At 36.0% G+C, this 72,089-nt stretch overlaps 2 protein-coding genes and 1 long non-coding RNA gene across 3 annotated transcripts; 2 read left to right on the plus strand and 1 right to left on the minus strand.

The window, feature by feature from the left end:
* The first annotated feature begins 15,594 nt into the window (after positions 1-15,594).
* LOC143368894 (uncharacterized) lies at positions 15,595-16,470 on the plus strand. The gene has a single exon (XM_076812100.1). The coding sequence runs from the start codon at positions 15,595-15,597 to the stop codon at positions 16,468-16,470; it is 876 nt and encodes a 291-aa protein (XP_076668215.1).
* A 655-nt stretch (positions 16,471-17,125) lies between these two features.
* Positions 17,126-17,667, minus strand: LOC143369438 (uncharacterized). Its single transcript, XR_013085408.1, has 3 exons — positions 17,626-17,667; positions 17,300-17,560; positions 17,126-17,213 (listed from the first exon to the last, which is right to left on the minus strand). It is a non-coding gene; the product is annotated as an uncharacterized LOC143369438 (long non-coding RNA).
* A 45-nt stretch (positions 17,668-17,712) lies between these two features.
* Positions 17,713-19,151, plus strand: LOC143368895 (uncharacterized). Its single transcript, XM_076812101.1, has 3 exons — positions 17,713-17,979; positions 18,076-18,755; positions 18,821-19,151. The coding sequence occupies exons 1-3, from the start codon at positions 17,713-17,715 to the stop codon at positions 19,149-19,151; spliced, it is 1,278 nt and encodes a 425-aa protein (XP_076668216.1).
* The last annotated feature ends 52,938 nt before the right edge of the window (positions 19,152-72,089 follow it).

The raw sequence follows: 72,089 nt of genomic DNA on the forward strand, positions 1-72,089 counted from the left end.
CGAGATAGAAAGCAGACACCGCGTGTGTCGGTTCGAAAGGGTCCGAAGGGAAAAGAAACAGAAAGTCTTCGAGTTGGTATAAAGAAGAAAATGCATAGCATTTCTGTTTCCCCTTTCCGATACCCCGAGTTCACCTCTGCTACGAGGCGGAACCAATTAAGTCATTAATTATCCAACACTGTAGGGAAACGTTCCCTACCGCCGACTAGCGGGACAATACGGTCATAAACCGCGACCCTGGCGAAATGCTCTGGCCGATCAGCCTGATTAATTTTGGGGAACTAGAATTTAAAAAGTATTATCCAACATCAATACGCCTTGCGGAGAGATACAGGAAGAAAAGCGGTAGTCCGCTGCCTGCGCGTGGTCCCGCCTGCGTCGTCCTCCCTACAAATTCGAAACAGATCCCTTATCTCTCGAGTATAAACACGCGCTCGAATTTCAAAACAAAAGCACGCGTCGACGTATTCCGTACGAGAAACGGTGGGCTTGAAGCAAAGAGGAGATACAGGGTGTCCCAAAAATGTCGGAGTTCCTTGAAAGGGGTGACTCAGGGGGTGATTTGAAACTACTTTTTCCTTAGCGAAAATATTGTCCGAAGCTTCGTTAACGAGATATTAACAAAAACCCCCAACCAATCAGAGCGCGCGCCTTCCGCCCGAGCTCCCGTTGTAGCGTTGGCTACGCGGCAGGCGGATGCGCTTGTACTACGAAGGTATGAACAAGCAAGTCGGCATGCACCGAAGGAAACCGCGATACACAGTTTTATTTTAAAGCGGAATCTTAAATAATAATTGTTTGAAGTGAGAGGACAAGAAATATGCAAATTTCGTTTTCAAATAAGGCATAAACGAAAAGGTAATGTAACAAAAAATGTACGACAAGTGATCATAATTCGTTATTAAGGTAAAAATCCGTAGTTTAATTACGGCCTAACTAACATAACTAAATTTAAAAAATAATATTAGGTGTATGAATAATTTCTTTCAGACTGGATTTACATAATCGGTATAAAGCAACCGAAATTCTATCGCAGTGATATTCGTAAGCTACCAGAAAAATGGCAAAAGGTAATTAACAATAATGGAAATTATTTCGATGATTGAGTTGTTTTCATATTTTATAAATCAAACTGTTATTAAACCCTAAAATCGAACAGAATTTATTTCTACACATAATAAACACTAATAAATTAAATAACACTCACCCCTTCGGGCATTCCTTTCCTTCCTTTTCGGAAACCTGTGTCACTATGTAGGTCACTGTGTCGATCCTGGTCATCGGTGGACGAAAAGATTTATGGTAGGGTTGCGCCCAGTGCTCAGCTGATCGCAGGTATACGATACCACCCGAAGGTAAGGATCGCAACGTCAAGTGCGTCCGGGTTAATGTACCGAATATTCACTTCACTGCACGGCCACTAACACTGATCATTTATTTTACTTTTCATGGAACGTGTTGTTCCTACGTTATAAAATTGGTGGCCCTGAAAGGGGCCGATTACTGTTAGTTGTGCAGTTGCTCGATGTGACCACCCTCAGCGTCTATGCACGCCTTGCGGCATCATTGACTCCGTTGAGATTAATCTTGACGCCAAATGCCGAATCGTACCCTCGCTGGGGGTTTGGATGTGCGGGTATTCCCGTGCAAACGCTCGCACAGTAGCACTTGCGTCCCCGTTGTTTCGGGGACACCCAGAACATCGCGTAACATTCTTGAGCGGAGAACATTTCTGGGACGAGATTGCTAGCTGACTGACAGGATTTTTTCCAAATTACTTCCTCTACCCCCAAGTACTTTCTCTCGTTCCATAATGGGTTAACTCCCACCAGAACAAGAGGCTGTAGGTAAAAAGAAGCCAGCACATTTTCGAAACACACGTGCTTTGCAGAAGTGCAACGAACGACCCATCCTACACTTTCACATAAGTCCGATTACTGCCAATGTACCCGTTGCTTCGAGATAGACAGCAGACACCACGTGTTTCGGTTCGAAAGGGCCCGAAGAGAAGAGAAACAGAAAGTCTTCGAGTTGCTATAAAGAAGAAAAGGCCTACAATGAGGGAGTTTCCGTTTTCCAATACCCTGAGTTCACGTCAGCTACGAGGCGGAACCAGCTAAGCCATAAATTACCCAAAACACATCGTTCTCTACCGCCGACTCGCAGGACAATACAATCATAAACCGCGACCCTGGCGAAATGCTTTGGCCGACCAGCCTGATTAATTTTTGTGAACTAGCAATTAAAAAGTAATATCCAACATCAATACACCTCGCGGAGAGATACAGGAAGAAAGGGGGTAACTCGTTTACTGCGCGTAGTCCCGCCTGCTTCGTGTTTCCTTCAAATTAAAGACAGATCCCTTATCTCTCGAGTATAAGCACGCGCTAGAATTACAAAACAAAAGCACGCGTTGACGTATTCCGTGCGAGAGAAGGTGGGCTTCGGGGAGGAGATATTGCTGTGAAGAGGGCCTCTTCAAGACAGTGGCTGCTTCAGAGGGATGCAGAGCAGATTGGTTAGATTAGGACCAATCGGACGCGTGCTTTTGATTTGAAATTCGAGCGCGTGCTTATACTCGAGAGATAAGGGTCCTGCCTTTAATTGGAAGGAAGGACGAAGCCGGTGGGACTACGCATAGTCAGTGAGTTACCCCCTTTCTTCCTGTGTCTCTCCGCGAGACGTATTTAAAATTAATCAGGCTGGTCGGCCAAAGCATTTCGCCAGGGTCGGGGTTTATGACCGTATTGTCCTGCGAGTCGGCGGTAGAGAACGATTTGTTTTGGGTAATTTATGGCTTAGCTTGTTCCGCCTCGTAGCTGACGTGAACTCAGGGTATTCGAAAACGGAAACAGGAATGGTATGCCTTTTCTTCTTTATAGCAACTTGAAGACTTTCTGTTTCTCTTGTCTTCGGGCCCTTTCGAACCGAAACACATGGTGTCTGCTGACTATCTCGAAGCAACGGGTACATTGGCAGTAAAAGGACGGAGCGCGGACTTTTGTGAAAGTGTAGGATGGGTCGTTCGTTGCACGTCTGCAAAGCACGTGGTTTTCGAAAATGTGCTGGCTTCTTTTTACCTACAGCCTCTTGTTCTGGTGGGAGTTAACCCATAATGGAACGAGAGAAACTACTTGGGGGTATAGGAAGTTGTTTGGAAAAAATCCTGTCAGTCAGCTAGCAATCTCGTCCCAGAAATGTTCTCCGCTCCAGAATGTTACGCGATGTTATGGGTGTACGCCCGGAACAACGGGGAAGCAAGTCCTACTGTGCGAGCGTTTGCATGGAAATACCCGCACATCTAAACCCCCAGCGAGGGTACGATTCGGCGTTTGGCATCAAGGTTATTCTCAACGGAGTCAATGATGCCGCAAGGCGTGCATAGACGCTGAGAGTGGTCACATCGAGCAACTGCACAACTAACAGTAATCGGCCCCTTTCAGGGCCACCAATTTTATAACGTAGGAACAACACGTTCCATGAAAAGTAAAATAAGTGATCAGTGTTAGTGGCCGTGCAGTGAAGTGAATATTCGGTACATTAACCCGGACGCACTTGACGTTGCGATCCTTACTTACGGGTGGTGTCGTATACCTGCGATCAGTTGAGCAGTGGGCGCAACCCTACCATAAATCTTTTCGTCCACCGATGACCAGGATCGACACAGTGACCTACATAGTGACACAGGTTTCCGAAAAGGAAGGAAAGGAAGGAAAGGAATGCCCGTAGGGGTGAGTGTTATTTAATTTATTAGTGATTATTAGGTGTAGAAATAAATTCTGTTCGATTTTAGGGTTCAATAACAGTTTGATTTAAAAAATATGAAAAAACTCAATCATCGAAATAATTTCCATTATTGTTAAGGGGGTAGACACGTCACGTGACCTGGCCGATTCGGCAGGTCGGTATTACAGCATTTATTTCTGCACAGAAATGGTAATACCGATAGATCGGCGGCTGCCTGGTGAACGCGAGAGGGAGCTGTTTGCTATTTCCATATTCTATTCTGAATGTGGAAATAAATTCTCAGCTGTTGCGTTGTACTTGTAAATATTTAAACGGAAGATCTGCTGGTAGAGCAACCGTAGAAAATTCATTGCAACATTTTAATTACTTAAAATGCGCTTATACTATAATGTGTTTCGTTGGCAGTAGGGAGTTATAAGAGAAACTAAAAATAGATGAGGAGATGTCCCCAGAAAATGAAGTTTGTTAGTTTAGACATTTTTTTATTAGCAAAGCACCGAAACAGAACATGAAATGCACTTATTACACGTCCTATGCAGAAAGCAGTTATCAACAAACATTATATACAAAATTGTATTGAATGTTGAATGGGGCTAGTGAAAATGCGCAGACTGGATGCGCGTGATTATTATGTGGTCGGCTCCTCGAAGTGACAGAAAATATAACCAAAATATATGCTATATGACAACAAATGTTTAGTGGCTATTTCAGCTTCAAAGGCATCGCCTTAAAGTTGCAAATAAGAGGCGTTAGAAAATTCTGCGCCACTTCTCGCTCTGTAATTTGCTCTCCGGAGACATTACTTTGTGCCACCTCTTTCGACATCATGTTCTCCTGTTACAAAGCCCAATTTTGTGCATTCTGAAAATTTTTGCCACATTTTGGCCAATATATCAGAAGAACATGAAGCGAAAAGAGGTATTCTGAATTTCAGCTTCGAAGGCATCATCGATTCTCTCTCCGAAGACGTTACTTAGTGCCACCTCTTTCCACATCATGTTCTCCTGTTACAAAGCCCAATTTTGTGCATTCCGAAAATTTTCGCCAGATTTTGTCCAATATATCAGGAGAACATGAAGCGAAAAGAGGTATACGAAATTTCAGCTTCGAAGGCATCCTCGATTCTCTCTCCGAAGACGTTACTTAGTGCCACCTCTTTCGACATCATGTTCTCCTGTTACAAAGCCCAATTTTGTGCATTCTGAACATTTTTGGAATACCTCGCAAAGGAATTGTAACTTTGTATATTTCAATAAAATGCTGAAGCAGAGAGGACTTTAAAAATTGTGAAAAACTCACCAGTTCCAGTATCTCGCTGAAATATTCCAACTTGCACTTATTCTTCCATCTTAACACTATATTCGTATTCTGGGGTTCGGTAGGAACAATCGAACAACATTTTAAGTTACATATTTTATTCTTACATTCTACCATAGTATTGCAAGTTAAAGAAATTCTTATATACGACTAGAATATTTGACAATCGCAGCCATTGGCTCGGTTCTCACCGATTACCAGGTCTCACCGCGAGGAGGTTGCTGCGCTTGGAGACCCGTAGAGAGATAGATGGAATCAAAGTTCCATCGATCTCCCTGTACATGAAGCCTACTAAACCAAAGAGATGGATGGAAACAAAGTTCCATCGATCCCTTCGGTTTAGATATAGAATCTAGGGAACTGCCAAGCAATCACTCGATTAAAAGAAATTCAGGAAAGAAGGAAAGGCGAAGGGTAAGCATGAAACAAGTATTGGACGGCGCAGTTCCTACCACCCTGCTTGTCCAAGTCGAAAGGGAAAAGCGCTCGGCGCCTCCCAGACGATTCCTGTTGCTCCGATGCGACTCGTCAGGAGCAAACACTTGACCTGACTCAAGCCGTCCAACACGGAGATTGGGTAATCGAACCGGGTGACTTACGCAGGCAGTGTACCAAAAGGTGCACTCCCTACGCCCAAAACTTTTCCCTTGGGACAAGAACACCAAGGGATGAAACTGATCCACCCATACCGATTCCATGCTCAGTCACTTGCTTCCGCAAACGGAAGCAGCGGTAACCTCCTCGTCACAGATGAGGAGCCAATAAACGAACAACAAAGTTAATGATTTAGTGACTGCTTGGCAATTTTACATGGGACCTTAAATACTTCATACTATAATAAATTAGCCTAGGCTTCCTTAGATGTCTTCTTTCACTGTCACTTTGCACGATCACTTTTCACTATCACTTTTCACTAGTTTCATTTTAAATATATCGTGTTATTAACTCCATTCCCCGAGTAACGGTGAACCTGGAAAGCTGAAACAATCAACTACTATATGTTAGTAACGGTGTGGTCGGCCTGGAAAGAAATTAAGGAAAAGCTTATTGAGTTGGAGACGATCGAGATAATTTCGACCAACAGCAGAGCACGCACGAGCATGCAAAACCACCGCAGAGATAAGTACTTGAAGGAAAGAGCAGAGAATGTAGACCCATCGATGAGATGCATGACAGAGTGACAGAAGTCACAAAAACCATCGAAGACATAGACGAGATGAAATGAATCAGGGAAAACCATCGAAGACATCGACGAGATGATATGAATCAGGGAAAACCATCGAAGACATCGACGAGATGAAATGAATCAGAGAAAACCATCGAAGACATCGACGAGATGAAATAAATCAGGAAAAACCATCGAAGACATGAAATGAATCAGAGAAAACCATCGAAGACATCGACGAGATGAAATGAATCAGAGAAAACCAGCGAAGAAATTCACGAAAATGAAATAAATCATTTAAACCCATCGAAGAAATGCATCAAATAAAATAAATCATGCAAACCCATCGAAGAAATACACAAAATAGAACGACTCGCGCAAAATTCTCGAAAGTATGCATGGAAATAGGACAGATGATGGAAAACGACCGAAGAAATCAGATTTGACATTCGCAAAACAATAAAATTTTAAATGACTTACCGAACCCCAAAATTTCATCAACACCAAGCGAATAAACGAACCCAGGCCAGAGGGGCGAGAGGCTGGCGGAAGAACCAGGGTTGAAATCCTGACCAGGTCCCCAGCAAGTTCAGCAGTTCCGAATGGTCCAGGTGGCTCGGCAGCTCCGGGGTTCCCGGAGGTCCTTCAAGCCCGGAGGACCGACGACGACTGAGTACATGAAGATCTGTGAGCTCCTTATGTAGACTTCGAGGAATGATGTCCCCCGATCAAAACAAGGTCGACGGTTAGTTACAATTGCGAAATCCAGCGAATTCTTCGGCAAAAATGGATTTTCGGCTAAAATATCCATTCCAGTGGCTATTGCTGTGACAAATAATGTTAACAACATTTACACTAACCGCCCAGTATGAATTATTATTAACTATAATCGATAGAACTCGAGATATCAAGCAATTTGTAACATTTGGCCTTGGATTTGCAAATGATTTTCTGCGCCGATTGAATTCTCTTTTATTCTCGATGTTTAATCGTTCGATACATTAATGTTAATGCTTATACATATCACGTAGTATTATTTATAATGTATAAATACGTTTTAGTTGAACTTAGTGTAAGTGAATAGTTACAGGAATATTTGGAGAAATATGAGTGAGATATTTGTTTCTCCCCCTTAGTTACTAACATCGGCGAAGTATAGGCTAAAACGATAGACCTATCACCTTATGGGAATTCGCGTTCACATCACTAACACGTAGAGGCACGGTACTCTATGAAACACTTTTTGGCAGGCACAGGCACTGACTCTACAATCGCGTTGCACACGATTACAAAATCATTTTCTGTTTTTAAACATCCTTCAGTTTCTGAAAAAGTCTTCTAAGTAACGGGTATATCTGAATGGAATCCTGTTAAATTAAAAGGCCTCCCACATGGTCCAGTAATCGATGAAATTGAGAAATCACGAGATAATATGCACTATGTCATGCACACACTTCACTGAACCGATGAATTTCTCAGGGCTAGACAAACTTTTATTTCACAATGCGGGTTTCAAAAGTAACTCGATTTGCAGTTGCATCCATGCACCACAAGACACTCATGCATCATGCAACTTTCTGCGAGACTTTTAAAATTAGATTTTACTGTAAATTTCAGTGTTGGCGGTAAACTGATATTAGGGGCAAACGGAATCCAATTATTATTACTTCACTGGAATGATTAAACAGTGCATTAGAAACTTGTGGGAATATCAGTAACAGCGTGAATTTTTAATACTTTTTTCGGCGCACGATACGTGAAAGGGTTCGCAAGGGTACGCAAAGTGCTAATAAACAATGTCATCTTGCAATTTATAGCTTGCACGGGCTTTGAAGAAATGCCATTTCTGAACGCCATAGTGTCTTGATCCAGGAAATGGATTTTCGGAGAGAAATCCGCGTGAGTCGTTGACCGACCGAGCCAAAACATACCGTAACAAAAGCCTACAAGCTTCGAAAATGCTTAGTAAATTAATAGTTTTTAAGCCTTTAGTCTGCTGAGAATATAGAAAGAGAAATTAGTGAATAATTAAAAAAAAAAAAGTAATATCCGCACTGGGATTTGAAGTCTTGATTTTTCGCTTGCGCGCCAAGCGCTTCGATGTCGGGAAAACGAATTCTCGCCGGAGAGCGGTGGCCAGACAGCGCGTACGGCACACGGATGGAGGGATGGGTATGCTTGTGTGGTGCGGTACGGACGCTAGGAGGGGGTACGCTTGGTCGTGGAGTGGTGGTAGCGGCCGTGGGACAAAACTCACCGTTCTGGCATTACTGCTCTCTCTAAACAAGTCACACGTATGCAAGTACGCAACACCTTTCAGCATTTCAACACATTTCAGAGTAGTTGCTGAGTTGGACGCTGTTCATGAACAGAGGTCGCTAAATTCAGTCCTCAAATTATGGGTCGGTAACACAGATTGGGTGGCGACACAAAGTCCCATAAGGTGATGGGTCTATTCTATACCTTGTCTGTGGTTTTGCTAGGAATCCACGTTGGCAGTCCTCCCGAGTAGGCGCCATCTCGTATCTACTACCTCAACTAAATTTGTCAAGTGACTTGCTATGTATTATCGCCAATATGGCGGAACTCTGATTTGGGAATGTAGTCACGATTTTTCGTTTTTCGTTCTTATATGAGCAGATTTTGGCCTGGGAGAGGTCTCATTCGAAAGAAGAAGATTCAATGCGGAGCGCTCTGCTCACCCTTTGAGTCACAAAACTCTTTTAGTGACCTAAAAATGCCTGGATTCTGCGGGTATATTTTGTCGACTTTTGTTTTACTTTAGACACTGATATTATTACATATCAACACAATCTCGTTGAACCATGAGCAGAGCGCTCCGCATTGAACCTTCCTCTTTCGAATGAGACCTCGCCCAGCCCCAAATCTGCTCATATAAGGACGAAAAACGAAAAATCCCGAACCCATGTTTCGGGCCAGATTGTGTCGGTATACAGCGCGCTGCATTACCCGTGTCTATCCCCTTAATTACCTTTTGCCATTTTTCTGGTAGCTTACGAATTTCACTGCGATAGAAATTCGGTTGCTTTATACCGATTATGTAAATCCAGTCTGAAAGAAATTATTCATACACCTAATATTATTTTTTAAATTTAGTTATGTAGGCCGTAATTAAACTACGGATTTTTACCTCAATAACGAATTATGATCACTTGTCGTACATTTTTTGTTACATTACCTTTTCGTTTATGCCTTATTTGAAAACAAAATTTGCGTATTTCTTGTCCTCTCACTTCAAACAATTATTATTTAAGATTCTGCTTTAAAAAAAAAACTGTGTAACGCGGTTTCCTTCGATGCATGCCGACTTGCTTGTTCGTACCTTCGTAGTACAAGCGCAGCCGCCTACCGCGTAGCCAACGCTACAACGGGAGCTCGGACGGAAGGCGCGCGCTCTGATTGGTCGGGGGTTTTTGTTAATATCTCGTTAACGAAGCTTCGGACAATATTTTCGCTAAGGAAAAAGTTGTTTCAAATCACCCCCTGAGTCACCCCTTTCAAGGAACTCCGACATTTTTGGGACACCCTGTGTATACATATAATATATATAAAGATTCAATAATATATATATATATATATATTATTGAATCTTTAAACCATCTTATAATTTATTGAAAGTTGTTATACTCGAGACACGGCGCAATGCAGCCTATCGAGTGATGTTATAATAATATAAGGCGCGATGCAGCCGGTAAAGCTTAACTCGGAATAGCGCAAAGCAGCTGAGCGAGTGTACTTTACTTATTTTTTTAATATTCCAACCTATAAAAAACGAAAAATTTGTAATAAACACTAAACTAATATCTGCGCAAACCATTATTTGATGTACAGCTTAATTGAAATTAAATAATATTGAAGCACACTTACATGAAGGCACTTAGATATGAAATGTTTCCCAGAGTAATATCCTTATTATGCGATGAACTGACAGCATGATAAAAGATCGGCGCGTTTAACCGACCATGAATTCATAAAGTCGAATGAGGGTTTCCAGAGAACATTTTGATACTGGGATTTTCTTGAATGTTTCGTGGAGGGGGAACACCTACAGGGAGTTGTGGAAATGGTGTGTGAGACGCCACGATTGAAGACAAACCGACGTCAGCGCCAAGCGACTGACGCCACGGCCAACCAGCGTCGACAACATATTTCCCGGCAACGCTGATTGGCCGTGGTGTCGGTTCGTCTCCCATCATGACGTCTCACGCACGCATTACCACCACTCCCTGTAGGTGTTCCACCTCCACGAAATATCTAAGAAAATCGCCGTAACAAAATGTTCTCCAGGATCCCTAGTCCAGGAATGCACACTAAATGTGCCCTAGGGCACTCGGTGCGCCCTCGAGGTCGACCGTGGTATGCTCACTCCTCACTCCTCGATATAAAGTCTCGTGGTGGAGAACTCTGTGACTGCAGAGGCCGTATGCTCATTTTGTTTTCTCTAAGGAAAATATGGTATTGTCTCGAGCTTCCATTGTTGCCCCAACACGGTCACCGGAAAGGCCAAGTTCACACTTTTATGACACCCCCGACAGCTAAATGATCACTTGGCCGCGACTTACATACACAGCTCTGTCACTGTGTGCGTTAGCGACCCCTACGGTGGGTTAAAATTGACTCAGGCACAGGATACGAAGGGTTAATTGTGATTTGAAAAATGTTTAAATTTTTGTATGCAATAATAATAATAATAATTTTGTTCAAAGTTATAATGATTGCAGTAAGAAGGGTCTAAAAAAATTTATTGCTGGCGAACATGATTCTGGCTGTCGTAGTCATCGGAAACAAAAGGTGCACAATTTTTCTTAATCTATATGCGTGTCTTTATCGTGTGGAGTAGAATGAAGTAAATATTTGAAAAAATCCAATTTTGCAAAACAGAATTTTTAAAAAAATTAATGTTTTCATTTGAAATACAACCATTTTTGTGCTTTTCAATATTATTATTCATTCAACATGAACTGAGAGCATGAAGTTTTTTGTTTCCGATGATTACGACAGCCAAAATCATGCTCGCCAGCAACAAATTTTTTTTCAAACCCCTCTTACTACTACCATTATAACTGTGAACCAATTTACTATTATTGCATACAAAAATTTAAACACATTTTTAAATTTCAATTTATAAAAGTACAGAGATTGGAATTATAATTCTCAATACTTTCCTTTTAAAAATTCTCCAAAATGTGCCTTATTTTCGGGGTGTCAAACTCTGGAGACCCTTGCGGCAGCCTTTGACGCTCCGCTCCTCACTCCGTTGGTGGACTAGCTTGTCCTTGAACGAGCTCGAATGTGCGCTCGCGCCCGAAATTGGGGGTCCTGTGCATATCTACCTCAGTCCAAACTGATGTCCAAGCATTCGCAATTTCGATTGCCCGTCGTTCAGAGCGAGCCCTCCGCGTACCAAGAAAATGTGTCGTCGATCACGTCCCGCCGCCGTCGAGGGAGATCATTACCCTGGCCTTTTGGTTACGCTTTCAGCCTTCCTTATTCGATCCGGATTTTTCTTACATCTTACATACAGCTAAATGTAACGTAAAATCTGTTATCTGTTACATACAGCTAAATGTAACGTAGAATCTGTTATCTGTTACATACAGCTAAATCTAACGTAGAAGTAGAAATAATAATAATAATACTCATTTTTCTTACATACAGATAAATCTAACGTAGAAGTACAAACAAGCGTTACTTTAAGAAATGTTCTTACTGTACATTTAAAAAAAAAACGTGTAAAAAGACTTGGGATAACTTCGCTTTATATTATTATAAATGACAAGAAAACGTAATGTTACTTAACGCGAAACGTAATGAACAGGGCTTGAAAACTGTTACAATATCGAAGGAGAAACATTTATCATTTATATCACTGACTTCTAATAATAAAGCGTTGAAAAAAATAAATCAGCTACATATTTTTGACATTAAACACGCACTATATTATTCAGAATATGAAGTTAATAGTTTCTGCTGTTTCTATAAGGATTTTGTAAAGAATATGCACATATTACAGTAATCTGCAGCAATGATAATTATTAATGATATTGTTACGTATGTGGATTTTTCCCATACGCCGCTCTCAACCACTTTTCGAGCTCGCGTCTGCGAAGGGAAAACGCCCTAAAATCCTTTTGCTTATCACATACAACTAAGGGGGGTCATGATCTCGACCATCTGGATCACGACCATGGGAACGGGAGTGACACGACGACGACCCCGAAGAATTTCCTTATATGGAAATTTCTAATGCATCCCCACTCATTTTTGGGACTATATAAACCCTTTGGTTTCTACCCTCTGCGGTTAAAAGCAGTACAGTTACGTGTAGAGTAACGTCGTGTCACGCTCGTACCGAGCCGGTTGAATTCAGTAAGATCGAGCTAAAGTCTCCGTCGGAATCATAATTGACCTCATAGAATCCGCGAGTTCGGTTTACATTCTATTGGACACTTTGAAATAGCCGCTCGTACGCCCCGCATCGCCAGTGCGTCAACACCGAGCAAATTAGTGGTAATTTACACACATTTATTACACTATTTAACCGCGACACTCACATTTGTACTATAATATTGAATACACGAATGGTGTTCACTTCTAAATCGAGTTGATTCGTTAAAACCCATCTTTTACCCAGCGATCCTTATAATATTAGTAGCGCTCACCCACTGATACAACTTTACCGCTCGAGTTGTATCGAATATAAATTAAGAGTTACGAGGCATTAATAACATTTCCCGCGACTCCCTGATCTAGCATCAGGTTCGTTCGCAACCTTTCATCCAGAACAAGGAATCTTTACCAACCTAGTGGCTCCCCGATTTCGCATCGGGTTCGTCCACGCTTAACCCTCCTACGGCTCCCTGATTTCGCATCAGGTTCGTCCGTATCCTACAGCTCCCTGGTTTCGCACCAGGTTCGTCTGTAAGTCTACCAACCTCCGAACAGCTCCCTGGTTTCGCACCAGGTTCGTCTGTGAATAATCCAACCTCCTAACAGCTCCTCGACTTCGCGTCGAGTTCGTCTGTGAACATCATCCTAGTGACACCCCGATTTCGCATCGGGTTCGTTCACGACGTTTCACCCTCCTGCGGCTCCCTGATTTCAAATCAGGTTCGTCCGCGCTTGACTCCATTCCTAGAGGCTCCCTGATTTCGCATCAGGTTCGTCCTCGCCGTCAATAATCCAAGCGGCTCCCCGATTTCGCATCAGGTTGGTCCGCGCACCTTACTAACAAATTCATAAACCATATTCCTTGGGAAATACCCTTCTCGCCGGCCTCTCGCGTTGCCGCAGCCCCGGCTCGTAACAATATCAATTAGGGAAAAATCGACACAAGAATTGATTCTGGAACCGTTTCGGAATCGATATAGAACCGAAAAAATAACAGTTATGGAACCGACATGAGAAGAGAAATAGGAACCGTAACCGAAATAGATAATAGTTGGAAATTTCGGTTCTTCATAACAGTTATTCCATAAACCAAATAAAGGTTCCCCATAACCGTTTTAATCGAAACCATTATATAACAGTTTCAAACAGTTATTTTCGGAAGCGTTTCAAGTCCTGGCAATGAAGAATATCGATCGACATATACTTGTTTGCGATTGGCCCAAACAGCTTCAGGCCAAGTCGGCGCGGATTCGCAGCCGATGGCGCGCGTATTTTTAAACAGGCTAATGCGACCAAATCACGATATGCATGATCGCGGTGATGAGATCGGTCGGGCCATCTGTTGACGCGCACCCCAGCTAATTGGACAGCTATCTCGTTTTGTTCACGAAATCAGCAACATAACGCCATCTCCCGAGTCCGAATCGAACCCAGGCGTGATGAGTAATTTACGCCCCCCCCCTGCTCATGTGGAGCATAGATCCTGTCTCCGTTCCATCGATCGGCGATCGATGGAAGGGGGAGAGCTCGCGGATTCGAGGAAATCGACGACGATTTCCTCGATCTACTTGTCGACGAGTCGCCTGCGAGGTAATACCTTTTCTAGTTGCTTGCTAAACGCTTTATCGCACGCTTTGTACTCTGCTTCTGGGAATCTGAGCCAGATTCCACGTGCCACGCGCCTTTCTAATTGCTTCGGACTTTGCTACCGCGTAGGAAAGTTTGTGCTTCTTTGCTTGGTAATTAACGGACAGTAATTACTCCGCGTTGCGTTTTATTGAAACAAACTGTAGATATAAATAGTGTCAATTTAACTGTAAATAGTATGTGAACATTAAATAAGTTACTCCCCCAATTAAATTAAGACTCGTGCGAATCCCAAGTCCCATCACGTGCGCGATCCGATATCTTTGCTAACACGCTTCATCACGCGAACGGCTTTGTTTCCGCGGTGCGGTACGCGTCTTACTCAGGACGATCAGCTGTTGAGTGAGGTGCTGACGTCACAGAATTCGGCGAACAGGCCCGATCCATCACCGCGATCACTCTCTCTTCCAAGAACCGTAGCAGTTACAAATACCTTTTCTCTGTATCGCGTGCTCGCGCAGTAACTACTGGAACGCTCCAGAATTCTTTTTTCGAACTACTTAGTTCAATCGCGACTTCGCGCTTAATTTCAGTTAACTTAAATTAACATTAGTGCTAAACTTTATAGTCAATTATATCTATTCGTGTTTATTGTGTAAACGTTTGTAAATATACAGTGTTTGTGACCTTAGCTTAACTTAATGACTATATTTAAAATATACTTACTCACTATCTTATAGACTAATTTAGTACTAAACTAAACGAATCCGCGATCGGCGAGACTTTCGACGTTTCGTACTGAACATTTTGGTCCTTCGAGCCGGAGCCGGTAAAACCGCGAGAGCTCTCGAGTGATTGGTTCTGGAATCTTCTACCGCGACCACGTGGTGACTGTGTTCGCTCTCGACCTTCACGATGGCCGACAAGTTCAACGCACAGATTGAAACCTTTCACCGGTTAACCCGCGTCTATGAAAACCTGAAAAAGAAAGGTGCTGCTAACATCACGAGCGGTATGATACAATCGCGTTTGAACATGCTCGAAAACTACTGGACGCAGTTCGCGACGCAGCACGGCGGCATTGATGGAGTCGCGAACTGCCGAACAGGAAAAACACGAATACTTTACGAAGGACTGCTTCAGTATAGCCGAAGAGTCCTTTATGGATCAACAGGCTCAGCTCTTGGACCTGCGTGAGGAGCTCGTCGGGACACAACCCCACGCTGCGAACGCGACTTTGCCATCGGGACACGTAGAGGGCGGCGAGCTCCGGCAACGTGCTCTGTTGCCACGAATCAATTTACCGACCTTCGACGGTCGATATAGGGATTTCGGCTCCTTTCCACGACTTATTCGTGTCACTCGTTATGAAGGACACGTCGCTAAGTAATGTCGACCGTTTCCATTACCTACGAGGCTGCCTAAAGGGCGAAGCTGCCGACTTAATACGGAATATTAAGCCGACGGAGTCCAATTTCAAACACGCCTGGACAACACTACAGGAGCGCTTTCAAAACAAACGACGATTGGTGCGCTTGCAACTAGTGAGAATCACTGAGCTGCAACCCGTCAAAAGGGAGTCGTCCGCGGAGCTGAAGCAGCTGTACTACGCTACGTGGGACGTCGTTGACGCACTCGCCGACATGGGTCGCCCCGATCCGACGGATTGGATCGTCCATTTGACGGTGGAGCGGTTGGATCTCCAATCACGCCGAGAATGGGAAACCGCACTCGGGTCCACCACGGATCCACCTACCTTGGAGGATCTGAAGAAGTTCATCGACTCACGCATCCACAGCGTTGGGGCTCTGGAAGGGCGGAAGGGCGAACGTCGGGAAGAAGAGGCTCACGGCAAGCGGACCGGCTCCAAATCTGCCCAGGTGCATCAGGTCGCCGCTGGGCGAAACACATCCAAGGCGTGTGTGCTGTGCCAAGGCTCACACTATCTACTCTTCTGCCCTCGCTACCAGGAGAAGTCGCAGTCAGCTAGACGGTCGACGCTTACCTCACTGCAACGCTGCTTGAACTGTTTAGGTAAGCACAAATTATGCGACTGCCCCTCTAATAAACGCTGCCAAACTTGTGCAGAAAAGCACCATACCTCCATCCACGAAACGTTTCACGCGACACGCGAGGCGACAGTGCAACAGATGATACCTCACCACGGCATCCGGCGGACCGTGATCCTGGGAACGGCCCGGGTGCGTGCGTATACGCCAGCTGGACAATACGCCGTCATCTGAGCGCTGATCGATTCCAGCAGCGAGGTCTCACTCATTTCCGATCAACTAGTCAAGCAGCTGGGGCTCAAACGACAACGGGTACGGCTCCCGTTAGCTTTCGTGGGCGGCGCGCGCTCCCGCAACACACGTGGAATGGTGTGGGCCGAAGTAACTGCTGACCAGGATCAGAAGCGTAGCGTACGAGTCCCTGCCTGCGCCTTAGCAAATCTGTCGAGCTATAAGCTTCGCTCACTACCCGACTTGGCCTGCTGGAGCCATCTGCATGGCCTGCAGTGGGCTGATTCCCTTCAAGACAACCAGGATCCCGTGGAGTTGCTACTTGGAGCTGACGTTTACAACGAGATTCTGCTCGACGGCGTTCGCAAGAGACCTCCGGACTCACCCTTGGCTCAGGAGACGGTCTTCGGATGGATCCTCACTGGAGGGGTTAAAGGATCTCACGTCCTGCATCCAGAACAACGGAACCCTACAGTACAGTTTGTGTCAATACTCCCAGACTTGACAAGCACACTGGAGAAGTTCTAGGAGTAGGAGGAAATCCGGGTAAAACCTACCCTGACGCTCGATGAACAGGCATGTGAGGAGCATTTCCTCACCACTCATCGACGCACGTCCGAAGGTCGATTCGTCGTCCGACTACCTTTCAAGAGTCGGCCGGAACTGGGGACATCAAAACCGGCCGCTCTGCGCACTCTGGCCTCGATGCAGCGCCGATTCCAGCGGGACCCTGAGTTCCATAAGGCCTACAAAAACTTCACGCAGGAATATGAGGACCTTGGACACATGCGAGCCACAAATTGCCCGCTGGGCGATTCGGGGTACTACCTACCTCATCATGGCGTCATGAAGGCATCAAGCACGACGACGAAGCTTCGCGTCGTCTTCAACGGTTCCATGCCTGCCAGCTCCGGTAAGTGGCTCAATGACTTTTTTCATATCGGTGCCAATCTGTTACCAGTGCTACCTGACGTCCTCACTCGCTGGAGACGGCACCCCATCGCCTTCGTCGCCGACGTAGAGAAGATGTACCGGCAGATTGTGGTACACCCGGACGACCGGGACTACCAACGCATTCTCTGGAGTCGGAGCCCTGGCAACCAAGCAAGAACGTTTCAATTATGCACCGTGACCTACGGGCTGGCGTGCGCACCGTACCTGGCGCTGCGCTGCCTGCAACAATTAGCCAAGGATGACGCCGCTGCCTTCCCTGCCGACTCCCGAACGCTACTTACGGACGTATACATGGACGACGTCCTCTCGGGTGCCCCCACGGTCGAAGGGGCCCGTATGCTTCTGAGAGAGCTGGCTGAACTCTGCAAGGCGGGCGGCTTTCGCCTTCGGAAATCGGCATCCAACTCGCAAGACTTCTTGCGAACTATCTCTAGCAACGACCTGGGGACCTCACGTCAATGGGATATGGACACTCCGCACCGCGTATTGGGCATCCAGTGGCTTCCAGAGGGTGATCGGTTCCAGATATGCTGTCTTCAGGACTTGTCTTCAGCGAGGGTCACGAAGCGCACCGTGCTCAGCCAAACGTCCCAGATCTTCGACCCATTGGGCTGACTCGCTCCGGTAACAGTCCGAGCCAATATATTCATTCAGTCACTCTGGCTGCTTAAGACGGACTGGGATAAACCGCTCTCATCGAAAGAGGACCGCCTGTGGAACGACTTCATCGGCGCCCTACCTACCCTACGCGACGTGCGGATTCCTCGGTGGCTGGGGCAGACTGCAACTCGTCAATCCATTGCGGTCCACGGCTTCTCGGATGCATCCGAACAAGCTTTCGCGGCAGTGGTCTATCTACGGGTCAGCGGAGATGGGGGTCAGCGGCAGATTAGCCTCATTACCGCAAATACTAAAGTAGCCCCGCTCAAGCGAGTGTCGCTTCCGAGGCTTGAGCTGTGCGGCGCTCACCTGCTCACAAGATTGACCGCACGAACACTGGAGGCACTGGACCGGGCCGTCGACGATGTTCACCTGTGGACGGATTCGCTCGTTACATTAGGATGGATCCAATCTCATTCGAGCAGGTGGCAAACTTACGTAGCCAACCGGGTGGCAGACATCCAACGCACGCTACCGAACGCCCGGTGGCATCATGTACGAAGCCAGGACAATCCGGCGGATTGTGCCTCCCGGGGACCAGCACCGTCGGAGTTGCCTAGTCATCCGCTGTGGTGGATCGGACCAATCTCGCTGACACGGATCACTGGACCGGCGAAACAATTCCATCACCCGACCAGGATCTGGAGGAGCAACGACAAACTCTCCATATTCAGGTTGCAACAGAAAGCGAGGCGAGCATTTATCTGGCTAAATTTTCTAACCTTCGGCGTCTCCTTAGGGTGACGGCCTGGTGCTGTCGATGGCTGCGCAAGCGTCAAGGAACAAGGAAGCCCTACCTGGTTAGCCACGAGCTCCAGGAAGTGCAACACAGACTGGTGCGGCTAGTGCAGGGCCAGTGCTTCGCCCAGGAAGTTAGTTGTGTTCAGGCCAAGCGTCCTCTACCGACTAAAAGCCGTCTACTACGACTCAACCCTTTCTTGGATGACAACGGCATCCTCCGTGTCAGCGGGCGGCTGCAGCACTCGCTGCTCCTCTTCAGCCGTAAGCATCCACTCATCATGCCTGATAAGACTCATTTGGCCACGTTCTGGATCGACGAGACTCACTGACGCTGTCTACACGGCGACATCCAGCTCACGCTGTCCACGCTGCGCCAGCACTGCTGGATTCTGCGAGGACGACCGATGGTGAAGGCGTTCATCCACCGCTGTCCCACCTGCGTCCTACTCCGGGTGACCAGGACCTACAGCACGACATCGACCGAAGCTCTCCCCGTTATCGCCGGGATCTTCCCCATTGTTCTGAAAATTAAGCAGGCAACTCTCAACTACAAAATAAGAAAAGGCATACCATTCCAGATTGGAGGCTACAAATTTCCCGAGGACGCCGAAATACATTCACCTCACCAGGCAATCCAAGCAGCCCTCCTCGTGGAATGGCAAACCAGATGGGCCAACTCAGAAAAAGGAAGGCACACATACTCCATATTCCCTGATGTGAATGAGCGATTGGAGAACAAATGTATATACACGACACACTACAATAGTCAGTTCCTCTCCGGACATGGTGACTTTGCAAAAAAACTTGTCACATTTAAACGGAAAACCAACGCAAACTGCAGCTGCACCCCCACGGAGGATGAAACACCTCAACATATACTATTTCACTGTCCACTGTACGACGAAGAACGCCTACAGCTTCGTAGAAAAGCTTCGGAGCTCAGAATCTAATGGCCACCGACTATCAAATGCCTAACAGAAGAAGACTGTTTGCAGGAATTCTCTAAGACAGCAAGGATCACACTCCTGAAAAAGGAGCTCACATGGGAACAAACACCCCGTACGCAGAACCCACAATCAAAGGATCACCAACCACGGAACAACGCAATTGGAAGACGACAAATTCGCTCCCAAACTCGGAGCCCTCAACCACCGTAGGTACGTATAACCTTGGCAGCCCACGCAGGCAATGCTTAGGCATTGTGGCTACAAGGTTTAACGGTGATAGCACTCGCTGAACCAACCTGCTGGGATCAAGCGAAAGCTGGCGGCTCTTCCTCCTCGTGGTCCCCACTGGACTAAACGAGCCGACTCCCTCACGGGTAGATCCAACTTGTCCAATGATTCCTCACAGATGAAGGCAGGGCTTTTCCAGGCCCCTCCAGTTTTTCCATCTACACTGGAGGTTCCCTTGTCACGGGTTAGCTAGAAAGTAACTTTCGCCCATAACATCTCGCATGGCTCAAATGCCGCTATAGAGGAAACTCTGAGGCTTGCGGCGCGTCACTCTGACCGGAAAGCCGACACTATCTGTCCCACCTGCGTGGACTGGTCGGCCATCTTGGATCGGGAACGGACGCGCCTCGTGACGTTCCGCAGTTTTCGGTTCTTTTAGTCGGTATAAACCAAGTTATTTTTCGCTTCGAGTGTTTCCTCGCGACGCTTAAGTGACCACGAACATTTTGTGATATTAGGAAGTGTGATACCTGTGCTGGAAATCCAGAAATTGTCGACAATCGAGGTAGCGTCGATTGGGGGCGTCGCTCGACTAGCGTCATATACGTGTTCGTGTATAACTTCCCCGTGCGTCTTTGCTTTACCGAACCCCCAATCGTCCGCGTGCAGGCCCGTATTTCGAACAGTTACACAGCCTCAGGGTCTGAATCAGTCACTTCTTAAAATAGTTATTGCAGTTTATTTGTACTTTTTGACAGGCGTAGGTTAGGGCGGCCATATTGGGCGCCATCTTGGTCGCTGCTCCCCTCCCCGCGCGGCGTGATAGTTTCCACCATGGCCAGTAATATGGACGGTGACTCCACGGACTTCGAATCCGCCCCCACCCACCAGAAGAAATCCCAAAGGAAGAGAAAAATCCAATCAGAGCTCGAGTCAGACAGCCCCTCCACCGCGAATTTCAAGGAACCGCGCAGACCCACGAAGCAGAAAGTAACTCGTTCTGATTCTGAGGCTGTCGCCCCCACCGCATTCCCCTCCCGCGACGAGGATACTCCAGCATCCCTCGCCTCTATTCAGGGCCTTAAGTCCATGTCCGAGAAAACCTACAAGAAGGTACTCAATTTCCTAACTTCTCCGGAAAACGCGGCCGACCATGAGACCTTGGGCTTCGTCATAGCGAGCATCGGGAAATTCCAGGCCCTCTTAAACGAGTCCCTCGTCTACAGCAGCCGCCTCGAGGGTCGCATTGTGGCCCTCACGGCTGAAAACATCGATCGGCGCCGCGTCGTGTCTAGCGCCGTTGAGAAATGCTCGAGCCAGCCCCCTCCCCGTCGCCAAATGACATTCGCGGAACGCGTCGGAGTTAAGTCCCGAGCGGCATCGGCCTCTAACCTGAAGCAGGACCCTCCAAACGTCGCCACAATAGTTCCGAGTGACACCGTGGCTTACGAGAGCAGCGACAAAACCAAGCTGGCCGTCTTCGAAATGATCTCCGCGAAAGCGGAAAAGCTGCAAGTCAGGAATGTCCGCAGAATCCAGGGCAACGGCATCTTTGTGGAGGCGGCTAAGAAATGCGACATTTCCGCGCTTGTCTCTAATGAGAAGCTGAAGGCAGCTGGTTTCGTCGTCGGGGCACCGGCCAAGAGGAGCCCTCGAGTCATTGTGTACAACGTTGTAACGTACCGCTACCTACCGCCATAAATTTTTTCATTAATATTTCATATTAATCATTGTTTTGTAATATTAATACTAAGGATTTGCGAGCGCCATGATACCCAACAAGAAACAGGGTACATGCGAACGCGCAATGCACGCGCATTACCGCTCCATTTCAAACGACGAACTCAGTTCCGCGAACGAACCAAACGCGCTTGCGTAGACCGCGCGTTCAACCGGACGCCGAATAACTCAAGTGTAGTGCGCGACCGGCGGAAACCAGATGCTAATTCTAATTGGTGCGCGAGTTCGCGAAGCAAGTGATTGGCGAGATCAAAGTCTCGCCAAACAGTAGCCGCTCAGTTTATCTTAAATCGACGTCCTAATACCTCCTTCAATTCCGAGGTCGCTTTAATTAGCCCCCTCACCTTCAATTCCGAGGTCGCTTTAATTAGCCCCCTCAGCTTCCATACTCCAAAGCGTGGGCCAGCTGATAGGCACCAGAAGAAAATACCATTTTGAAGGAAGGACGCCGACCAAATCAACTTCCATCTGGGGACGCCCTAACCGGCTACCTGGCTACCATCCGAGATCGCTTTAACTAACCCTCGGCTTCCATCCTAGAAAGCGTGGGCAATCTGCTAGGCAACAGGAAGCCAGTACGAAATTGGGAAAAGGAATCCTCTCGAACACCCTATTCAAACGACCTAGCGTCATTCCTTGTATTACATTTATATTACCGACTTAGCGTCGAGACTCTTGTGCAATTAGCGATCTAGCATCGTACTATTTAACTAATTAATTAACCATTATATACCGAAATCGTCTAAAAACGAATCTTTGCGTTCAGCCCTACCAACCAAAGGGCCAAATTCTATTTCTTATCGACCAACCGTAATTTTCGTTACTTTAATACCGACCGAAGCGTCTAAATAATCTATTTCTTATCGACCAAGCGTAATTTTTCGTTACTTTAATACTGACCGATACGTCATTACGCAATTCTCAATTGCTCGATCAATTTATAATCAAATTCCCACGACACCGTGTCGTAACATATGTTCAGATCCGACCAAACGTCAAACCCTTTATTTTGAATAAATTACTTTTGTTATTTTATGGTAAAGAAGGACTCTCGTTTCTTGAAATTCATTTCTTTATCTCACGCCACCCGAACCAATCCCACAATTCCACGAGTAACCGCTCTATTCGTGGAATCTCCTGTGACAAACGGCACGACCCGTTCTAGAACGTTACAAGTAGTAAAAATTTTGGTGACAGCGGTGGGATAATTAGTTGCTTTATAACCGCAAAACGTGTGGCAAGGGAGATAAACCCTCCTAGAGAAGAACAAGACTCCTTCTTTCTTTACTAAGTCAGGCGTATTAAAAGTCAAATCATGGCTACAAACACCCCTCAGGTAGACGCAGTTGTAGAAGAACTGCAGCGGTTACAATTAAATCAGGAAAATGCACGCCAACCGCATACCCGAATTCGCGATGCCGCAGACACAGTTCCAGCCTTTGATGGGCGAAATATTACTATTCACCAATTCTCAAAATGCTGTAGGAACGCGAAAAATATGATCGCGCCGAACGCCGAATACGGTTTAGTACAGTTAATCAAATGTTAGTTGTCCGGACAAGCCTCTCGAGTCATACTTAACGGCGATTATAATACTATAGAAGAAGTAATTAGAGTTCTCAGCTCTCGTTTCGCCCCATTACATTCTTCAATTCAGTTGTATGGAGAAATGTAAAAAATTGCTCAGTTACCGAATGAAGCCACTGTAGACTATAGCAGTCGAGTCTCCGGAATTCTCCTACAATTAAGATATTGCAATGAAATAGAGGTTCCTTTACACGTCGCGCAATACAACAAATCCGCGGACACAAATTCAATTAAAGCCTTTTTAACGGAGTTAAAACCTGAAATCTACGCACGAATGCGAACCGTCGAATTCGCCGACCTTGATACAGCCATTAGCTCCGCTATCAAAGCCGAAGCCGAATGTCAAGAAAACATAATGAGAAATAAGTTCGCAGAAGGACTATCGCACTCCGCGCAGTGCACTAATTGTTTCGGGTACGGGCACTCAGGTAGTGAGTGTAGCAGTAAATTTCCAGTTGGACAAATAGCGCAAATTAGTTGGCAGTCTAAATATTGCGATCATTGTCGTAAGGTAGGACACACGGTTCAGGAATGCCGGAAGAAAAACTCCACACCGCGATATAACACCAGTTCAAGGCCATCGTCGTATAATACCGGGTCCCGAGAAACGCCGCGTAATCCCGCGTTGCGTCAAACACAACAAGTCGAATGTCGATACTGTAAGAATAAAGGACACTCTATTGAGGAATGTATAAAGAAAATGTATAACAACAAACGAAGATCCGCGGAATCACCAAATCCCGTACAGCAAACACTAAATCCTTCCCAAAAATCTGTACGCAGTCAAGCCGTGTTAAAATTTCTACCCATGAAAATGTGGAGAGCCCCCAGTTTAGCGTTAAGCAGTCCAGAATTTAACTCAAACAAAGTATTAATGATGGTCGATACTGGAGCCGATTTAAGTGTAATCAAAGAAGATGCTGTTTTACCAGGAACACAGATTTACACAGACATTTTCTACAATCTAAAAGGAATAACAGAGGGTTCTCTAAACACTATTGGGTATATTAAAACCAAAATACTAGATACTATAGCAGAAATTCACGTAGTCAAAACTCTACCACTGGAGCAGGATGGAATTTCGGGTTCAGATTTTTTCCGAGAAAGTAAAACTACTATAGATTACTCGAGGCGAGGAGTTAGAATTGGAAACGAATTCCTACCATTCAGAAACGTGGAAATAACAATACCGGGGCGAACGAGATATCAAATACCAGTTAAAATTATTAAACAGGGTTTGAAAACAGGATACGTGCCGAAAATAAACGTACACCCCAATATTTTAATGGGTAATGCCATAATTACCAATGACGATGGAATAGGATATCTCTACGCCATAAACACATCTCCCAACGATATAAAAATCGAAATACCTTCGGTAGAAATAGAATCTTACGAGGAAATAAAACTTGAAAGACCAACCGCATCTTCAAATCATGTTAAACAAGTACTCGAACTACTTCGTCTTAACCACTAAATCCGGAAGAGAGAGCCAATATTGAAAACTTAATTAAACAATACGCAGATAGATTCCACCTTCCTGGAAGCCAATTAGAAGCTACAAACGCTGTGTCACACAGAATAATAACCGAAAACGAGGCACCCGTAAACGTAAAACAATATAGATATCCTCAAGTCCACAAGGAGAAAATTAACCGACAAATAAACGATCTCTTGCAAAATAAAATAATACAGAATTCAACCTCACCGTACCACTCCCCGTTATTTATAGTAACAAAAAAGGAGGATTGTCAAGGGAATAAACGCTGGAGAGTCGTAATAGATTTCCGCCAATTGAATGAACGTACGATAGGCGACGTATACCCCTTACCAAATATAGTAGAAATATTGGATCAGCTAGGCAGCGCAAAGTACTTCTCAATATTCTATCTAGCATCAGGATTACATCAGATACCAATGTATCCAGAAGATAAACACAAAACTGCCTTTTCTACATCCTATGGATACTACGAATTCAACCGGATGCCTTTCGGTCTCAAAAATGCCCCCGCGACATTCCACAGGTTAATGGACCAAGTTCTTACTGGATTACAAGGAGTAGAATTATTCGTGTACTTAGACGACATAGTAATCTACGCTAGTTCACTACAAGAACACACTCCAAAATTCATAAGATTAATGAAACGACTAAGGGAAGCTAACCTCTCTCTGCAGCCAGATAAATGCGAATTCCTAAAAAGGGAAGTGTGCTATTTGCGTCATATAATTAATGAAGAAGGGGTCAGGCCAGACTCAAAGAAGCTAGAAGCAGTTAAACAATTCCCACAACCCAAAACGGCTAAAAACATAAGACAGTTTCTCGGATTAGCCGGATACTACCGGCGATTTATAAGGAATTTTTCCAAAATACCAAAACCATTGTCCGACCTAACAAGAAAGGATCGTATATGAAAAAGCGATATTGAAAAAGCGATATTGAAACCGATATTGAAACCGATATTGAAAAACCGATATTGAAAAACCGATATTGAAACCGATATTGCAAAACCGATATTGGAACCGATTTTGAAACCGATAGTGAAACCGATATTGAAAAACCAAAATTGAAAAACCGATATTGAAAAACCAATATTGATAAACCGATATTGAAAAACCGATATTGAAACCGATATTGAATAACCGATATTGAAAAACCAATATTGAAAAACGGATATTGAAACCGATATTGAAACCGATATTGCAAAACCGATATTGGAACCGATTTTGAAACCGATAGTGAAACCGATATTGAAAAACCAAAATTGAAAACCGATATTGAAAAACCGATATTGAAAAACCGATATTGAAACAGCGATATTGAAAACTGATATCGAAAAACTGATATTGCAAAACCGATATTGAAAAACTGATATTGAAACCGATATTAGAACCGATATTGAAAAACCGATATTGAAAACCCGATTTTGAAACCGATATTAGAACCGATATTGAAAAACCGATATTGAAAAACCAATATTGAAAAACCGATATTGAAAAACCGATATTGAAAAACCGATATTGAAAAACCGATATTGAAAAACCAATATTGAAAAACCGATATTGAAAAACTGATATCGAAAAACTGATATTGCAAAACCGATATTGAAAAACCGATATTGAAAAACCGATATTGAAAAACCGATATTGAAACAGCGATATAGAAAACTGATATCGAAAAACTGATATTGCAAAACCGATATTGAAAAACTGATATTGAAACCGATATTAGAACCGATATTGAAAAACCGATATTGAAAAACCGATATTGAAAAACCGATATTGAAAAACTGATATCGAAAAACTGATATTGCAAAACCGATATCGAAAAACCGATATTGAAACCGATATTAGAACCGATATTGAAAAGCCGATATTGAAAAACCAATATTGAAAAACCGATATTGAAAAACTGATATCGAAAAACTGATATCGAAAAACTGATATTGAAAAATCGATATTGAAACAGCGATATTGAAAAACCGATATTAGAACCGATGTTGAAAAACCGATATTGAAAAACTGATATCGAAAAACTGATATTGAAAAACTGATATCGAAAAACTGATATTGCAAAACCGATATCGAAAAACCGATATTGAAACCGATATTAGAACCGATATTGACAAGCCGATATTGAAAAACCGATATTGAAAAACCAATATTGAAAAACCGATATTGAAAAATTGATATCGAAAAACTGATATTGTAAAACCGATATTGAAAAACTGATATTTGATAACCGATACTGAAAAACCGATATTGAAACCGCTATTAGAACCGCTATTGAAAATTCGATATTGAAAAACCGATATTGAAACAGCGATATTGAAAAACCGATATCGATAAACTGATATTGCAAAACCGATATTGAAAACCCGATTTTGAAACCGATATTAGAACCGATATTGAAAAGCCGATATTGAAAAACCGATATTGAAAAACCGATATTGAAAAACCAATATTGAAAAACCGATATTGAAAAACTGATATTGCAAAAGCGATATTGAAAAACCGATATTGAAAAACCGATATTGAAACAGCGATATTGAAAAACCGATATTGAAACCGATATTAGAACCGATATTGAAAAACCGATAATGAAAAACCGATATTGAAAAACCGATATTGAAAAACCAATATTGAAAAACCGATATTGAAAAACCGATATTGAAAAACCAATATTGAAAAACCGATATTGAAAAACTGATATCGAAAAACTGATATTGCAAAACCGATATTGAAAAACCGATATTGAAAAACCGATATTGAAAAACCGATATTGAAAAACTGATATCGAAAAACTGATATTGCAAAACCGATATTGAAACCGATATTAGAACCGATATTGAAAATTCGATATTGAAAAACCGATATTGAAAAACCGATATCGAAAAACTGATATTGCAAAACCGATATTGAAAACCCGATTTTGAAACCGATATTGAAAAACCGATATTGAAAAACCGATATTGAAAAACCGATATTGAAAAACCAATATTGAAAAACCGATATTGAAAAACTGATATCGAAAAACTGATATTGAAACCGATATTGCAAAACCGATATTGGAACCGATTTTGAAACCGATAGTGAAACCGATATTGAAAAACCAAAATTGAAAACCGATATTGAAAAACCGATATTGAAAAACCGATATTGAAACAGCGATATTGAAAACTGATATCGAAAAACTGATATTGCAAAACCGATATTGAAAAACTGATATTGAAACCGATATTAGAACCGATATTGAAAAACCGATATTGAAAACCCGATTTTGAAACCGATATTAGAACCGATATTGAAAAACCGATATTGAAAAACCAATATTGAAAAACCGATATTGAAAAACCGATATTGAAAAACCGATATTGAAAAACCGATATTGAAAAACCAATATTGAAAAACCGATATTGAAAAACTGATATCGAAAAACTGATATTGCAAAACCGATATTGAAAAACCGATATTGAAAAACCGATATTGAAAAACTGATATTGAAACCGATATTAGAACCGATATTGAAAAACCGATATTGAAAAACCGATATTGAAAAACCGATATTGAAAAACTGATATCGAAAAACTGATATTGCAAAACCGATATCGAAAAACCGATATTGAAACCGATATTAGAACCGATATTGAAAAGCCGATATTGAAAAACCAATATTGAAAAACCGATATTGAAAAACTGATATCGAAAAACTGATACCGAAAAACTGATATTGAAAAATCGATATTGAAACAGCGATATTGAAAAACCGATATTAGAACCGATGTTGAAAAACCGACATTGAAAAACTGATATCGAAAAACTGATATTGAAAAACTGATATCGAAAAACTGATATTGCAAAACCGATATCGAAAAACCGATATTGAAACCGATATTAGAACCGATATTGACAAGCCGATATTGAAAAACCGATATTGAAAAACCAATATTGAAAAACCGATATTGAAAAATTGATATCGAAAAACTGATATTGTAAAACCGATATTGAAAAACTGATATTTGATAACCGATACTGAAAAACCGATATTGAAACCGCTATTAGAACCGCTATTGAAAATTCGATATTGAAAAACCGATATTGAAACAGCGATATTGAAAAACCGATATCGAAAAACTGATATTGCAAAACCGATATTGAAAACCCGATTTTGAAACCGATATTAGAACCGATATTGAAAAGCCGATATTGAAAAACCGATATTGAAAAACCGATATTGAAAAACCAATATTGAAAAACCGATATTGAAAAACTGATATTGCAAAAGCGATATTGAAAAACCGATATTGAAAAACCGATATTGAAACAGCGATATTGAAAAACCGATATTGAAACCGATATTAGAACCGATATTGAAAAACCGATAATGAAAAACCGATATTGAAAAACCGATATTGAAAAACCAATATTGAAAAACCGATATTGAAAAACCGATATTGAAAAACCAATATTGAAAAACCGATATTGAAAAACTGATATCGAAAAACTGATATTGCAAAACCGGTATTGAAAAACCGATATTGAAAAACCGATATTGAAAAACCGATATTGAAAAACTGATATCGAAAAACTGATATTGCAAAACCGATATTGAAACCGATATTAGAACCGATATTGAAAATTCGATATTGAAAAACCGATATTGAAAAACCGATATCGAAAAACTGATATTGCAAAACCGATATTGAAAAACCGATATTGAAAAACCGATATTGAAACAGCGATATTGAAAACTGATATCGAAAAACTGATATTGCAAAACCGATATTGAAAAACTGATATTGAAACCGATATTAGAACCGATATTGAAAAACCGATATTGAAAAACCGATATTGAAAAACCGATATTGAAAAACTGATATCGAAAAACTGATATTGCAAAACCGATATCGAAAAACCGATATTGAAACCGATATTAGAACCGATATTGAAAAGCCGATATTGAAAAACCAATATTGAAAAACCGATATTGAAAAACTGATATCGAAAAACTGATACCGAAAAACTGATATTGAAAAATCGATATTGAAACAGCGATATTGAAAAACCGATATTAGAACCGATGTTGAAAAACCGATATTGAAAAACTGATATCGAAAAACTGATATTGAAAAACTGATATCGAAAAACTGATATTGCAAAACCGATATCGAAAAACCGATATTGAAACCGATATTAGAACCGATATTGACAAGCCGATATTGAAAAACCGATATTGAAAAACCAATATTGAAAAACCGATATTGAAAAATTGATATCGAAAAACTGATATTGTAAAACCGATATTGAAAAACTGATATTTGATAACCGATACTGAAAAACCGATATTGAAACCGCTATTAGAACCGCTATTGAAAATTCGATATTGAAAAACCGATATTGAAACAGCGATATTGAAAAACCGATATCGAAAAACTGATATTGCAAAACCGATATTGAAAACCCGATTTTGAAACCGATATTAGAACCGATATTGAAAAGCCGATATTGAAAAACCGATATTGAAAAACCGATATTGAAAAACCAATATTGAAAAACCGATATTGAAAAACTGATATTGCAAAAGCGATATTGAAAAACCGATATTGAAAAACCGATATTGAAACAGCGATATTGAAAAACCGATATTGAAACCGATATTAGAACCGATATTGAAAAACCGATAATGAAAAACCGATATTGAAAAACCGATATTGAAAAACCAATATTGAAAAACCGATATTGAAAAACCGATATTGAAAAACCAATATTGAAAAACCGATATTGAAAAACTGATATCGAAAAACTGATATTGCAAAACCGATATAGAAAAACCGATATTGAAAAACCGATATTGAAAAACCGATATTGAAAAACTGATATCGAAAAACTGATATTGCAAAACCGATATTGAAACCGATATTAGAACCGATATTGAAAATTCGATATTGAAAAACCGATATTGAAAAACCGATATCGAAAAACTGATATTGCAAAACCGATATTGAAAACCCGATTTTGAAACCGATATTGAAAAACCGATATTGAAAAACCGATATTGAAAAACCGATATTGAAAAACCAATATTGAAAAACCGATATTGAAAAACTGATATCGAAAAACTGATATTGAAACCGATATTGCAAAACCGATATTGGAACCGATTTTGAAACCGATAGTGAAACCGATATTGAAAAACCAAAATTGAAAACCGATATTGAAAAACCGATATTGAAAAACCGATATTGAAACAGCGATATTGAAAACTGATATCGAAAAACTGATATTGCAAAACCGATATTGAAAAACTGATATTGAAACCGATATTAGAACCGATATTGAAAAACCGATATTGAAAACCCGATTTTGAAACCGATATTGAAAAACCGATATTGAAACAGCGATATTGAAAACTGATATCGAAAAACTGATATTGCAAAACCGATATTGAAAAACTGATATTGAAACCGATATTAGAACCGATATTGAAAAACCGATATTGAAAAACCGATATTGAAAAACCGATATTGAAAAACTGATATCGAAAAACTGATATTGCAAAACCGATATCGAAAAACCGATATTGAAACCGATATTAGAACCGATATTGAAAAGCCGATATTGAAAAACCAATATTGAAAAACCGATATTGAAAAACTGATATCGAAAAAATGATATTGCAAAACCGATATTGAAAAACTGATATTGAAACCGATATTAGAACCGATATTGAAAAACCGATATTGAAAAACCGATATTGAAAAACTGATATCGAAAAACTGATATTGCAAAACCGATATCGAAAAACCGATATTGAAACCGATATTAGAACCGATATTGAAAAGCCGATATTGAAAAACCAATATTGAAAAACCGATATTGAAAAACTGATATCGAAAAACTGATACCGAAAAACTGATATTGAAAAATCGATATTGAAACAGCGATATTGAAAAACCGATATTAGAACCGATGTTGAAAAACCGATATTGAAAAACTGATATCGAAAAACTGATATTGAAAAACTGATATCGAAAAACTGATATTGCAAAACCGATATCGAAAAACCGATATTGAAACCGATATTAGAACCGATATTGACAAGCCGATATTGAAAAACCGATATTGAAAAACCAATATTGAAAAACCGATATTGAAAAATTGATATCGAAAAACTGATATTGTAAAACCGATATTGAAAAACTGATATTTGATAACCGATACTGAAAAACCGATATTGAAACCGCTATTAGAACCGCTATTGAAAATTCGATATTGAAAAACCGATATTGAAACAGCGATATTGAAAAACCGATATCGAAAAACTGATATTGCAAAACCGATATTGAAAACCCGATTTTGAAACCGATATTAGAACCGATATTGAAAAGCCGATATTGAAAAACCGATATTGAAAAACCGATATTGAAAAACCAATATTGAAAAACCGATATTGAAAAACTGATATTGCAAAAGCGATATTGAAAAACCGATATTGAAAAACCGATATTGAAACAGCGATATTGAAAAACCGATATTGAAACCGATATTAGAACCGATATTGAAAAACCGATAATGAAAAACCGATATTGAAAAACCGATATTGAAAAACCAATATTGAAAAACCGATATTGAAAAACCGATATTGAAAAACCAATATTGAAAAACCGATATTGAAAAACTGATATCGAAAAACTGATATTGCAAAACCGATATTGAAAAACCGATATTGAAAAACCGATATTGAAAAACCGATATTGAAAAACTGATATCGAAAAACTGATATTGCAAAACCGATATTGAAACCGATATTAGAACCGATATTGAAAATTCGATATTGAAAAACCGATATTGAAAAACCGATATCGAAAAACTGATATTGCAAAACCGATATTGAAAACCCGATTTTGAAACCGATATTGAAAAACCGATATTGAAAAACCGATATTGAAAAACCGATATTGAAAAACCAATATTGAAAAACCGATATTGAAAAACTGATATCGAAAAACTGATATTGAAACCGATATTGCAAAACCGATATTGGAACCGATTTTGAAACCGATAGTGAAACCGATATTGAAAAACCAAAATTGAAAACCGATATTGAAAAACCGATATTGAAAAACCGATATTGAAACAGCGATATTGAAAACTGATATCGAAAAACTGATATTGCAAAACCGATATTGAAAAACTGATATTGAAACCGATATTAGAACCGATATTGAAAAACCGATATTGAAAACCCGATTTTGAAACCGATATTAGAACCGATATTGAAAAACCGATATTGAAAAACCAATATTGAAAAACCGATATTGAAAAACCGATATTGAAAAACCGATATTGAAAAACCGATATTGAAAAACCAATATTGAAAAACCGATATTGAAAAACTGATATCGAAAAACTGATATTGCAAAACCGATATTGAAAAACCGATATTGAAAAACCGATATTGAAAAACCGATATTGAAACAGCGATATTGAAAACTGATATCGAAAAACTGATATTGCAAAACCGATATTGAAAAACTGATATTGAAACCGATATTAGAACCGATATTGAAAAACCGATATTGAAAAACCGATATTGAAAAACCGATATTGAAAAACTGATATCGAAAAACTGATATTGCAAAACCGATATCGAAAAACCGATATTGAAACCGATATTAGAACCGATATTGAAAAGCCGATATTGAAAAACCAATATTGAAAAACCGATATTGAAAAACTGATATCGAAAAACTGATACCGAAAAACTGATATTGAAAAATCGATATTGAACAGCGATATTGAAAAACCGATATTAGAACCGATGTTGAAAAACCGATATTGAAAAACTGATATCGAAAAACTGATATTGAAAAACTGATATCGAAAAACTGATATTGCAAAACCGATATCGAAAAACCGATATTGAAACCGATATTAGAACCGATATTGACAAGCCGATATTGAAAAACCGATATTGAAAAACCAATATTGAAAAACCGATATTGAAAAATTGATATCGAAAAACTGATATTGTAAAACCGATATTGAAAAACTGATATTTGATAACCGATACTGAAAAACCGATATTGAAACCGCTATTAGAACCGCTATTGAAAATTCGATATTGAAAAACCGATATTGAAACAGCGATATTGAAAAACCGATATCGAAAAACTGATATTGCAAAACCGATATTGAAAACCCGATTTTGAAACCGATATTAGAACCGATATTGAAAAGCCGATATTGAAAAACCGATATTGAAAAACCGATATTGAAAAACCAATATTGAAAAACCGATATTGAAAAACTGATATTGCAAAAGCGATATTGAAAAACCGATATTGAAAAACCGATATTGAAACAGCGATATTGAAAAACCGATATTGAAACCGATATTAGAACCGATATTGAAAAACCGATAATGAAAAACCGATATTGAAAAACCGATATTGAAAAACCAATATTGAAAAACCGATATTGAAAAACCGATATTGAAAAACCAATATTGAAAAACCGATATTGAAAAACTGATATCGAAAAACTGATATTGCAAAACCGATATTGAAAAACCGATATTGAAAAACCGATATTGAAAAACCGATATTGAAAAACTGATATCGAAAAACTGATATTGCAAAACCGATATTGAAACCGATATTAGAACCGATATTGAAAATTCGATATTGAAAAACCGATATTGAAAAACCGATATCGAAAAACTGATATTGCAAAACCGATATTGAAAACCCGATTTTGAAACCGATATTGAAAAACCGATATTGAAAAACCGATATTGAAAAACCGATATTGAAAAACCAATATTGAAAAACCGATATTGAAAAACTGATATCGAAAAACTGATATTGAAACCGATATTGCAAAACCGATATTGGAACCGATTTTGAAACCGATAGTGAAACCGATATTGAAAAACCAAAATTGAAAACCGATATTGAAAAACCGATATTGAAAAACCGATATTGAAACAGCGATATTGAAAACTGATATCGAAAAACTGATATTGCAAAACCGATATTGAAAAACTGATATTGAAACCGATATTAGAACCGATATTGAAAAACCGATATTGAAAACCCGATTTTGAAACCGATATTGAAAAACCGATATTGAAACAGCGATATTGAAAACTGATATCGAAAAACTGATATTGCAAAACCGATATTGAAAAACTGATATTGAAACCGATATTAGAACCGATATTGAAAAACCGATATTGAAAAACCGATATTGAAAAACCGATATTGAAAAACTGATATCGAAAAACTGATATTGCAAAACCGATATCGAAAAACCGATATTGAAACCGATATTAGAACCGATATTGAAAAGCCGATATTGAAAAACCAATATTGAAAAACCGATATTGAAAAACTGATATCGAAAAACTGATACCGAAAAACCGATATTGAAAAACTGATATTGAAACCGATATTAGAACCGATATTGAAAAACCGATATTGAAAAACCGATATTGAAAAACCGATATTGAAAAACTGATATCGAAAAACTGATATTGCAAAACCGATATCGAAAAACCGATATTGAAACCGATATTAGAACCGATATTGAAAAGCCGATATTGAAAAACCAATATTGAAAAACCGATATTGAAAAACTGATATCGAAAACTGATACCGAAAAACTGATATTGAAAAATCGATATTGAAACAGCGATATTGAAAAACCGATATTAGAACCGATGTTGAAAAACCGATATTGAAAAACTGATATCGAAAAACTGATATTGAAAAACTGATATCGAAAAACTGATATTGCAAAACCGATATCGAAAAACCGATATTGAAACCGATATTAGAACCGATATTGACAAGCCGATATTGAAAAACCGATATTGAAAAACCAATATTGAAAAACCGATATTGAAAAATTGATATCGAAAAACTGATATTGTAAAACCGATATTGAAAAACTGATATTTGATAACCGATACTGAAAAACCGATATTGAAACCGCTATTAGAACCGCTATTGAAAATTCGATATTGAAAAACCGATATTGAAACAGCGATATTGAAAAACCGATATCGAAAAACTGATATTGCAAAACCGATATTGAAAACCCGATTTTGAAACCGATATTAGAACCGATATTGAAAAGCCGATATTGAAAAACCGATATTGAAAAACCGATATTGAAAAACCAATATTGAAAAACCGATATTGAAAAACTGATATTGCAAAAGCGATATTGAAAAACCGATATTGAAAAACCGATATTGAAACAGCGATATTGTAAAACCGATATTGAAACCGATATTAGAACCGATATTGAAAAACCGATAATGAAAAACCGATATTGAAAAACCGATATTGAAAAACCAATATTGAAAAACCGATATTGAAAAACCGATATTGAAAAACCAATATTGAAAAACCGATATTGAAAAACTGATATCGAAAAACTGATATTGCAAAACCGATATTGAAAAACCGATATTGAAAAACCGATATTGAAAAACCGATATTGAAAAACTGATATCGAAAAACTGATATTGCAAAACCGATATTGAAACCGATATTAGAACCGATATTGAAAATTCGATATTGAAAAACCGATATTGAAAAACCGATATCGAAAAACTGATATTGCAAAACCGATATTGAAAACCCGATTTTGAAACCGATATTGAAAAACCGATATTGAAAAACCGATAGTGAAAAACCGATATTGAAAAACCAATATTGAAAAACCGATATTGAAAAACTGATATCGAAAAACTGATATTGCAAAACCGATATTGAAAAACCGATATTGAAAAACCGATACTGAAAAATCAATATTGAAAAACCGATATTGAAAAACTGAAATCGAAAAACTGATATTGCAGACCCGATATCGAAAAACCGATATTGAAACCGATATTAGAACCGATATGGAAAAACCGATAATGAAAAACCGATATTGAAAAACCGATATTGAAAAACCAATATTGAAAAACCGATATTGAAAAACCGATATTGAAAAACCAATATTGAAAACCCGATATTGAAAAACTGATATCGAAAAACTGATATTGCAAAACCAATATTGAAAAACTGATATCGAAAAACCGATATTGCAAAACCGATATTGAAACCGATATTAGAATCGATATTGAAAAACCGATATTGAAACAGCGATATTGAAAAACCGATATTGAAACCGATATTAGAACCGATATTGAAAAACCGATAATGAAAAACCGATATTGAAAAACCGATATTGAAACAGCGATATTGAAAACTGATATCGAAAAACTGATATTGCAAAACCGATATTGAAAAACTGATATTGAAACCGATATTAGAACCGATATTGAAAAACCGATATTGAAAAACCGATATTGAAAAACCGATATTGAAAAACTGATATCGAAAAACTGATATCGAAAAACTGATATTGCAAAACCGATATTGAAACCGATATTAGAACCGATATTGACAAGCCGATATTGAAAAACCGATATTGAAAAACCAATATTGAAAAACCGATATTGATAAACTGATATTGAAAAACTGATATTTGATAACCGATACTGAAAAACCGATATTGAAACCGATATTAGAACCGATATTGAAAAACCGATATTGAAAAACCGATATTGAAAAACCGATATTGAAAAACCAATATTGAGAAACCGATATTGAAAAACTGATATCGAAAAACGGATATTGCAAAACCGATATTGAAAAACCGATATTGAAAAACCGATATTGAAAAACCGATATTGAAAAACCGATATTGAAACAGCGATATTGAAAACTGATATCGAAAAACTGATATTGCAAAACCGATATCGAAAAACCGATATTGAAACCGATATTAGAACCGATATTGACAAGCCGATATTGAAAAACCGATATTGAAAAACCAATATTGAAAAACCGATATTGATAAACTGATATTGAAAAACTGATATTTGATAACCGATACTGAAAAACTGATATTGAAACCGATATTAGAACCGATATTGAAAAACCGATATTGAAAAACCGATATTGAAAAACCGATATTGAAAAACCAATATTGAGAAACCGATATTGAAAAACTGATATCGAAAAACGGATATTGCAAAACCGATATTGAAAAAGCGATATTGAAAAACCGATATTGAAAAACCGATATTGAAAAACCGATATTGAAAAACCGATATTGAAAAACCAATATTGAAAAACCGATATTGAAAAACTGATATTGAAAAACCAATATTGAAAAACCGATATTGAAAAACCGATATTGAAAAACCAATATTGAAAAACCGATATTGAAAAACTGATATCGAAAAAGTGATATTGCAAAACCGATATTGAAAAACCGATATTGAAAAACCGATATTGAAAAACCGATATTGAAAAACTGATATCGAAAAACTGATATTGCAAAACCGATATTGAAACCGATATTAGAACCGATATTGAAAATTCGATATTGAAAAACCGATATTGAAAAACCGATATCGAAAAACTGATATTGCAAAACCGATATTGAAAACCCGATTTTGAAACCGATATTGAAAAACCGATATTGAAAAACCGATATTGAAAAACCGATATTGAAAAACCAATATTGAAAAACCGATATTGAAAAACTGATATCGAAAAACTGATATTGAAACCGATATTGCAAAACCGATATTGGAACCGATTTTGAAACCGATAGTGAAACCGATATTGAAAAACCAAAATTGAAAACCGATATTGAAAAACCGATATTGAAAAACCGATATTGAAACAGCGATATTGAAAACTGATATCGAAAAACTGATATTGCAAAACCGATATTGAAAAACTGATATTGAAACCGATATTAGAACCGATATTGAAAAACCGATATTGAAAACCCGATTTTGAAACCGATATTGAAAAACCGATATTGAAACAGCGATATTGAAAACTGATATCGAAAAACTGATATTGCAAAACCGATATTGAAAAACTGATATTGAAACCGATATTAGAACCGATATTGAAAAACCGATATTGAAAAACCGATATTGAAAAACCGATATTGAAAAACTGATATCGAAAAACTGATATTGCAAAACCGATATCGAAAAACCGATATTGAAACCGATATTAGAACCGATATTGAAAAGCCGATATTGAAAAACCAATATTGAAAAACCGATATTGAAAAACTGATATCGAAAAACTGATACCGAAAAACCGATATTGAAAAACTGATATTGAAACCGATATTAGAACCGATATTGAAAAACCGATATTGAAAAACCGATATTGAAAAACCGATATTGAAAAACTGATATCGAAAAACTGATATTGCAAAACCGATATCGAAAAACCGATATTGAAACCGATATTAGAACCGATATTGAAAAGCCGATATTGAAAAACCAATATTGAAAAACCGATATTGAAAAACTGATATCGAAAAACTGATACCGAAAAACTGATATTGAAAAATCGATATTGAAACAGCGATATTGAAAAACCGATATTAGAACCGATGTTGAAAAACCGATATTGAAAAACTGATATCGAAAAACTGATATTGAAAAACTGATATCGAAAAACTGATATTGCAAAACCGATATCGAAAAACCGATATTGAAACCGATATTAGAACCGATATTGACAAGCCGATATTGAAAAACCGATATTGAAAAACCAATATTGAAAAACCGATATTGAAAAATTGATATCGAAAAACTGATATTGTAAAACCGATATTGAAAAACTGATATTTGATAACCGATACTGAAAAACCGATATTGAAACCGCTATTAGAACCGCTATTGAAAATTCGATATTGAAAAACCGATATTGAAACAGCGATATTGAAAAACCGATATCGAAAAACTGATATTGCAAAACCGATATTGAAAACCCGATTTTGAAACCGATATTAGAACCGATATTGAAAAGCCGATATTGAAAAACCGATATTGAAAAACCGATATTGAAAAACCAATATTGAAAAACCGATATTGAAAAACTGATATTGCAAAAGCGATATTGAAAAACCGATATTGAAAAACCGATATTGAAACAGCGATATTGTAAAACCGATATTGAAACCGATATTAGAACCGATATTGAAAAACCGATAATGAAAAACCGATATTGAAAAACCGATATTGAAAAACCAATATTGAAAAACCGATATTGAAAAACCGATATTGAAAAACCAATATTGAAAAACCGATATTGAAAAACTGATATCGAAAAACTGATATTGCAAAACCGATATTGAAAAACCGATATTGAAAAACCGATATTGAAAAACCGATATTGAAAAACTGATATCGAAAAACTGATATTGCAAAACCGATATTGAAACCGATATTAGAACCGATATTGAAAATTCGATATTGAAAAACCGATATTGAAAAACCGATATCGAAAAACTGATATTGCAAAACCGATATTGAAAACCCGATTTTGAAACCGATATTGAAAAACCGATATTGAAAAACCGATAGTGAAAAACCGATATTGAAAAACCAATATTGAAAACCCGATATTGAAAAACTGATATCGAAAAACTGATATTGCAAAACCGATATTGAAAAACCGATATTGAAAAACCGATACTGAAAAATCAATATTGAAAAACCGATATTGAAAAACTGAAATCGAAAAACTGATATTGCAGACCCGATATCGAAAAACCGATATTGAAACCGATATTAGAACCGATATGGAAAAACCGATAATGAAAAACCGATATTGAAAAACCGATATTGAAAAACCAATATTGAAAAACCGATATTGAAAAACCGATATTGAAAAACCAATATTGAAAACCCGATATTGAAAAACTGATATCGAAAAACTGATATTGCAAAACCAATATTGAAAAACTGATATCGAAAAACCGATATTGCAAAACCGATATTGAAACCGATATTAGAATCGATATTGAAAAACCGATATTGAAACAGCGATATTGAAAAACCGATATTGAAACCGATATTAGAACCGATATTGAAAAACCGATAATGAAAAACCGATATTGAAAAACCGATATTGAAACAGCGATATTGAAAACTGATATCGAAAAACTGATATTGCAAAACCGATATTGAAAAACTGATATTGAAACCGATATTAGAACCGATATTGAAAAACCGATATTGAAAAACCGATATTGAAAAACCGATATTGAAAAACTGATATCGAAAAACTGATATCGAAAAACTGATATTGCAAAACCGATATTGAAACCGATATTAGAACCGATATTGACAAGCCGATATTGAAAAACCGATATTGAAAAACCAATATTGAAAAACCGATATTGATAAACTGATATTGAAAAACTGATATTTGATAACCGATACTGAAAAACCGATATTGAAACCGATATTAGAACCGATATTGAAAAACCGATATTGAAAAACCGATATTGAAAAACCGATATTGAAAAACCAATATTGAGAAACCGATATTGAAAAACTGATATCGAAAAACGGATATTGCAAAACCGATATTGAAAAACCGATATTGAAAAACCGATATTGAAAAACCGATATTGAAAAACCGATATTGAAACAGCGATATTGAAAACTGATATCGAAAAACTGATATTGCAAAACCGATATCGAAAAACCGATATTGAAACCGATATTAGAACTGATATTGACAAGCCGATATTGAAAAACCGATATTGAAAAACCAATATTGAAAAACCGATATTGATAAACTGATATTGAAAAACTGATATTTGATAACCGATACTGAAAAACTGATATTGAAACCGATATTAGAACCGATATTGAAAAACCGATATTGAAAAACCGATATTGAAAAACCGATATTGAAAAACCAATATTGAGAAACCGATATTGAAAAACTGATATCGAAAAACGGATATTGCAAAACCGATATTGAAAAAGCGATATTGAAAAACCGATATTGAAAAACCGATATTGAAAAACCGATATTGAAAAACCGATATTGAAAAACCAATATTGAAAAACCGATATTGAAAAACTGATATCGAAAAACTGATATTGCAGAACCGATATTGAAAAACCGATATTGAAACCGATATTAGAACCGATATTCAAAAGCCGATATTGAAAAACCGATATTGAAAAACCAATATTGAAAAACCGATATTGAAAAACTGATATCGAAAAACTGATATTGAAAAACCAATATTGAAAAACCGATATTGAAAAACTGATATTGAAAAACTGATATCGAAAAACTGATATTGCAAAACCGATATCGAAAAACCGATATTGAAACCGATATTAGAACCGATATTGACAAGCCGATATTGAAAAACCGATATTGAAAAACCAATATTGAAAAACCGATATTGATAAACTGATATTGAAAAACTGATATATGATAACCGATACTGAAAAACCGATATTGAAACCGCTATTAGAACCGCTATTGAAAATTCGATATTGAAAAACCGATATTGAAACAGCGATATTGAAAAACCAATATTGAAAAACCGATATTGAAAAACCGATATTGAAAAACCAATATTGAAAAACCGATATTGAAAAACTGATATCGAAAAACTGATATTGCAAAACCGATATTGAAACAGCGATATTGAAAAACCGATATTGAAACCGATATTAGAACCGATATTGAAAAACCGATATTGAAAAACCGATATTGAAAAACCGATAATATTGACAAGCCGATATTGAAAAACCGATATTGAAAAACCAATATTGAAAAACCGATAGTGAAAAATTGATATCGAAAAACTGATATTGTAAAACCGATATTGAAAAACTGATATTTGATAACCGATACTGAAAAACCGATATTGAAACCGCTATTAGAACCGCTATTGAAAATTCGATATTGAAAAACCGATATTGAAACAGCGATATTGAAAAACCGATATCGAAAAACTGATATTGCAAAACCGATATTGAAAACCCGATTTTGAAACCGATATTAGAACCGATATTGAAAAGCCGATATTGAAAAACCGATATTGAAAAACCGATATTGAAAAACCGATATCGAAAAACTGATATTGCAAAACCGATATTGAAAACCCGATTTTGAAACCGATATTGAAAAACCGATATTGAAAAACCGATATTGAAAAACCGATATTGAAAAACCAATATTGAAAAACCGATATTGAAAAACTGATATCGAAAAACTGATATTGAAACCGATATTGCAAAACCGATATTGGAACCGATTTTGAAACCGATAGTGAAACCGATATTGAAAAACCAAAATTGAAAACCGATATTGAAAAACCGATATTGAAAAACCGATATTGAAACAGCGATATTGAAAACTGATATCGAAAAACTGATATTGCAAAACCGATATTGAAAAACTGATATTGAAACCGATATTAGAACCGATATTGAAAAACCGATATTGAAAACCCGATTTTGAAACCGATATTAGAACCGATATTGAAAAACCGATATTGAAAAACCAATATTGAAAAACCGATATTGAAAAACCGATAATATTGACAAGCCGATATTGAAAAACCGATATTGAAAAACCAATATTGAAAAACCGATATTGAAAAATTGGTATCGAAAAACTGATATTGTAAAACCGATATTGAAAAACTGATATTTGATAACCGATACTGAAAAACCGATATTGAAACCGCTATTAGAACCGCTATTGAAAATTCGATATTGAAAAACCGATATTGAAACAGCGATATTGAAAAACCGATATCGAAAAACTGATATTGCAAAACCGATATTGAAAACCCGATTTTGAAACCGATATTAGAACCGATATTGAAAAGCCGATATTGAAAAACCGATATTGAAAAACCGATATTGAAAAACCAATATTGAAAAACCGATATTGAAAAACTGATATTGCAAAAGCGATATTGAAAAACCGATATTGAAAAACCGATATTGAAACAGCGATATTGAAAAACCGATATTGAAACCGATATTAGAACCGATATTGAAAAACCGATAATGAAAAACCGATATTGAAAAACCGATATTGAAAAACCAATATTGAAAAACCGATATTGAAAAACCGATATTGAAAAACCAATATTGAAAAACCGATATTGAAAAACTGATATCGAAAAACTGATATTGCAAAACCGATATTGAAAAACCGATATTGAAAAACCGATATTGAAAAACCGATATTGAAAAACTGATATCGAAAAACTGATATTGCAAAACCGATATTGAAACCGATATTAGAACCGATATTGAAAATTCGATATTGAAAAACCGATATTGAAAAACCGATATCGAAAAACTGATATTGCAAAACCGATATTGAAAACCCGATTTTGAAACCGATATTGAAAAACCGATATTGAAAAACCGATAGTGAAAAACCGATATTGAAAAACCAATATTGAAAAACCGATATTGAAAAACTGATATCGAAAAACTGATATTGCAAAACCGATATTGAAAAACCGATATTGAAAAACCGATACTGAAAAATCAATATTGAAAAACCGATATTGAAAAACTGAAATCGAAAAACTGATATTGCAGACCCGATATCGAAAAACCGATATTGAAACCGATATTAGAACCGATATGGAAAAACCGATAATGAAAAACCGATATTGAAAAACCGATATTGAAAAACCAATATTGAAAAACCGATATTGAAAAACCGATATTGAAAAACCAATATTGAAAACCCGATATTGAAAAACTGATATCGAAAAACTGATATTGCAAAACCAATATTGAAAAACTGATATCGAAAAACCGATATTGCAAAACCGATATTGAAACCGATATTAGAATCGATATTGAAAAACCGATATTGAAACAGCGATATTGAAAAACCGATATTGAAACCGATATTAGAACCGATATTGAAAAACCGATAATGAAAAACCGATATTGAAAAACCGATATTGAAACAGCGATATTGAAAACTGATATCGAAAAACTGATATTGCAAAACCGATATTGAAAAACTGATATTGAAACCGATATTAGAACCGATATTGAAAAACCGATATTGAAAAACCGATATTGAAAAACCGATATTGAAAAACTGATATCGAAAAACTGATATCGAAAAACTGATATTGCAAAACCGATATTGAAACCGATATTAGAACCGATATTGACAAGCCGATATTGAAAAACCGATATTGAAAAACCAATATTGAAAAACCGATATTGATAAACTGATATTGAAAAACTGATATTTGATAACCGATACTGAAAAACCGATATTGAAACCGATATTAGAACCGATATTGAAAAACCGATATTGAAAAACCGATATTGAAAAACCGATATTGAAAAACCAATATTGAGAAACCGATATTGAAAAACTGATATCGAAAAACGGATATTGCAAAACCGATATTGAAAAACCGATATTGAAAAACCGATATTGAAAAACCGATATTGAAAAACCGATATTGAAACAGCGATATTGAAAACTGATATCGAAAAACTGATATTGCAAAACCGATATCGAAAAACCGATATTGAAACCGATATTAGAACTGATATTGACAAGCCGATATTGAAAAACCGATATTGAAAAACCAATATTGAAAAACCGATATTGATAAACTGATATTGAAAAACTGATATTTGATAACCGATACTGAAAAACTGATATTGAAACCGATATTAGAACCGATATTGAAAAACCGATATTGAAAAACCGATATTGAAAAACCGATATTGAAAAACCAATATTGAGAAACCGATATTGAAAAACTGATATCGAAAAACGGATATTGCAAAACCGATATTGAAAAAGCGATATTGAAAAACCGATATTGAAAAACCGATATTGAAAAACCGATATTGAAAAACCGATATTGAAAAACCAATATTGAAAAACCGATATTGAAAAACTGATATCGAAAAACTGATATTGCAGAACCGATATTGAAAAACCGATATTGAAACCGATATTAGAACCGATATTCAAAAGCCGATATTGAAAAACCGATATTCAAAAACCAATATTGAAAAACCGATATTGAAAAACTGATATCGAAAAACTGATATTGAAAAACCAATATTGAAAAACCGATATTGAAAAACTGATATTGAAAAACTGATATCGAAAAACTGATATTGCAAAACCGATATCGAAAAACCGATATTGAAACCGATATTAGAACCGATATTGACAAGCCGATATTGAAAAACCGATATTGAAAAACCAATATTGAAAAACCGATATTGATAAACTGATATTGAAAAACTGATATATGATAACCGATACTGAAAAACCGATATTGAAACCGCTATTAGAACCGCTATTGAAAATTCGATATTGAAAAACCGATATTGAAACAGCGATATTGAAAAACCAATATTGAAAAACCGATATTGAAAAACCGATATTGAAAAACCAATATTGAAAAACCGATATTGAAAAACTGATATCGAAAAACTGATATTGCAAAACCGATATTGAAACAGCGATATTGAAAAACCGATATTGAAACCGATATTAGAACCGATATTGAAAAACCGATATTGAAAAACCGATATTGAAAAACCGATAATATTGACAAGCCGATATTGAAAAACCGATATTGAAAAACCAATATTGAAAAACCGATATTGAAAAATTGATATCGAAAAACTGATATTGTAAAACCGATATTGAAAAACTGATATTTGATAACCGATACTGAAAAACCGATATTGAAACCGCTATTAGAACCGCTATTGAAAATTCGATATTGAAAAACCGATATTGAAACAGCGATATTGAAAAACCGATATCGAAAAACTGATATTGCAAAACCGATATTGAAAACCCGATTTTGAAACCGATATTAGAACCGATATTGAAAAGCCGATATTGAAAAACCGATATTGAAAAACCGATATTGAAAAACCAATATTGAAAAACCGATATTGAAAAACTGATATTGCAAAAGCGATATTGAAAAACCGATATTGAAAAACCGATATTGAAACAGCGATATTGAAAAACCGATATTGAAACCGATATTAGAACCGATATTGAAAAACCGATAATGAAAAACCGATATTGAAAAACCGATATTGAAAAACCAATATTGAAAAACCGATATTGAAAAACCGATATTGAAAAACCAATATTGAAAAACCGATATTGAAAAACTGATATCGAAAAACTGATATTGCAAAACCGATATTGAAAAACCGATATTGAAAAACCGATATTGAAAAACCGATATTGAAAAACTGATATCGAAAAACTGATATTGCAAAACCGATATTGAAACCGATATTAGAACCGATATTGAAAATTCGATATTGAAAAACCGATATTGAAAAACCGATATCGAAAAACTGATATTGCAAAACCGATATTGAAAACCCGATTTTGAAACCGATATTGAAAAACCGATATTGAAAAACCGATATTGAAAAACCGATATTGAAAAACCAATATTGAAAAACCGATATTGAAAAACTGATATCGAAAAACTGATATTGAAACCGATATTGCAAAACCGATATTGGAACCGATTTTGAAACCGATAGTGAAACCGATATTGAAAAACCAAAATTGAAAACCGATATTGAAAAACCGATATTGAAAAACCGATATTGAAACAGCGATATTGAAAACTGATATCGAAAAACTGATATTGCAAAACCGATATTGAAAAACTGATATTGAAACCGATATTAGAACCGATATTGAAAAACCGATATTGAAAACCCGATTTTGAAACCGATATTAGAACCGATATTGAAAAACCGATATTGAAAAACCAATATTGAAAAACCGATATTGAAAAACCGATAATATTGACAAGCCGATATTGAAAAACCGATATTGAAAAACCAATATTGAAAAACCGATATTGAAAAATTGATATCGAAAAACTGATATTGTAAAACCGATATTGAAAAACTGATATTTGATAACCGATACTGAAAAACCGATATTGAAACCGCTATTAGAACCGCTATTGAAAATTCGATATTGAAAAACCGATATTGAAACAGCGATATTGAAAAACCGATATCGAAAAACTGATATTGCAAAACCGATATTGAAAACCCGATTTTGAAACCGATATTAGAACCGATATTGAAAAGCCGATATTGAAAAACCGATATTGAAAAACCGATATTGAAAAACCAATATTGAAAAACCGATATTGAAAAACTGATATTGCAAAAGCGATATTGAAAAACCGATATTGAAAAACCGATATTGAAACAGCGATATTGAAAAACCGATATTGAAACCGATATTAGAACCGATATTGAAAAACCGATAATGAAAAACCGATATTGAAAAACCGATATTGAAAAACCAATATTGAAAAACCGATATTGAAAAACCGATATTGAAAAACCAATATTGAAAAACCGATATTGAAAAACTGATATCGAAAAACTGATATTGCAAAACCGATATTGAAAAACCGATATTGAAAAACCGATATTGAAAAACCGATATTGAAAAACTGATATCGAAAAACTGATATTGCAAAACCGATATTGAAACCGATATTAGAACCGATATTGAAAATTCGATATTGAAAAACCGATATTGAAAAACCGATATCGAAAAACTGATATTGCAAAACCGATATTGAAAACCCGATTTTGAAACCGATATTGAAAAACCGATATTGAAAAACCGATATTGAAAAACCGATATTGAAAAACCAATATTGAAAAACCGATATTGAAAAACTGATATCGAAAAACTGATATTGAAACCGATATTGCAAAACCGATATTGGAACCGATTTTGAAACCGATAGTGAAACCGATATTGAAAAACCAAAATTGAAAACCGATATTGAAAAACCGATATTGAAAAACCGATATTGAAACAGCGATATTGAAAACTGATATCGAAAAACTGATATTGCAAAACCGATATTGAAAAACTGATATTGAAACCGATATTAGAACCGATATTGAAAAACCGATATTGAAAACCCGATTTTGAAACCGATATTAGAACCGATATTGAAAAACCGATATTGAAAAACCAATATTGAAAAACCGATATTGAAAAACCGATATTGAAAAACCGATATTGAAAAACCGATATTGAAAAACCAATATTGAAAAACCGATATTGAAAAACTGATATCGAAAAACTGATATTGCAAAACCGATATTGAAAAACCGATATTGAAAAACCGATATTGAAAAACCGATATTGAAACAGCGATATTGAAAACTGATATCGAAAAACTGATATTGCAAAACCGATATTGAAAAACTGATATTGAAACCGATATTAGAACCGATATTGAAAAACCGATATTGAAAAACCGATATTGAAAAACCGATATTGAAAAACTGATATCGAAAAACTGATATTGCAAAACCGATATCGAAAAACCGATATTGAAACCGATATTAGAACCGATATTGAAAAGCCGATATTGAAAAACCAATATTGAAAAACCGATATTGAAAAACTGATATCGAAAAACTGATACCGAAAAACTGATATTGAAAAATCGATATTGAACAGCGATATTGAAAAACCGATATTAGAACCGATGTTGAAAAACCGATATTGAAAAACTGATATCGAAAAACTGATATTGAAAAACTGATATCGAAAAACTGATATTGCAAAACCGATATCGAAAAACCGATATTGAAACCGATATTAGAACCGATATTGACAAGCCGATATTGAAAAACCGATATTGAAAAACCAATATTGAAAAACCGATATTGAAAAATTGATATCGAAAAACTGATATTGTAAAACCGATATTGAAAAACTGATATTTGATAACCGATACTGAAAAACCGATATTGAAACCGCTATTAGAACCGCTATTGAAAATTCGATATTGAAAAACCGATATTGAAACAGCGATATTGAAAAACCGATATCGAAAAACTGATATTGCAAAACCGATATTGAAAACCCGATTTTGAAACCGATATTAGAACCGATATTGAAAAGCCGATATTGAAAAACCGATATTGAAAAACCGATATTGAAAAACCAATATTGAAAAACCGATATTGAAAAACTGATATTGCAAAAGCGATATTGAAAAACCGATATTGAAAAACCGATATTGAAACAGCGATATTGAAAAACCGATATTGAAACCGATATTAGAACCGATATTGAAAAACCGATAATGAAAAACCGATATTGAAAAACCGATATTGAAAAACCAATATTGAAAAACCGATATTGAAAAACCGATATTGAAAAACCAATATTGAAAAACCGATATTGAAAAACTGATATCGAAAAACTGATATTGCAAAACCGATATTGAAAAACCGATATTGAAAAACCGATATTGAAAAACTGATATCGAAAAACTGATATTGCAAAACCGATATTGAAACCGATATTAGAACCGATATTGAAAATTCGATATTGAAAAACCGATATTGAAAAACCGATATCGAAAAACTGATATTGCAAAACCGATATTGAAAACCCGATTTTGAAACCGATATTGAAAAACCGATATTGAAAAACCGATATTGAAAAACCGATATTGAAAAACCAATATTGAAAAACCGATATTGAAAAACTGATATCGAAAAACTGATATTGAAACCGATATTGCAAAACCGATATTGGAACCGATTTTGAAACCGATAGTGAAACCGATATTGAAAAACCAAAATTGAAAACCGATATTGAAAAACCGATATTGAAAAACCGATATTGAAACAGCGATATTGAAAACTGATATCGAAAAACTGATATTGCAAAACCGATATTGAAAAACTGATATTGAAACCGATATTAGAACCGATATTGAAAAACCGATATTGAAAACCCGATTTTGAAACCGATATTGAAAAACCGATATTGAAACAGCGATATTGAAAACTGATATCGAAAAACTGATATTGCAAAACCGATATTGAAAAACTGATATTGAAACCGATATTAGAACCGATATTGAAAAACCGATATTGAAAAACCGATATTGAAAAACCGATATTGAAAAACTGATATCGAAAAACTGATATTGCAAAACCGATATCGAAAAACCGATATTGAAACCGATATTAGAACCGATATTGAAAAGCCGATATAGAAAAACCAATATTGAAAAACCGATATTGAAAAACTGATATCGAAAAACTGATACCGAAAAACCGATATTGAAAAACTGATATTGAAACCGATATTAGAACCGATATTGAAAAACCGATATTGAAAAACCGATATTGAAAAACCGATATTGAAAAACTGATATCGAAAAACTGATATTGCAAAACCGATATCGAAAAACCGATATTGAAACCGATATTAGAACCGATATTGAAAAGCCGATATTGAAAAACCAATATTGAAAAACCGATATTGAAAAACTGATATCGAAAAACTGATACCGAAAAACTGATATTGAAAAATCGATATTGAAACAGCGATATTGAAAAACCGATATTAGAACCGATGTTGAAAAACCGATATTGAAAAACTGATATCGAAAAACTGATATTGAAAAACTGATATCGAAAAACTGATATTGCAAAACCGATATCGAAAAACCGATATTGAAACCGATATTAGAACCGATATTGAAAAGCCGATATTGAAAAACCGATATTGAAAAACCAATATTGAAAAACCGATATTGAAAAATTGATATCGAAAAACTGATATTGTAAAACCGATATTGAAAAACTGATATTTGATAACCGATACTGAAAAACCGATATTGAAACCGCTATTAGAACCGCTATTGAAAATTCGATATTGAAAAACCGATATTGAAACAGCGATATTGAAAAACCGATATCGAAAAACTGATATTGCAAAACCGATATTGAAAACCCGATTTGGAAACCGATATTAGAACCGATATTGAAAAGCCGATATTGAAAAACCGATATTGAAAAACCGATATTGAAAAACCAATATTGAAAAACCGATATTGAAAAACTGATATTGCAAAAGCGATATTGAAAAACCGATATTGAAAAACCGATATTGAAACAGCGATATTGAAAAACCGATATTGAAACCGATATTAGAACCGATATTGAAAAACCGATAATGAAAAACCGATATTGAAAAACCGATATTGAAAAACCAATATTGAAAAACCGATATTGAAAAACCGATATTGAAAAACCAATATTGAAAAACCGATATTGAAAAACTGATATCGAAAAACTGATATTGCAAAACCGATATTGAAAAACCGATATTGAAAAACCGATATTGAAAAACCGATATTGAAAAACTGATATCGAAAAACTGATATTGCAAAACCGATATTGAAACCGATATTAGAACCGATATTGAAAATTCGATATTGAAAAACCGATATTGAAAAACCGATATCGAAAAACTGATATTGCAAAACCGATATTGAAAACCCGATTTTGAAACCGATATTGAAAAACCGATATTGAAAAACCGATATTGAAAAACCGATATTGAAAAACCAATATTGAAAAACCGATATTGAAAAACTGATATCGAAAAACTGATATTGCAAAACCGATATTGAAAAACCGATATTGAAAAACCGATATTGAAAAATCAATATTGAAAAACCGATATTGAAAAACTGAAATCGAAAAACTGATATTGCAGACCCGATATCGAAAAACCGATATTGAAACCGATATTAGAACCGATATGGAAAAACCGATAATGAAAAACCGATATTGAAAAACCGATATTGAAAAACCAATATTGAAAAACCGATATTGAAAAACCGATATTGAAAAACCAATATTGAAAACCCGATATTGAAAAACTGATATCGAAAAACTGATATTGCAAAACCGATATTGAAAAACTGATATCGAAAAACCGATATTGCAAAACCGATATTGAAACCGATATTAGAATCGATATTGAAAAACCGATATTGAAACAGCGATATTGAAAAACCGATATTGAAAAACCGATATTGAAAAACCGATATTGAAAAACCAATATTGAAAAACCGATATTGAAAAACTGATATCGAAAAACTGATATTGCAAAACCGATATCGAAAAACCGATATTGAAACCGATATTAGAACCGATATTGACAAGCCGATATTGAAAAACCGATATTGAAAAACCAATATTGAAAAACCGATATTGATAAACTGATATTGAAAAACTGATATATGATAACCGATACTGAAAAACCGATATTGAAACCGCTATTAGAACCGCTATTGAAAATTCGATATTGAAAAACCGATATTGAAACAGCGATATTGAAAAACCAATATTGAAAAACCGATATTGAAAAACCGATATTGAAAAACCAATATTGAAAAACCGATATTGAAAAACTGATATCGAAAAACTGATATTGCAAAACCGATATTGAAACAGCGATATTGAAAAACCGATATTGAAACCGATATTAGAACCGATATTGAAAAACCGATATTGAAAAACCGATATTGAAAAACCGATAATATTGACAAGCCGATATTGAAAAACCGATATTGAAAAACCAATATTGAAAAACCGATATTGAAAAATTGATATCGAAAAACTGATATTGTAAAACCGATATTGAAAAACTGATATTTGATAACCGATACTGAAAAACCGATATTGAAACCGCTATTAGAACCGCTATTGAAAATTCGATATTGAAAAACCGATATTGAAACAGCGATATTGAAAAACCGATATCGAAAAACTGATATTGCAAAACCGATATTGAAAACCCGATTTTGAAACCGATATTAGAACCGATATTGAAAAGCCGATATTGAAAAACCGATATTGAAAAACCGATATTGAAAAACCAATATTGAAAAACCGATATTGAAAAACTGTTATTGCAAAAGCGATATTGAAAAACCGATATTGAAAAACCGATATTGAAACAGCGATATTGAAAAACCGATATTGAAACCGATATTAGAACCGATATTGAAAAACCGATAATGAAAAACCGATATTGAAAAACCGATATTGAAAAACCAATATTGAAAAACCGATATTGAAAAACCGATATTGAAAAACCAATATTGAAAAACCGATATTGAAAAACTGATATCGAAAAACTGATATTGCAAAACCGATATTGAAAAACCGATATTGAAAAACCGATATTGAAAAACCGATATTGAAAAACTGATATCGAAAAACTGATATTGCAAAACCGATATTGAAACCGATATTAGAACCGATATTGAAAATTCGATATTGAAAAACCGATATTGAAAAACCGATATCGAAAAACTGATATTGCAAAACCGATATTGAAAACCCGATTTTGAAACCGATATTGAAAAACCGATATTGAAAAACCGATATTGAAAAACCGATATTGAAAAACCAATATTGAAAAACCGATATTGAAAAACTGATATCGAAAAACTGATATTGAAACCGATATTGCAAAACCGATATTGGAACCGATTTTGAAACCGATAGTGAAACCGATATTGAAAAACCAAAATTGAAAACCGATATTGAAAAACCGATATTGAAAAACCGATATTGAAACAGCGATATTGAAAACTGATATTAGAACCGATATTGAAAAACCGATATTGAAAACCCGATTTTGAAACCGATATTAGAACCGATATTGAAAAACCGATATTGAAAAACCAATATTGAAAAACCGATATTGAAAAACCGATATTGAAAAACCGATATTGAAAAACCGATATTGAAAAACCAATATTGAAAAACCGATATTGAAAAACTGATATCGAAAAACTGATATTGCAAAACCGATATTGAAAAACCGATATTGAAAAACCGATATTGAAAAACCGATATTGAAACAGCGATATTGAAAACTGATATCGAAAAACTGATATTGCAAAACCGATATTGAAAAACTGATATTGAAACCGATATTAGAACCGATATTGAAAAACCGATATTGAAAAACCGATATTGAAAAACCGATATTGAAAAACTGATATCGAAAAACTGATATTGCAAAACCGATATCGAAAAACCGATATTGAAACCGATATTAGAACCGATATTGAAAAGCCGATATTGAAAAACCAATATTGAAAAACCGATATTGAAAAACTGATATCGAAAAACTGATACCGAAAAACTGATATTGAAAAATCGATATTGAACAGCGATATTGAAAAACCGATATTAGAACCGATGTTGAAAAACCGATATTGAAAAACTGATATCGAAAAACCGATATCGAAAAACTGATATTGCAAAACCGATATTGAAAACCCGATTTTGAAACCGATATTAGAACCGATATTGAAAAGCCGATATTGAAAAACCGATATTGAAAAACCGATATTGAAAAACCAATATTGAAAAACCGATATTGAAAAACTGATATTGCAAAAGCGATATTGAAAAACCGATATTGAAAAACCGATATTGAAACAGCGATATTGAAAAACCGATATTGAAACCGATATTAGAACCGATATTGAAAAACCGATAATGAAAAACCGATATTGAAAAACCGATATTGAAAAACCAATATTGAAAAACCGATATTGAAAAACCGATATTGAAAAACCAATATTGAAAAACCGATATTGAAAAACTGATATCGAAAAACTGATATTGCAAAACCGATATTGAAAAACCGATATTGAAAAACCGATATTGAAAAACCGATATTGAAAAACTGATATCGAAAAACTGATATTGCAAAACCGATATTGAAACCGATATTAGAACCGATATTGAAAATTCGATATTGAAAAACCGATATTGAAAAACCGATATCGAAAAACTGATATTGCAAAACCGATATTGAAAACCCGATTTTGAAACCCATATTGAAAAACCGATATTGAAAAACCGATATTGAAAAACCGATATTGAAAAACCAATATTGAAAAACCGATATTGAAAAACCAATATTGAAAAACCGATATTGAAAAACCGATATTGAAAAACCGATATTGAAAAACCGATATTGAAAAACCAATATTGAAAAACCGATATTGAAAAACTGATATCGAAAAACTGATATTGCAAAACCGATATTGAAAAACCGATATTGAAAAACCGATATTGAAAAACCGATATTGAAACAGCGATATTGAAAACTGATATCGAAAAACTGATATTGCAAAACCGATATTGAAAAACTGATATTGAAACCGATATTAGAACCGATATTGAAAAACCGATATTGAAAAACCGATATTGAAAAACCGATATTGAAAAACTGATATCGAAAAACTGATATTGCAAAACCGATATCGAAAAACCGATATTGAAACCGATATTAGAACCGATATTGAAAAGCCGATATTGAAAAACCAATATTGAAAAACCGATATTGAAAAACTGATATCGAAAAACTGATACCGAAAAACTGATATTGAAAAATCGATATTGAACAGCGATATTGAAAAACCGATATTAGAACCGATGTTGAAAAACCGATATTGAAAAACTGATATCGAAAAACTGATATTGAAAAACTGATATCGAAAAACTGATATTGCAAAACCGATATCGAAAAACCGATATTGAAACCGATATTAGAACCGATATTGACAAGCCGATATTGAAAAACCGATATTGAAAAACCAATATTGAAAAACCGATATTGAAAAATTGATATCGAAAAACTGATATTGTAAAACCGATATTGAAAAACTGATATTTGATAACCGATACTGAAAAACCGATATTGAAACCGCTATTAGAACCGCTATTGAAAATTCGATATTGAAAAACCGATATTGAAACAGCGATATTGAAAAACCGATATCGAAAAACTGATATTGCAAAACCGATATTGAAAACCCGATTTTGAAACCGATATTAGAACCGATATTGAAAAGCCGATATTGAAAAACCGATATTGAAAAACCGATATTGAAAAACCAATATTGAAAAACCGATATTGAAAAACTGATATTGCAAAAGCGATATTGAAAAACCGATATTGAAAAACCGATATTGAAACAGCGATATTGAAAAACCGATATTGAAACCGATATTAGAACCGATATTGAAAAACCGATAATGAAAAACCGATATTGAAAAACCGATATTGAAAAACCAATATTGAAAAACCGATATTGAAAAACCGATATTGAAAAACCAATATTGAAAAACCGATATTGAAAAACTGATATCGAAAAACTGATATTGCAAAACCGATATTGAAAAACCGATATTGAAAAACCGATATTGAAAAACCGATATTGAAAAACTGATATCGAAAAACTGATATTGCAAAACCGATATTGAAACCGATATTAGAACCGATATTGAAAATTCGATATTGAAAAACCGATATTGAAAAACCGATATCGAAAAACTGATATTGCAAAACCGATATTGAAAACCCGATTTTGAAACCGATATTGAAAAACCGATATTGAAAAACCGATATTGAAAAACCGATATTGAAAAACCAATATTGAAAAACCGATATTGAAAAACTGATATCGAAAAACTGATATTGAAACCGATATTGCAAAACCGATATTGGAACCGATTTTGAAACCGATAGTGAAACCGATATTGAAAAACCAAAATTGAAAACCGATATTGAAAAACCGATATTGAAAAACCGATATTGAAACAGCGATATTGAAAACTGATATCGAAAAACTGATATTGCAAAACCGATATTGAAAAACTGATATTGAAACCGATATTAGAACCGATATTGAAAAACCGATATTGAAAACCCGATTTTGAAACCGATATTGAAAAACTGATATTGAAACCGATATTAGAACCGATATTGAAAAACCGATATTGAAAAACCGATATTGAAAAACCGATATTGAAAAACTGATATCGAAAAACTGATATTGCAAAACCGATATCGAAAAACCGATATTGAAACCGATATTAGAACCGATATTGAAAAGCCGATATAGAAAAACCAATATTGAAAAACCGATATTGAAACCGATATTAGAACCGATATTGAAAAACCGATATTGAAAAACCGATATTGAAAAACCGATAATATTGACAAGCCGATATTGAAAAACCGATATTGAAAAACCAATATTGAAAAACCGATATTGAAAAATTGATATCGAAAAACTGATATTGTAAAACCGATATTGAAAAACTGATATTTGATAACCGATACTGAAAAACCGATATTGAAACCGCTATTAGAACCGCTATTGAAAATTCGATATTGAAAAACCGATATTGAAACAGCGATATTGAAAAACCGATATCGAAAAACTGATATTGCAAAACCGATATTGAAAACCCGATTTTGAAACCGATATTAGAACCGATATTGAAAAGCCGATATTGAAAAACCGATATTGAAAAACCGATATTGAAAAACCAATATTGAAAAACCGATATTGAAAAACTGTTATTGCAAAAGCGATATTGAAAAACCGATATTGAAAAACCGATATTGAAACAGCGATATTGAAAAACCGATATTGAAACCGATATTAGAACCGATATTGAAAAACCGATAATGAAAAACCGATATTGAAAAACCGATATTGAAAAACCAATATTGAAAAACCGATATTGAAAAACCGATATTGAAAAACCAATATTGAAAAACCGATATTGAAAAACTGATATCGAAAAACTGATATTGCAAAACCGATATTGAAAAACCGATATTGAAAAACCGATATTGAAAAACCGATATTGAAAAACTGATATCGAAAAACTGATATTGCAAAACCGATATTGAAACCGATATTAGAACCGATATTGAAAATTCGATATTGAAAAACCGATATTGAAAAACCGATATCGAAAAACTGATATTGCAAAACCGATATTGAAAACCCGATTTTGAAACCGATATTGAAAAACCGATATTGAAAAACCGATATTGAAAAACCGATATTGAAAAACCAATATTGAAAAACCGATATTGAAAAACTGATATCGAAAAACTGATATTGAAACCGATATTGCAAAACCGATATTGGAACCGATTTTGAAACCGATAGTGAAACCGATATTGAAAAACCAAAATTGAAAACCGATATTGAAAAACCGATATTGAAAAACCGATATTGAAACAGCGATATTGAAAACTGATATCGAAAAACTGATATTGCAAAACCGATATTGAAAAACTGATATTGAAACCGATATTAGAACCGATATTGAAAAACCGATATTGAAAACCCGATTTTGAAACCGATATTAGAACCGATATTGAAAAACCGATATTGAAAAACCAATATTGAAAAACCGATATTGAAAAACCGATATTGAAAAACCGATATTGAAAAACCGATATTGAAAAACCAATATTGAAAAACCGATATTGAAAAACTGATATCGAAAAACTGATATTGCAAAACCGATATTGAAAAACCGATATTGAAAAACCGATATTGAAAAACCGATATTGAAAAACTGATATCGAAAAACTGATATTGCAAAACCGATATCGAAAAACCGATATTGAAACCGATATTAGAACCGATATTGAAAAGCCGATATTGAAAAACCAATATTGAAAAACCGATATTGAAAAACTGATATCGAAAAACTGATACCGAAAAACTGATATTGAAAAATCGATATTGAACAGCGATATTGAAAAACCGATATTAGAACCGATGTTGAAAAACCGATATTGAAAAACTGATATCGAAAAACTGATATTGAAAAACTGATATCGAAAAACTGATATTGCAAAACCGATATCGAAAAACCGATATTGAAACCGATATTAGAACCGATATTGACAAGCCGATATTGAAAAACCGATATTGAAAAACCAATATTGAAAAACCGATATTGAAAAATTGATATCGAAAAACTGATATTGTAAAACCGATATTGAAAAACTGATATTTGATAACCGATACTGAAAAACCGATATTGAAACCGCTATTAGAACCGCTATTGAAAATTCGATATTGAAAAACCGATATTGAAAAACCAATATTGAAAAACCGATATTGAAAAATTGATATCGAAAAACTGATATTGAAACCGATATTGCAAAACCGATATTGGAACCGATTTTGAAACCGATAGTGAAACCGATATTGAAAAACCAAAATTGAAAACCGATATTGAAAAACCGATATTGAAAAACCGATATTGAAACAGCGATATTGAAAACTGATATCGAAAAACTGATATTGCAAAACCGATATTGAAAAACTGATATTGAAACCGATATTAGAACCGATATTGAAAAACCGATATTGAAAACCCGATTTTGAAACCGATATTGAAAAACTGATATTGAAACCGATATTAGAACCGATATTGAAAAACCGATATTGAAAAACCGATATTGAAAAACCGATATTGAAAAACTGATATCGAAAAACTGATATTGCAAAACCGATATCGAAAAACCGATATTGAAACCGATATTAGAACCGATATTGAAAAGCCGATATAGAAAAACCAATATTGAAAAACCGATATTGAAACCGATATTAGAACCGATATTGAAAAACCGATATTGAAAAACCGATATTGAAAAACCGATAATATTGACAAGCCGATATTGAAAAACCGATATTGAAAAACCAATATTGAAAAACCGATATTGAAAAATTGATATCGAAAAACTGATATTGTAAAACCGATATTGAAAAACTGATATTTGATAACCGATACTGAAAAACCGATATTGAAACCGCTATTAGAACCGCTATTGAAAATTCGATATTGAAAAACCGATATTGAAACAGCGATATTGAAAAACCGATATCGAAAAACTGATATTGCAAAACCGATATTGAAAACCCGATTTTGAAACCGATATTAGAACCGATATTGAAAAGCCGATATTGAAAAACCGATATTGAAAAACCGATATTGAAAAACCAATATTGAAAAACCGATATTGAAAAACTGTTATTGCAAAAGCGATATTGAAAAACCGATATTGAAAAACCGATATTGAAACAGCGATATTGAAAAACCGATATTGAAACCGATATTAGAACCGATATTGAAAAACCGATAATGAAAAACCGATATTGAAAAACCGATATTGAAAAACCAATATTGAAAAACCGATATTGAAAAACCGATATTGAAAAACCAATATTGAAAAACCGATATTGAAAAACTGATATCGAAAAACTGATATTGCAAAACCGATATTGAAAAACCGATATTGAAAAACCGATATTGAAAAACCGATATTGAAAAACTGATATCGAAAAACTGATATTGCAAAACCGATATTGAAACCGATATTAGAACCGATATTGAAAATTCGATATTGAAAAACCGATATTGAAAAACCGATATCGAAAAACTGATATTGCAAAACCGATATTGAAAACCCGATTTTGAAACCGATATTGAAAAACCGATATTGAAAAACCGATATTGAAAAACCGATATTGAAAAACCAATATTGAAAAACCGATATTGAAAAACTGATATCGAAAAACTGATATTGAAACCGATATTGCAAAACCGATATTGGAACCGATTTTGAAACCGATAGTGAAACCGATATTGAAAAACCAAAATTGAAAACCGATATTGAAAAACCGATATTGAAAAACCGATATTGAAACAGCGATATTGAAAACTGATATCGAAAAACTGATATTGCAAAACCGATATTGAAAAACTGATATTGAAACCGATATTAGAACCGATATTGAAAAACCGATATTGAAAACCCGATTTTGAAACCGATATTAGAACCGATATTGAAAAACCGATATTGAAAAACCAATATTGAAAAACCGATATTGAAAAACCGATATTGAAAAACCGATATTGAAAAACCGATATTGAAAAACCAATATTGAAAAACCGATATTGAAAAACTGATATCGAAAAACTGATATTGCAAAACCGATATTGAAAAACCGATATTGAAAAACCGATATTGAAAAACCGATATTGAAACAGCGATATTGAAAACTGATATCGAAAAACTGATATTGCAAAACCGATATTGAAAAACTGATATTGAAACCGATATTAGAACCGATATTGAAAAACCGATATTGAAAAACCGATATTGAAAAACCGATATTGAAAAACTGATATCGAAAAACTGATATTGCAAAACCGATATCGAAAAACCGATATTGAAACCGATATTAGAACCGATATTGAAAAGCCGATATTGAAAAACCAATATTGAAAAACCGATATTGAAAAACTGATATCGAAAAACTGATACCGAAAAACTGATATTGAAAAATCGATATTGAACAGCGATATTGAAAAACCGATATTAGAACCGATGTTGAAAAACCGATATTGAAAAACTGATATCGAAAAACCGATATCGAAAAACTGATATTGCAAAACCGATATTGAAAACCCGATTTTGAAACCGATATTAGAACCGATATTGAAAAGCCGATATTGAAAAACCGATATTGAAAAACCGATATTGAAAAACCAATATTGAAAAACCGATATTGAAAAACTGATATTGCAAAAGCGATATTGAAAAACCGATATTGAAAAACCGATATTGAAACAGCGATATTGAAAAACCGATATTGAAACCGATATTAGAACCGATATTGAAAAACCGATAATGAAAAACCGATATTGAAAAACCGATATTGAAAAACCAATATTGAAAAACCGATATTGAAAAACCGATATTGAAAAACCAATATTGAAAAACCGATATTGAAAAACTGATATCGAAAAACTGATATTGCAAAACCGATATTGAAAAACCGATATTGAAAAACCGATATTGAAAAACCGATATTGAAAAACTGATATCGAAAAACTGATATTGCAAAACCGATATTGAAACCGATATTAGAACCGATATTGAAAATTCGATATTGAAAAACCGATATTGAAAAACCGATATCGAAAAACTGATATTGCAAAACCGATATTGAAAACCCGATTTTGAAACCCATATTGAAAAACCGATATTGAAAAACCGATATTGAAAAACCGATATTGAAAAACCAATATTGAAAAACCGATATTGAAAAACTGATATCGAAAAACTGATATTGAAACCGATATTGCAAAACCGATATTGGAACCGATTTTGAAACCGATAGTGAAACCGATATTGAAAAACCAAAATTGAAAACCGATATTGAAAAACCGATATTGAAAAACCGATATTGAAACAGCGATATTGAAAACTGATATCGAAAAACTGATATTGCAAAACCGATATTGAAAAACTGATATTGAAACCGATATTAGAACCGATATTGAAAAACCGATATTGAAAACCCGATTTTGAAACCGATATTAGAACCGATATTGAAAAACCGATATTGAAAAACCAATATTGAAAAACCGATATTGAAAAACCGATATTGAAAAACCGATATTGAAAAACCGATATTGAAAAACCAATATTGAAAAACCGATATTGAAAAACTGATATTGAAACCGATATTAGAACCGATATTGAAAAACCGATATTGAAAAACCGATATTGAAAAACCGATATTGAAAAACTGATATCGAAAAACTGATATTGCAAAACCGATATCGAAAAACCGATATTGAAACCGATATTAGAACCGATATTGAAAAGCCGATATTGAAAAACCAATATTGAAAAACCGATATTGAAAAACTGATATCGAAAAACTGATACCGAAAAACTGATATTGAAAAATCGATATTGAACAGCGATATTGAAAAACCGATATTAGAACCGATGTTGAAAAACCGATATTGAAAAACTGATATCGAAAAACTGATATTGAAAAACTGATATCGAAAAACTGATATTGCAAAACCGATATCGAAAAACCGATATTGAAACCGATATTAGAACCGATATTGACAAGCCGATATTGAAAAACCGATATTGAAAAACCAATATTGAAAAACCGATATTGAAAAATTGATATCGAAAAACTGATATTGTAAAACCGATATTGAAAAACTGATATTTGATAACCGATACTGAAAAACCGATATTGAAACCGCTATTAGAACCGCTATTGAAAATTCGATATTGAAAAACCGATATTGAAACAGCGATATTGAAAAACCGATATCGAAAAACTGATATTGCAAAACCGATATTGAAAACCCGATTTTGAAACCGATATTAGAACCGATATTGAAAAGCCGATATTGAAAAACCGATATTGAAAAACCGATATTGAAAAACCAATATTGAAAAACCGATATTGAAAAACTGATATTGCAAAAGCGATATTGAAAAACCGATATTGAAAAACCGATATTGAAACAGCGATATTGAAAAACCGATATTGAAACCGATATTAGAACCGATATTGAAAAACCGATAATGAAAAACCGATATTGAAAAACCGATATTGAAAAACCAATATTGAAAAACCGATATTGAAAAACCGATATTGAAAAACCAATATTGAAAAACCGATATTGAAAAACTGATATCGAAAAACTGATATTGCAAAACCGATATTGAAAAACCGATATTGAAAAACCGATATTGAAAAACCGTTATTGAAAAACTGATATCGAAAAACTGATATTGCAAAACCGATATTGAAACCGATATTAGAACCGATATTGAAAATTCGATATTGAAAAACCGATATTGAAAAACCGATATCGAAAAACTGATATTGCAAAACCGATATTGAAAACCCGATTTTGAAACCGATATTGAAAAACCGATATTGAAAAACCGATATTGAAAAACCGATATTGAAAAACCAATATTGAAAAACCGATATTGAAAAACTGATATCGAAAAACTGATATTGAAACCGATATTGCAAAACCGATATTGGAACCGATTTTGAAACCGATAGTGAAACCGATATTGAAAAACCAAAATTGAAAACCGATATTGAAAAACCGATATTGAAAAACCGATATTGAAACAGCGATATTGAAAACTGATATCGAAAAACTGATATTGCAAAACCGATATTGAAAAACTGATATTGAAACCGATATTAGAACCGATATTGAAAAACCGATATTGAAAACCCGATTTTGAAACCGATATTGAAAAACTGATATTGAAACCGATATTAGAACCGATATTGAAAAACCGATATTGAAAAACCGATATTGAAAAACCGATATTGAAAAACTGATATCGAAAAACTGATATTGCAAAACCGATATCGAAAAACTGATATTGCAAAACCGATATCGAAAAACCGATATTGAAACCGATATTAGAACCGATATTGAAAAGCCGATATTGAAAAACCAATATTGAAAAACCGATATTGAAAAACTGATATCGAAAAACTGATACCGAAAAACTGATATTGAAAAATCGATATTGAAACAGCGATATTGAAAAACCGATATTAGAACCGATGTTGAAAAACCGATATTGAAAAACTGATATCGAAAAACTGATATTGAAAAACTGATATCGAAAAACTGATATTGCAAAACCGATATCGAAAAACCGATATTGAAACCGATATTAGAACCGATATTGACAAGCCGATATTGAAAAACCGATATTGAAAAACCAATATTGAAAAACCGATATTGAAAAATTGATATCGAAAAACTGATATTGTAAAACCGATATTGAAAAACTGATATTTGATAACCGATACTGAAAAACCGATATTGAAACCGCTATTAGAACCGCTATTGAAAATTCGATATTGAAAAACCGATATTGAAACAGCGATATTGAAAAACCGATATCGAAAAACTGATATTGCAAAACCGATATTGAAAACCCGATTTTGAAACCGATATTAGAACCGATATTGAAAAGCCGATATTGAAAAACCGATATTGAAAAACCGATATTGAAAAACCAATATTGAAAAACCGATATTGAAAAACTGATATTGCAAAAGCGATATTGAAAAACCGATATTGAAAAACCGATATTGAAACAGCGATATTGAAAAACCGATATTGAAACCGATATTAGAACCGATATTGAAAAACCGATAATGAAAAACCGATATTGAAAAACCGATATTGAAAAACCAATATTGAAAAACCGATATTGAAAAACCGATATTGAAAAACCAATATTGAAAACCCGATATTGAAAAACTGATATCGAAAAACTGATATTGCAAAACCGATATTGAAAAACTGATATCGAAAAACCGATATTGCAAAACCGATATTGAAACCGATATTAGAATCGATATTGAAAAACCGATATTGAAACAGCGATATTGAAAAACCGATATTGAAAAACCGATATTGAAACAGCGATATTGAAAAACCGATATTGAAACCGATATTAGAACCGATATTGAAAAACCGATAATGAAAAACCGATATTGAAAAACCGATATTGAAAAACCAATATTGAAAAACCGATATTGAAAAACCGATATTGAAAAACCAATATTGAAAAACCGATATTGAAAAACCGATATTGAAAAACCAATATTGAAAAACCGATATTGAAAAACTGATATCGAAAAACTGATATTGCAAAACCGATATTGAAAAACCGATATTGAAAAACCGATATTGAAAAACCGATATTGAAAAACCGATATTGAAAAACCGATATTGAAAAACCAATATTGAAAAACCGATATTGAAAAACTGATATCGAAAAACTGATATTGCAAAACCGATATTGAAACAGCGATATTGAAAAACCGATATTGAAACCGATATTAGAACCGATATTGAAAAACCGGTATTGAAAAACCGATATTGAAAAACCGATATTGAAAAACCGATATTGAAAAACCAATATTGAGAAACCGATATTGAAAAACTGATATTGAAAAACTGATATCGAAAAACTGATATTGCAAAACCGATATTGAAAAACTGATATCGAAAAACTGATATTGAAAAATCGATATTGAAACAGCGATATTGAAAAACCGATATTAGAACCGATGTTGAAAAACCGATATTGAAAAACCGATATTGAAAAACCGATATTGAAAAACCGATATTGAAAAACCAATATTGAGAAACCGATATTGAAAAACCGATATTGAAAAACCAATATTGAGAAACCGATATTGAAAAACTGATATTGAAAAACTGATATCGAAAAACTGATATTGCAAAACCGATATTGAAAAACTGATATCGAAAAACTGATATTGAAAAACCAATATTGAAAAACCGATATTGAAAAACTGATATTGAAAAACTGATATCGAAAAACTGATATTGCAAAACCGATATCGATAAACCGATATTGAAACCGATATTAGAACCGATATTGACAAGCCGATATTGAAAAACCGATATTGAAAAACCAATATTGAAAAACCGATATTGATAAACTGATATTGAAAAACTGATATATGATAACCGATACTGAAAAACCGATATTGAAACCGCTATTAGAACCGCTATTGAAAATTCGATATTGAAAAACCGATATTGAAACAGCGATATTGAAAAACCAATATTGAAAAACCGATATTGAAAAACCGATATTGAAAAACCAATATTGAAAAACCGATATTGAAAAACTGATATCGAAAAACTGATATTGCAAAACCGATATTGAAACAGCGATATTGAAAAACCGATATTGAAACCGATATTAGAACCGATATTGAAAAACCGATATTGAAAAACCGATATTGAAAAACCGATATTGAAAAACCGATATTGAAAAACCAATATTGAGAAACCGATATTGAAAAACTGATATTGAAAAACTGATATCGAAAAACTGATATTGCAAAACCGATATTGAAAAACTGATATCGAAAAACTGATATTGAAAAATCGATATTGAAACAGCGATATTGAAAAACCGATATTAGAACCGATGTTGAAAAACCGATATTGAAAAACCGATATTGAAAAACCGATATTGAAAAACCGATATTGAAAAACCAATATTGAGAAACCGATATTGAAAAACTGATATCGAAAAACGGATATTGCAAAACCGATATTGAAAAACCGATATTGAAAAACCGATATTGAAACAGCGATATTGAAAACTGATATCGAAAAACTGATATTGCAAAACCGATATTGAAAAACTGATATTGAAACCGATATTAGAACCGATATTGAAAAACCGATATTGAAAAACCGATATTGAAAAACCGATATTGAAAAACCGATATTGAAAAATTGATATCGAAAAACTGATATTGTAAAACCGATATTGAAAAACTGATATTTGATAACCGATACTGAAAAACCGATATTGAAACCGCTATTAGAACCGCTATTGAAAATTCGATATTGAAAAACCGATATTGAAACAGCGATATTGAAAAACCGATATCGAAAAACTGATATTGCAAAACCGATATTGAAAACCCGATTTTGAAACCGATATTAGAACCGATATTGAAAAGCCGATATTGAAAAACCGATATTGAAAAACCGATATTGAAAAACCAATATTGAAAAACCGATATTGAAAAACTGATATTGTAAAAGCGATATTGAAAAACCGATATTGAAAAACCGATATTGAAACAGCGATATTGAAAAACCGATATTGAAACCGATATTAGAACCGATATTGAAAAACCGATAATGAAAAACCGATATTGAAAAACCGATATTGAAAAACCAATATTGAAAAACCGATATTGAAAAACCGATATTGAAAAACCAATATTGAAAAACCGATATTGAAAAACTGATATCGAAAAACTGATATTGCAAAACCGATATTGAAAAACCGATATTGAAAAACCGATATTGAAAAACCGATATTGAAAAACTGATATCGAAAAACTGATATTGCAAAACCGATATTGAAACCGATATTAGAACCGATATTGAAAATTCGATATTGAAAAACCGATATTGAAAAACCGATATCGAAAAACTGATATTGCAAAACCGATATTGAAAACCCGATTTTGAAACCGATATTGAAAAACCGATATTGAAAAACCGATATTGAAAAACCAATATTGAAAAACCGATATTGAAAAACTGATATCGAAAAACTGATATTGCAAAACCGATATTGAAAAACCGATATTGAAAAACCGATATTGAAAAACCAATATTGAAAAACCGATATTGAAAAACCGATATTGAAAAACCAATATTGAAAAACCGATATTGAAAAACTGAAATCGAAAAACTGATATTGCAGACCCGATATCGAAAAACCGATATTGAAACCGATATTAGAACCGATATGGAAAAGCCGATATTGAAAAACCGATATTGAAAAACCAATATTGAAAAACCGATATTGATAAACTGATATTGAAAAACCAATATTGAAAAACCGATATTGAAAAACTGATATCGAAAAACTGATGTTACGAGCCGGGGCTGCGGCAACGCGAGAGGCCGGTGAGAAGGGTATTTCCCAAGGAATATGGTTAACGAATTTGTTAGTAAGGTGCGCGGACGAACCTGATGCGAAATCAGGGAGCCGCTTGGATTATTGACGGCGAGGACGAACCTGATGCGAAATCAGGGAGCCTATAGGAATGGAGTCAAGCGCGGACGAACCTGATTTGAAATCAGGGAGCCGCAGGAGGGTGAAACGTCGTGAACGAACCCGATGCGAAATCGGGGTGTCACTAGGATGATGTTCACAGACGAACTCGACGCGAAGTCGAGGAGCTGTTAGGAGGTTGGATTATTCACAGACGAACCTGGTGCGAAACCAGGGAGCTGTTCGGAGGTTGGTAGACTTACAGACGAACCTGGTGCGAAACCAGGGAGCTGTAGGATACGGACGAACCTGATGCGAAATCAGGGAGCCGTAGGAGGGTTAAACGTGGACGAACCCGATGCGAAATCGGGGAGCCACTAGGTTGGTAAAATTCCTTTATTTGGATGAAAGGTTGCTAACTAACCTGATGCTAGATCAGGGAGTCGCGGGAAATGTTATTAATGCCTCGTAACTCTTAATTTTTATTTGATACAACTCGAGCGGTAAAGTTGTATCAGTGGGTGAGCGCTACTAAGTTTATAAGGATCGCTGGGTAAAAGATGGGTTTTAACGAATCAACTCGATTTAGAAGTGAACACCATTCGTGTATTCAAGATTAGTTGGTACAAATGTGAATGTCGCGGTTAAATAGTGTAATAAATGTGTGAAAATTACCACTAATTTGCTCGGTGTTGACGCACTGGCGATGCGGGGCGTATGAGCGGCTATTACAAAGTGCCCAATAGAATGTAAACCGAACTCGCGGATTCTATGGGGTCAACTATGATTCCGACAGAGACTTTAGCTCGATCTTACTGAATTCAACCGACTCGGTACGAGCGTGACACAACGTTACTCTACGCGTAACTGTACTGCTTTTAACCGCAGAGGGTAGAAACCAAAGGGTTTATATAGTCCCAAAAATGAGTGGGGATGCATTTGAAATTTCCATATAAGGAAATTCTTCGGGGTCGTCGTCGTGTCACTCCCGTTCCCATGGTCGTGATCCAGATGGTCGAGATCATGACCCCCCTTAGTGGTATGTGATAAGCAAAAGGATTTTTAGGGCGTTTTCCCTTCGTAGACGCGAGCTCGAAAAGTGGTTGAGAGCGGCGTATGGGGAAAAATCCACATACGTAACATCTCCCCCCGTAGACAAAACATCGCGATTCTCGCGATGCTTTTCAAAAGAAGGAAAAACGCCCCACAAATCCTTTTGTAAACAAGAGTGTGAGAAAGAATTGTCGGGTGTAGTGTAATGTAATGTGTACTTATCGCTAGGTGTTGCGGGGTGTAAAAGTTTAGTCGTCGCTGGGTATCACGTAGCCCAGCTCCAGCCAGTGGTCAACGACGTCTAGTGGAGGTTGTCCGGGTAGCCGGTCGAGCGTCAGCGTGGCCGTGAAGCCGTCCAGTGTTGACTGTATGTTGGCGAGGAGGCCCTTCCTTCTCGCCATTACCATCTCTGCGATCCGCGTCGTCCTCTGGAGCGGTCGGCGGGAACGTAACTTAACGCCCCTCAGACGGATCCTCACTGTCTGCCAGGGGAGGGCATGGAACCGCGGTGGCAAGGATCGCAATTCCGCGACAGGGCAGTCCATCGTGATCCCATAATCGCCAAAGAAGATGCTGCAGATGGTCCCATTTTTGCGTTTTTTCGTGACGATCTGTTCGCCTGGTGTCCAATTACGAATGTTGTCGTCGGTTATTTCCCGGAGCACCAAACAGTCCGGGATGCAGCGATGGGGTTTAATGTCGGTTTTTTGGACGCCCACCGACTTGACACTGGTCTTCCGAGTCAAAGAGCTTCGGCCCCTCTTGACAATTCCTCCCGTGCTGCGGTTATACGGCCTTGGTGTGAGTGTAGTACCCACTCGGGATGAAGTTTCCCAAGATCCGTGATGTCCTGTTTGTACTGCTATGGTCCTTGTTCCCTCGTCTAGCGTGGTCTGTGTAGCGATGCTCTTAGACATGTAGAAGCAGGAGTTGTGCTGAGTTAAGGGGCCTGATGCCCTGCTTTTATAGGGAAGAAACCCTTATCGCGCCCCCACCCTGAAACTATACGTGTCCCAGAGGAGGGATTCTCGTGGGAGTGGTTTCATCCCTTTAGAAAACTGTGGCGCACGGACTGTGAGTTTCGGATGTGCTTGGTTTATTTATTGTTACTTCTTGGTTTTCTTTGGGAGACTCTGTTTTATTGTTGAGTTGACGAAGTTTGCATTTCATGACCAATATCGTGTTTACTATGATCAGAATTACTATTATGCCCCCAATGGAAGAAAAGGTTGAGACCTGTACCTGCCGAATGGATGTTTGGTAGGTGGCAAAATTCCTGGCTCGTTGTTCTATTTCCGTAAGTGATAATGCTGTTGGAAGATCCTCCCATTTTGTGGGTTTCTGCTCGTTCATTTTCAATACTTCGAAATGATGTTCGGTGACTTCTGGTATAATTACTGATAAATTGTAAGATTTAGAGGGATAATATTCAATGTTTTGTGAGGTATTGATGGTTTCCAATGATTTTAATTGTACCGAGTCTATTGTTGCTTGGCAACCGGGTTGTAGTTTAAGGATTCCAATGGTAGCGATATTTTGCGTTATAGGTTTCTTTCCTTTGCAATAAATTTGTGCCTTTTTATTTTCAGGCATGAAGTAAAGCCATGTAGCTGGTACATTTAAAGTCTGCCAGTACGGTTTTACTTGTGCGGTCAATTTAATGGTACAGGTGTTCCAATTTATCGAAGTGGGGTTTAATAACAGAGTAGATTCACAAGTTGGTTGTCGATCTGCTTGGTATACTGGTAGGGTAGTTGGGCCCAAAAATTGATTGTGGTGAAACCGGCAAATCTTCAAGTATTCTTCCGTTGGGGAAAAATATTGTTGCTCGTCTGATGAGACTGCAATGTACTGGGTTTGCGGCTGGATATACGAAACTACCCTTTTTGTTCCAAGGTTATGTGTCGATGGACATGGGTATATTTTATATAAGCTGTACGTTTTTTGCTCTAAAAGAGGTATGGTGAGTTCGAAAAGTATCCTTCCTCTGGTGAAAATTACATTTAAATTTGTTATTTTTTCAATTTGTTCCATAAGTAATTCTTCGGGTGTTAAGGGAAATTCATAAACAAGTGTTTCCTTAATTTTTTGAGCTGATCTCAATAATTGTTCTGGCGACAGAATAGCAGGGTGTAAAATGCCT

This window comes from Andrena cerasifolii, chromosome 5 (assembly GCF_050908995.1).
Source record: "Andrena cerasifolii isolate SP2316 chromosome 5, iyAndCera1_principal, whole genome shotgun sequence".
NCBI lineage: Eukaryota > Metazoa > Arthropoda > Insecta > Hymenoptera > Andrenidae > Andrena > Andrena cerasifolii.

Excerpts from the sequence above, each read along its gene's own strand:
- LOC143368894 (XM_076812100.1), top strand. The coding sequence starts at position 15,595 with ATGAAGGACACGTCGCTAAGTAATGTCGACCGTTTCCATTACCTACGA.
- LOC143368895 (XM_076812101.1), top strand. The coding sequence starts at position 17,713 with ATGGACGACGTCCTCTCGGGTGCCCCCACGGTCGAAGGGGCCCGTATG. Across the intron at positions 17,980-18,075 it reads AGGACTTGTCTTCAGCGAGG|TCACTCTGGCTGCTTAAGAC; the intron begins GTCACGAAGCGC and ends ATATTCATTCAG. Across the intron at positions 18,756-18,820 it reads GACAAACTCTCCATATTCAG|GGTGACGGCCTGGTGCTGTC; the intron begins GTTGCAACAGAA and ends GCGTCTCCTTAG.